Source organism: Rattus norvegicus, chromosome 7 (genome assembly GCF_021556685.1).
Source record: "Rattus norvegicus strain SHRSP/BbbUtx chromosome 7, alternate assembly SHRSP_T2T, whole genome shotgun sequence".
Lineage (NCBI taxonomy): Eukaryota > Metazoa > Chordata > Mammalia > Rodentia > Muridae > Rattus > Rattus norvegicus.
Window position 1 is genome coordinate 63,306,970 of NC_141540.1, and position 72,089 is coordinate 63,379,058.

General features: G+C 45.4%; 2 long non-coding RNA genes across 7 annotated transcripts; one reads left to right on the forward strand and one right to left on the reverse strand.

Annotated features, from left to right (window-relative positions):
* Positions 1 to 21,000: 21,000 nt before the first annotated feature.
* LOC108351462 (uncharacterized) lies at positions 21,001 to 27,709 on the reverse strand. 2 transcript variants are annotated; one of them, XR_015624684.1, is made up of 3 exons: positions 22,966 to 27,709; positions 22,141 to 22,254; positions 21,001 to 21,721 (listed from the first exon to the last, which is right to left on the reverse strand). It is a non-coding gene; the product is annotated as an uncharacterized LOC108351462 (long non-coding RNA). The 2 variants fall into 2 exon arrangements; XR_015624685.1 differs by having other exon boundaries at positions 22,141 to 22,432; positions 22,966 to 23,066.
* Positions 27,710 to 43,650: 15,941 nt separating this feature from the next.
* LOC148004699 (uncharacterized) lies at positions 43,651 to 51,651 on the forward strand. Of its 5 annotated transcripts, XR_015624686.1 has the most exons (7): positions 43,651 to 43,698; positions 45,256 to 45,809; positions 48,196 to 48,393; positions 48,745 to 48,820; positions 49,327 to 49,540; positions 50,599 to 50,694; positions 51,209 to 51,651. It is a non-coding gene; the product is annotated as an uncharacterized LOC148004699 (long non-coding RNA). The 5 variants fall into 5 exon arrangements; XR_015624688.1 differs by lacking the exon at positions 43,651 to 43,698 and having other exon boundaries at positions 49,431 to 49,540; XR_015624687.1 differs by lacking the exon at positions 43,651 to 43,698 and having other exon boundaries at positions 45,417 to 45,809; positions 48,258 to 48,393.
* The last annotated feature ends 20,438 nt before the right edge of the window (positions 51,652 to 72,089 follow it).

The following is a 72,089-nucleotide window of genomic DNA, read 5'->3' on the forward strand; positions in this document are numbered from 1 at the left end:
TGGGGCTTCTGCAAATCCCATTCCTGTGTAAGAGGGGGAGAGAGAGAGAGAGAGAGAGAGAGAGAGAGAGAGAGAGAGAGAGAGAGGAGCGCGCCTGTTCTGATCTACAGCTTATTCCCTGCTTGGCAGAAGACCTGATTGCTATTTAAGTTGCTGGGACTCTTGTGAGGAAGGCAATCGCAGTCCTGCTCCAGAGTTCTGCCTTGGTTCTGCCTTGGTTCTGCATCAGCAAAAAACCCTGTTCCAACTTCTGCCTGGGGAGAAACAAAACAAGAAAACTTTTCTTTCAAGCCAGTATTGGGAATGCTGCTCTAATCTACATTTAAATACATACTCAACAGGTGTTTTCATGTATTAAGTGCTTGTTACATAATGATAATAATCATAAATATTATTAATAATATACTAATATAATAATGGCATTACTTAACTTTTATCCCTGGCTTCTAGTACAGTGTTTCTAAAACCTCTAAGATATTTCCTGGGCAATCGGGATGATGGAAATATCTTTGTTCTAATGAGGTGGCCTTGAGAGGGCCACAAGTAGCTTCAGAATGGGGCTAGTGGCCAGAAAGCCCACGTCTCTGTTAGATTCAGATCTGTTCTCTAATCTCCAGGGAGACAAGGGAGCTGAGTGGTGTGTGTTATAACCTCACCCAGAGGTGAAGCATCTTAGAAGTGTCTCCACTGGGGCCTGGGAGACACGTTTAAGTGTTCAGAGGTGCTGGATGCTGCGGGGAGGGAGGTGTGTGTGGAGAGGGGGTGGGAGCTCTCCTTACTTACATCCGGCTGCTTCTATACAGTTTTATATGTGAAAAGCAGCTACTGTGAGCAAAGCGCTTTCCTGAGTTTTATAGGTTGTTCCAGTAAGCCGCTGAGACAAAGAGGCGGGTCCACGGACCCCGAGTTGTAGCAACTTTGTGTGTGACTGGCTTCTGAAGTGGGGGGCAGTCTTGGGGAATGGATTTTTAAGCTGTTTATTCTGAGGTTGACTCTAGAAGTTAGTAGAATTGAATTGTTGGGAAAGATACCTCATGTTTGGTGTCAGGACAAAAATCTTCCACTCTTATGTCATAAAAGCAAGAGTCTGGTGGACCGGTGAGGGTGGATGGGGACCTCTGAACCCCACCTCTGCATTGCGATCCATTACTACCAATAAAACTTACCAAATGGAAGTTGGAGATACAGCCAGACCTACCACCTAAGGGCATGGGAGGAAATACAAGGTCACACTCAGACTTGCTCTGGTCCCTGGAGTACAGTTATCGAAGGCTAGAATGAAAGTAAAAGTGAGTTCTAGGCTGAATGTCCGTGACCGACCTAGAACGGACTCTGGGCAGTTTGCATTTAAGCCACGGTGCTGAAAGCCAACCACGGAGAAAATTGTGCTGAGACAAGAGAATGCACCTCTGAGGACTCTGTGACCAAGAAGGCAGACCACATGAGGGAAAGGCAAACCCAAGAAATCACTTAAGCTGAGCATGGACAGAGCTGTTGTATCAGGAGGTGTGCGGAGGGAACCTCTAAGGCGCTGTGTGGAAGCGTCACTCGCCAATAAAAAGCTGCTGGCCTATTTAGGCAGGAAATAGTAGGTGGTAGCTCTGGGGTGGGTGTTGAGGAGAGAGAGATATTGGTGGATTGCTTGCTTGCTTGATTGATTGAATTCTGCTGGGATGGTGTCAGGTATGGGAAGGTGTTTGCCCCGAACTCTGAGGAAGATGGTCACTTGAAACTGGAGGACTGGTAACTTAACTAACCACGTGGCATGCCTTAGACAAGTCTAAATGGGATAATTGAGTTATGGAAATGAGCCAAAGCTATTGACCTAGGCGTATATTCGTATATAAGAAGTCTCAGAGTTGTTGTTTGGGGAACTTGGGCATGGGTGGAAAAGCCTGAAGTTACAGGGGTGTCAGCAGGGTGTGGTGGTGGGGACTTGGGGCTTGAGAGCTCAAATAATTGTCTCACTTTGTGTCATCAGTTTCCTGAAGAAACTTGACTGAAATGGATTGTGAGATGACTAATTTGGGAGCAGGGCATGTGGGGGTGAATACAGAACTCATTTCCTGCAGTGAGCAATCACAGACTGCTACAGGTGTGGATATATAGGAACGTCTTCCCAATGGCACAGCCAGCAGAAATGAAACAGGTAGACTGTGTGCCAACTTCCCTCCTGAGAAGGGAGACCGTCCAAATCCCCCTCTAAATGCCAAGCAGAACAGGCTAGGTAAAGCCACTGATATGCTTTCCTTTGCAAGCCCATATGTCATTTAATGTCACATGACCTATGCCACCTACTCTATGATGAGTAGTTCAGTCCTGACACATGCTAGCTCTCTGGGTCACAGAGAGGTGAGTCAGAAGAACCCTCTCCCATAGTTCCCTCCTGTAACTTCACGACTGTATAACCGAACAGCCTCACTGGTCTGCTGTCTGTAATCCCACATATTTATTGAGAACCAAGATCACTAATTGGTGAGAAAGTCCAGAGATACAGAGGGGCTCACCAAGAGACTTGTGTCCGCCATCTTTTCGTTGCTAGGGATAGAAGGGATGAATGTGGCAATCACTGATGGGGGTCCGAGATGGGATGATGTTACACCATGGGTGAATCAGGAAGATGCTTTCTACCGTCCCAACGGTGAAGGTCTGAACAAGCCATTTCCAATTATCTAGGTTTGGAAGAATTTCTAAGAATCCTGATCTAGATGATTATCTGGGGAGATAAATTAAATAATAAATTATAAAGATAAATGATAAACAAATTAATAACAATAAATTAATAAATGAATTACCTGGCAGAGTGATAAAGGTGGAGATTGATCAGGCTTGGAGTCTTCTGTAAGTGCATTGTCATCAGAATGAATAAAGACCCAGACAGTGATTCCAAGGTTTTATCTACTAGGGACTGTGCTAGTATCTATGAGTTTTGTCAAGTCCATAATAACATTGAAAGATTAGAAATACTGGCTCCTCAGGGAACCTGGTGGGAGAGTTGGCAGAAGGTCTGGAGAGGAGGGGGATCACAACCCCACTGGAAGAACAACATAGGCTGGCCTGACCACCTAGCTCTCCCAGAGTCTAGACCACCAACCAAGCAGTGTACCTGGAGGAATCCATGGCTCCAGATACATATGTAGCAGAGGATGGCCTTGCTGACTGCAATGGGAGGGGAGGTCCTTGGTCCAGGGGAGGCTTGACGCCCCAGTATAGGGGGATGCTGGAGCGTCTGGGCAGGAGAGTGTGGGTGAGCGGAGGTGGGGGTGGGGGGAAACACCCTCACACAGGCAAAGGGGAGGGGGAGGGCAGATGTGAGATGGGAGGTCGGTGGAGGGGTAACTTGGAAGTGGGCTATCATTTGAGATGTAAACAAATGGAATGACTAATAATAAAAGAGAAAGGAATCCTGGCTCCAAGATGTGAGTGAAAAACTGAAAATTGAAATTAGTTTAACAGAATGTTACAGTATGACTGCTATTTTCACTAGGTTACTACCTCAATTAATGGACGGTTTATCACATTTATCTCACATGGGTTGTAGGCACACTGTAGAACCTTTTCTAGTAATATTGGTTGAGCCTTCTGGGATGCTCTGGAGGTGGCGGGGCCTGGGAGAGCAGAGCCTTCAACTGAGTCAGACGGAAGTCTCCTGCAATGGCCATCTTTATTCTGGGCATCAGACAGTTCCCACTCTGAGGGTTAAGAGGAATCACACGAGTAAGGTGTTCAAGCACAGGGACAAGCTGCATGTGGCTTTCCATAGGGGCATTAAACAAACAAAATAGACAGATGTGACCAATAATCTGAAGTAAACTCACTCCTCTCCACTACGTGTGTGTGTGTGTGTGTGTGAGTGTGTGTGTATATGTGTGTGTGTGTGTGTGTGTGTGTGTGTGTGTGCAAAAGCATACACAGTCCAAGAGTAATTCTGTTTTTGAAGAAACCGAGGTCTAAGAGTCTTGTTTCCTTGGCATTCTTTCACGAGCACTGAGAATTCCCCTCCCACAACTCTGTTCTTGGACTGTGTCCTGACACATTAAAACCGAAAAAAAAAAATCTTTAATGTCTATCTGTAGAGAATGTCTAAGGTACGGTGAAGCGCTAAAGGCCATCTCGTTCCTATGTAGGCTTCAGACATCTTCCTGGAAGAGGTCTCACCGGGTTGGGACCTGAGAGATAAATGACAGAGTCAGATGAGGAAGAGGGTGGGAAGAGACCATAGGCAGAAGCTTGCTAGGCAGTGGCGACGTCTTAGCTGCAGTATTTACAGCAGTGGTTTTGGTGACCCTGCAGGTAGGAACTCGGGTTATTCTGTGTTATAGGTGATTGCTAAAATCACGGCTTCTTTGTGGTAGATCTAAATCTGAGCTGATTGGAGAATGCACACTCAGGGTCGGGCACTGGGTGAAATGGTTGCTCTTCACTGTGAGCTAACGCTCAGTGATGAGGAAGTCAACGAGCAGCCAGAAATCGCAGCTCAAAGGAAGCTGGGCCTGTTGCGTAAGAAATGGAACTCAAAGAAGTGAGCATGGGGGTAAGAATTGTTCTAAGGTGTCCTACAGACAGCATGAAGAGATTTCCTAAGGTTTGTGACTCTTGCACAGCCAGAAGTTAAGGTTTTATGATAGTGCACATTAGCTTTTGCTACTCTATGAATAGGATGCGAATTTTAGTTTCCTTTCCAGCTACACTGCTGATATAAAATCCTACCAGGGCTGAAGGGATGTCACAGCTGTTAGGAGCCAACGCTGGTCTTGCAGAGGACCCAGGTTGGGTCCCCAGAAACCTTGCTGGGCATACACACCGGTAACTCCAGTTCAAGAGCATACAGATCCCTTTTTGGTCTCGACTGCCACCTGAGCTTACATGTGCATACGCCCGCACAGACACACAGGGATACATATAATTTGAGATAATCCCTTAAAACTATATAATAAAATAAAAATCCGTATGTTTATATAATGATAGCACTACTGTGTAGTTGCTTAGCTGCATACTTATGCATCCTATTTGATTAAATAGTCCTGACCTTGTGAGGTATAAATTTTAACTGTTCTTAGACATAGGAAGTTATGACTTGGGACAGGCATATTATTTTCCCATGATGCAATGAGTGTTGTCAGGACCTGCACTAGAGTGTCCTGACTATATACCTGTGCCGTAGAATGGGTCTAATATCTGCTGGATCTGGGGTCACCCTTCAGTTATATATTTACAAATTATTGACCTTTTCAATCCTCAATTTCTTCTTCCATAAAATGAGGATAAAATGTTACTTCCGCCAGCTTTTTTGGTGAGGATTAAAAAAGATTGTTACTAAATGTAGAAATTCTTAATTTACATGTATTGTGTGTTTAGTGAATAGTTTCTGGGATCATGGATAAAGAAAGAAAAAGGAGAAAATAAACAAAATGGTATAATAACGTCTTCTTATGTGGAAGGAAGTTATAGTTCAAAACAATGGTTCTCACCTAGGCCTGGGAACGCAAACCTGTAATCCTAGCAGTCACTATGCTGAAGCAGATGCATCAGAAGTTCAAGGCCAGCCTGAACAATGTAGTGAGCGTCTATTAAAATGAAAATACAACTACAGTGTTTCTTAATTGGGACAATAGTATTCCTTCCCTCATACCTGATGGAAAGCAACTGAGGAGGTGTTATTAGAATCTAGTCAGTAGGGGAGGAGGCTAGCCATGCACAGGACACCTTCTATACCAAAGAAATGGTGAATCAAAACTTGGTATGAATAGGAATGGCCCCATAGACTTATATGTTTGGTTGCTTGTCCACAGGGAGGGGCACTATTAGGAGGTGTGGCCTTGCTGGAGGGGTGTGGCTTTGTCGGAGGAGGTGTGGCTTTGCTGGAGGAGGTGTGGCCTTGCTGGAGGAAGTGTGTCATTGTCAGGTGGGCTATAAGGTCTCCTATGCTCAAGCTACGTCCAGTATGGCACACGACTTCCTGCTGCCTGAAGATCACCCATCGTGAGATGTAGAGCTCTCAGCTCCTTCTCCAGCACCGTGTCTGCCTGCATGTCACCCGCCATGATGATAATGGACCAAACCTCTGAAACTGTAAGGCAGCCCAATTAGATGTTTTCTTTTAGAAGGGTTGCCATGGTCATGGCGTCTCTTTCCAGCGATAGAAACCCTAACTAAGACAACCAGTATGGAAGTTGAGCAACTGTATTAAAACAAAGACTAACCAGTGTAATTTTAATGATCTAGATTTAAGGGAAAAAAATCACTTCTCTGGGCAAATAATTTGAAAATGAGGAGACGATGCATTACCTTTGTAAGAACAGGGCATAAAATGTAAACTTTAGAACGTGACATAGCTTATTAGGGCGCACGATAAGAATGATAACCTGGAGCCTTAAATTAGAAAGAACATCCATCCGTGTTTGTAAAGCTCTTTGTGGTGTAGAAGAGACAGTTTTCAACACCCGCACTTAGGATTTAATTATTTTTTCATAGGATGACATGGCTTAGTTTCCCATAATCCACTGAACGTTTTTCAACAATCAAGGCTTTAGTAATACAGAGGAGTGTGATTTAATAAAAAAAAGTTATGGGACATTTTATCTAAGTGGAAACGGAGAATAATTTGGATTCATTAGGATAAGGACCAGAGTCCAGCGTTCTCTTATTTACGAATGGGGACACTCAGCTCTTTATGAAGCTCCAAGTCTCCTTCAATTTGAATATTTCAAAACTAATTATGTTACCCAAATTGAATCCCACACGCCAGCTCTCTCAGAGGCTATTGATCACGATGAACTAATGTTTTTAGATTTATGACCTGAATAATTTATATTGTGCGGCCCGCCTTGCATTAGCAGCTTCTGCAAAGTGGTACAGAAAAGTGATCTTTTGCCAACTTCTACTTGTGTTTGAAGAATTTCCTGCGCGTATGTTAAAATCCATCACCAGAGGGCCCAGAGACGTCAGGTTTTATAATGTGCAAATGTGGAGAACATTTATAAAGAGAGATGGCCTTTAAATGGAAAGTATTACAGAAAGATACACTGTTGCAGAGAAAGCCAGTGTCTCAGTCGCTAACACAGGCTCCAAAGATGCTGGGTACACAGCCAGCCAGTCCGGGGCAGGGCATGTTTGTCTCTGGTCATCCTGTCACCAGGGATGGGGCATGATGATAGGGTATGACATTAAAAGATGGCGGGGTGTGGGAGACACAGGGGGTCATTCCATATGCATTTACTTATTTTCTAATTAAAAAATTATAAGACACACACATCTCAACTAATATACGCCAAGCACCTTTTGTTTGTCTGGTTTGTTTTTTCAAGATGGAGTTTCACAGGGTAGCTCTGGCTGTCCTGGAACTCACTTTGTAGACCAGGCTGGCTTCGAACTCACTGAGATTGGCTTGCCTCTGCTCCCTGCCTGGCTGCCAAGCACCATTTTTTGTGTGCTGGCGACAAAGCAGTGTAAAAGGCAGAAGAAGCAGAGAGGAGACCCAGAAGGGAAGCTGCTTTATGCAAGTTTATAGTTTGGGGAGGCAAAGACTATTAACTGTCTAAACTAATTAGGCAAATTGTACCTGAGCCACAAGTTTGACGATAAGTACTGCATATTATGAGAAAGAATCATTGGACTTAACTTATGGGTCAGAAGGGACAGCTGGCTGGCACTCATAGAATCTTGCTCAGTATAAAAAACAACCCCCCAAACCAATATGCTCTGAAGAATAAACCAAATGTAGGACCTGAGGCTGACTAGCAGCATAGATTTAAATATAAAGTATATATGGAAGGTTCTTTAAATGCTATAGCATCCCATAGCAGGTAGTGGGTATGTCTCCATTAAATGAACCAAACAAACCAGAACCCACCGAATGGATATTAAAGTGTCCCGACTGACCCCACCTCCTGAGCGCCTTTGTGTAAAAAGTGGGTTCACAACATTTAGCAGGAGGTTAGTGAGGCGGTCAAAGGAGCAGTGGTGGAAGCCTGGGGTTGAGGTCACAGGCGAGGGGTGCTGGGGGTGCAACAGGAACCAAGGCTATGTGCATCTAAGCAGTTCCGGTGGTCCTTTTCCCGCACGTTGCTGGCCCAAGTTATCTTCTGGGCTATAGTCTCATCCTGTAAGGCAGTCTGATGAGTTGTCAGAATCTTGTCCTGGGAGACAAGTTCTCGATCTGCCTGGAGCCTTTCCCTTCTTCTGCCTCGAGATTCCTAGGGACTCTCTCATCCCCCACCCTCCCCCCCGGGCCCATCGTTTCAGCAGTCCCATGGATTAAGCGACATAAAGGTCTCTTTAGACCAGTGGTTCTCAACCTTTCCAATGCTGGGACCCTTGAGTACAATTTCTCATGTTGTGGTGAGGAATAAAATTATTTTCGTTGCTATGTCATAACTGTAAACATCTGATTTGTCTGATGGTCTTAGGTGACCGCTGTGAAAGGGTCATTTGACGAGAGTCATTTGAGAAAAGAGGTCCCGACCCACAGGTTGAGAACCACTGTGTGAGACAGCCTTCATTTCTGTTCCAATAGTTCATTCTTCTTTAAAGTGGAGAAGGGAAGGGAAGGGAAGGGAAGGGAAGGAAAGGGAAGGGAAGGGGAGGGGAGGGGAGGGGAGGGGAAGGGGAGGGGAGGGGAGAGGGGAGGGGAGGGGAGGGGAGGGAAGGGAAGGGAAGGGAAGGGGAGGGGAGAGGGGAGGGGAGGGGAGGGGAGGGGAGGGGAGGGAAGGGAAGGGAAGGGAAGGGAAGGGAAGGGAAGGGAAGGGAAGGGAAGGGAAGGGAAGGGAAAAAACCCATCCCTAAATGACAGCACGTGTGTTGGGGGACATGCTGAAAAGCTAAAATGACAAGCAGGTGTACGTGAATATAAACGACTTGTTTGTTTTAAAACTCGATGGAAAGAGCGTGGTGTGGAGGAAGATGGCAAGAGGCACAAAAATAAACAGCTGTAATTTAAAAGAGGATAACCACAGGAACGAAACTACGAGGTAAATTTGGCGAAGGACCCAGCTAACTTTAGAGACAGATCCTTCAAACGCTTGCTTCTACAGGATGGTAGGACTTTAAATCTGTCAGAACCTAATGAGATCTTAGATGCTTGAGTCTTAAATACAAACAAGCATGGTGTTTGTTTGTTTGTTATTTATTTATTTTTTGGTATGCATTTTCCTGTGGACTCCAGAGGCGATGTGCTGTTGGCTGTCCCTGTGAGGACAGTTTCTAGGACATTTTATTTGGCTGTTAAAAGCTCAGGTGAACCGTCAGCAAATAGAGATTGGTCTGCAGAAATAACGTGGCTTCCTGGAACTTAAGGGGAAGGAAATGGGTGGTTTCTTTAATTACTATAGTATTTCCTTGTGTATGTGTCACAACGAAAATAGATGTTTGGCTAATGTCCTGAGGAGGAAGGGTGAATCTGGGGAATGAATGGACACAGAAGCTATGTATAGTTGTGCTGAACCTACTTGGTTAAGACAATGTGGCTCTTTGTTTGCAGTATCCTGGCTGATGGAGGTGGACTGAAGTCTGTTCCCTGAAATGCAATCAGCTGAAATCCAAGGGTTTATTATTTACATTTGGAGAGCTAATGACTGTAATGTAGGCAAGAGAGCTTATTTACAACGAAGATGTGACTGAGGCTGGCAGGAAGAGTGTTGATGGGGCCTTAATTAATTGATTTGCTAATTATTCTTTTCTGCCGGGTGTTAAAGAACTTTTCCTAATGAGCAGCAGAGGCAAAAACTCTGTGGAGAGCAACTTTAACACAGTTGTAAGCAAGAGTCTCTTAGACATTTTTAAGGTGTTTTTGGTTCCTTTTATGATGAAATTCTGCACTTCATAAAATGGGGCTAAGTATCTTCCTTCCTAGATGTGGATTTATTTATCCATTAATGCGACTTAACTCAAATCTGGACATTTAATAAAACTGGCAAAAAACTAAGAGTTTGAGTTTAAAAAAAAAAAACAAACCAAAATATTTCCGCTGGAAGGGTGGGACGGGAGTCAAGAGACAGCTTCTTGGTTAAGAGTATTTCCTTCTCTTCAGAGGACCCAAGTTTGGTTCCCAGAGCCCTTGTCAGTCAGCTTTCAACTTCCTGTAACTCTAGCTCCAGGGTATCTGATATTCTTCTGGTCTCCTAGGACACCTGCACTCACTGTAGGAATGCATGCTCGCTCTCTCTCTCTCTCTCTCTCTCTCTCTCTCTCTCTCTCTCACACACACACACACACACACACACACACACACACTTACAACACACACACATGCTCACAATACACTCTCACACACACATACACACATACACATTCACACTCACACACATATTCACACACACATACACACATTCACACACACATATTCACACACACACTCACACACACACATACACATACATTCACACATACACACATTCACACACACACTCACACACACATACACACACACTTACAATACACACACATGCTCACAATACACTCTCACACACACATACACACATACACATTCACACTCACACACATATTCACACACACACATACACACATTCACACATACACACATTCACACACACACTCACACACATTAAAACACTCACACGCACTCACATAAACACGCACACATTTACACTCTCACCCACATTCACACACACTTACACATTCATACACACACACTCACATATACACTCACACATTTACACTCTCACACACATTCATATACACTCACACATTCATACACACACACTTACACATTCACACACACACACTTACACATTCACACACACACACACACACACACACACACACACTCCCACATTTAAATAGGGGTGAAAATAAAAACAAATCTTAAAAAACTAACAAGATGACTGCAGTGTCTGTGTTTTTTTGGACTTCTTAAAGACACCAGTGACAGGGGACGGAGAGGATGAAGCAGTTCTCGGAGTTCCTCTGTGAATTTGAATCTCTGGCACCCATACACCATACTGGTGTTGCAAGCCCAGCACTGGGGATGGAGACGGGTGGATCCCTGGGGCTCAGCTTAGCTGAATTGAGAAGCTTCAGGTTCAGGGCAGCATCTACTGCAAAAAACAGAGACAACTGAGGGAAACACTCAACACTGACCTCTGGCTTCAACATGCACACATGCACACATGGATACCTGAACACACTCAGGCCCAGACTCATACTTATATCTACACCTACACTTATATCTGTCTATCTTTCACCTATCTCTCTCTCTCTCTCTCTCTCTTTTCTCCCTCTCTCATCTACCTACCTACTTACCTACCAACCACAAGCTCAAGGACAAACACACAAAGACATCCGTACTAGCCAGACCTATCTTCTCTGTGTGGGAAGAGCTGGAGACAGGTCTGGAAACTTTACCCTTGTTGCCTATAGACTTGAACTTCTTCTGAATTTGAAAGTCTTGATACAGAATAAAAAAAAAAAATAAAACGTCGAGGAGATTTTGAGTCCACATAATAAATACAAACTCATTTTTACTTTCTAGGACTCCCTCTCATAATCCTGCCTGGTATTTTTCCTCAGCCCAGGGTGTGTCACCTTTGCAGTTTCCTCCAAGGCTAGGCTCCCTCCTGACACCAAGCGCTTACTCATGCTGTGCCCACTGCCCAGTATGCCATCTCCCCCACAATGAACATCTCCTATGTCATTTAAATCCACTTTCTTCCCTGATTGAGAGGAAGCCATGATTGGTGTGTCTCAGTCAGGGTTTCTATTCCTGCACAAACATCATGACCAACAAGCAAGCTGGGGAGGAAAGGGTTTATTCAGCTCACACTTCCACATTGCTGTTCATCACCAAAGGAAGTCAGGACTGGAACTCGAGCAGGTCAGGAAGCAGGAGCTGATGCAGAGGCCATGAAGGGATGTTACTTACTGGCTTGCTTCCCCCAGCTTGCTCAGCTTGCTTTCTTATAGAATCCAAAACTACCAGCCCAGGAATGGCACCATCCACAATGGGCTGGACCCTCCCACCTTTGATCACTAATTGAGAAAATGCCTTACAGCTGGGTCCCATAGAGGCATTTCCTCAAGGGAGGCTCCTTTCTCCGTGATAACTCCAGCTTGTGTCAAGTTGATGCACAAAACCAGCCAGCACAGGTGGGCATGGCTGGTATTTAGGAAACACACTTCATGTTTTAGGCACTAGCCTACTATGAATGGTCACTGTTGAATAATACTTTATTTTCTTTATAGAGGGAAGGGCAGGAACTTGGAGAACTATGGTCATCTTAGAGGGTGACACAAAGCCATAATAGGAGTCTAGGACTTTGGGGCCGTTCTGGATTTACTAAAGAGTGCTTCGAATTGCTTCTTCACTATTGCTTACCAAGTCCTAGTTCCTTAAACAGATGGTCCTCTGCTAGAAGGCAGGAGCCTTGTCTTCTAGTTTCCACAGAGCATGCCCTAAATAGTTAGAGCCTTCTGTTGAAATGAAACATAATGTAGGCGTAAAGGATTTTGTTAAGTATTTTCAACACTGGAAGAAAGGAAAATGTATTTCTCAGAATGACTGAATACCATGCGATACAACACTGTGGTTCTCCATGTGGTCATAAAAGCTCAGGCATCGGGGAGTAGAGAAGAGGTTCCTAGATTGCTATGATAATGGACATCTGTAGTGGGTGATGGACAGGAACCCCTGCCACCTTGTAAGACACAGACTGACCTCAAAATAACCAGGTTCCAGATGTCAATGGGACCCCTGCTGGGAAGTTGCTCCTGGCTTTGAACCCAACTGATGGGAAATGGGGACCCGGAAGCCAGCCCCATTGATCTGCCTTTTATTAGGGGTGTGCCTGCTATCCTGTAAACTACATGCTTGCCACGTGGTGAAGGCCCAATAATGTTGTAGGATTACTGTGGTCCCTCATCTGCTCCACCACAGGGCTCGGGTCACTCAGGGAGGCAGGACGTGGGAAATTGGTAAGTTGACCACCAGCAGGTGTCTGACCATATAGGGCAGTCCCCGGACACCGCTCTGGGAAGTGCGGTCTGAGGCATAAGATAGCCAGAGCTGGCTTGGGGGTCCCTGGGCCTGAAAGGAGGTTGGGGCTGTTGGGTTCTCAGGCTCTTGGGCGTCCAGGTGCCACCGGGATGCCTCAGAAGAGCTGAGAACAGAGTCAAGGACTGGATCTAGCCTGGGGCCAAAGGGGAAAGAGGGGGAGCTCCGGCTGGTCCCACCAGGGTAGGGGTGGGGGTGGGGTGTTAGTCCTTGGCTTGATGCTGGAGGGCTGTAGGCTTGGTGGTGGAGGTGGCTGGGAGCACAGGGAGGGCTTCCACAGGAGATTAGATGGAGGGTCTGTAGGCGAAGGCCTTCTCAGTGGTTCCCCAAGGGACGGTCTGTGGTTTTAAGGTGTTGATTGTCATGGAGGAAAGTGGATGAGTAAAACTGTACCCTATTTCTCTGAGTGGGCCTGAGATTAAATACCTTTTGCAGGGAAGAGTGTCTGGGAAGGGAAATTCATTGGCTAAGCCTCCAGACCGTTGGGTACCTCATTATAATGGAGATCTCTAGAGCCTTCGTGACCTATGGTCACATCCTCTACCTGTGGAGGGGCTTGGGGCAATGCCCTTATGTGACTGATGTCCACAAATCTATGGAGGGCTGCAGGCTGTGGCTAGTCTGGTTTCCTGGGAGTCAGGCGAAATGCCTACTGTCCCTTTCAGGGTTACCGGGATTTCAAACCTCCTCAACTGGGAACCAGGGCGCCTTTCATGTCAGATATGTCAGATCCTTCCCAGCAACACCTAGAAAGCCTCCTCCATGGAGTTGAGGAGTTGGCACCGTCAGCTAAGTGCTTGCAAGCATGAGGGAATTCTCAGAGACTCAAAAAAAAAAGTAAATAAATAAATAAATAAATAAATAAATAAATAAATAATCCCCAGATGTGGAAGGCTGAGATTGCTTAGTGGGCAAAGATGCTTGTCCCCAAGCCTGATGTCCCCAAGCCTGATGTCCCCAAGCCTGATGTCCTGGGTTTGAGCCCCAGAACTCACATGGTGGAAAGCAAGAACTGACTCCTGACCCCTATAAGTTGTCCTGTGACTGCCACATGTGGCCCATGGCCAATGTACCCCTCCACAAGCAAACCAAACCAAAGAGAAGGACATTAAAGTTGTCCTCTGGCTTCCACACGCACACACACATATGTGAATGCACACCCTTCCCCACCTGCCTGTACACACACACACACACACACAGACACACACACACACACACACACACACACACACACACACACACACACACACAAAACTCCAAAACATGTCCTTTATAGCCAGCTGTGGTTTCTGAGGTGTTACAGAATTTGCTAGACCAGTAACAGCTAATAGTCTAAGAATGGGGTTGCTATCTAAACCTTTCAGGGATCTTGTTCAGATGCAGTTTGTGGAGTGCAGGGCATAAGAGCTTGTGTTTCTGACACCTCAAAGTGTTGCTGCTGTCTGTGGCCCACATGGTAAGCAGCTCCCAGGTTCTAAAAGACCTTGGGGGAAAGGAAGACTCAATAAATTAAATGACCCCGAAATCGTTGCATTTCTACTTCCAGCCGGAAGCTTTGGAGCTGGGAAAATAAAGGTTGGTTATGGGAATATAAATGTTTGGATTCATTACAGAACGAGTTTCCATGTGTTCTGCTCCCCCCACCCCCACGAGTTGCCTCCATATTTCCCGTAGTAACTGCATTATTTTTATTAGATACTTTATCTACATTTCAAATGTTATCCCCCTTCCGGGCTTCCCCTCTGGAAACCCCCTATCCACCTCCCCATAACTACATTTCTTATGTGTATTTGTTCCTTGAAGCAAAAGGCCATGTTGGACCCCCAAAATCATTTTCAAGGTGAAACCACCATTAAATAAGGAAGAGTCTTGGCCGTCAGTCTAAAGATGCAGGGTGAGTGAGAGCTACGTACTTCAGAGCTCTTAGGCATTGTGTGTTTGGGCATTTCTGGGCCTGTGATGTTGTGCGTGGGTATGTGTGAGCTGGAACGCGTATCCACCCTCCACTAGCCACTTGCTTTCTTAAATCTCACTGGAGAAGAGAGATGTGTGATTTTCATCCCTGAGGATTAAAGTCCTAAGCGAAGGGCCAGGGGTTCCCAAGGCCCTTGACCGAGAACTTTGCATATTATAGACACAAGATGTTATTTGAATATAGTCGTTGAGAGAAGAGACTACTCATTATCCACTTAAAATACTTCCCAGCGACACGGTGGTGGCGCATGCAGGCGAAGCAATTGTCTCTGCCTTTGGCCAGCTGATTTAGCAAGAATTCTTGCAAATTATACAGATGGTGCTGCTGGGTTTATTAGTGTTTCAAAACACTGCATGCTTGACGAGGGGCTGCATTTCCAACCTTGTAGACCCACGTCTAGTCAGTCTTCCTTAGTCTCTGTAGAAGCTGAGGATAAGGAACTGACCTCTTGCTAAACATTTTCCTTTAAAACCGTTGGCAGAATGAAATAAGTTGGCGATAAGCTTGGCCTAGGGGAACCCCCCAAACCTTTTGGCTGTCTTTGCTCGTGTGAGTGGCTTGAGTCACACTTTCCTGTGGATCTGGGTTGCCTTTCTGGTGCTCTGCCTGGTGTTCCAGGAGGAGGAGGGGGCTGGTGGGAGGGCGCTGCCAGAGTGAAGTGTAAGTTTGTGACAAGGGTCTGTGTCAGTATGTGTAGAGGAGAACAGCTGGAGGCTTGGGCTCTCTTTGGGAGAGAGTTCTAAATTTGTCCTTTAGAAACTATCGAAGAAAAACTATTCACACTCTTCATTTATCAATCACACAGACCCAGCTCCTGCCCAGGTCCTCGTAGTAGGGGCTGGCCCTCATCTTTGCCATCGACTGTGTGCGAGTGTCTTCCAGGTTTTCATCCGAATCACCACCTTTGCCTGCCATCCTCAGTGACCTTTTGGTTGCATTTATTTTGGCTCCATGCAAGTGACATCTTTGGATGCATGAATGAAGCAGATAAAACATCCCCAAGGGTGACTGATCTACCCTTCATCTATTTTTAGTACAGCAAGGATTTACCACAGCCCACAGCATAACTCAATCGCTGGAAGCCAGAGAGCAGATCCCGAGGCTCCCCCACCCCTTAACTTTTCCTGGAGGCATTTGGTGTAGCTAAGCTTAAAGGCACTGAGTCAATCACTGGTTGCTGAAGACATGGCATCCTCGTGTTCCTATAATCCTCACTGTCGCTGTTACACATTCATCTCTGGCTCCCAGTTTTGTGCTGGAAACTATGCAGAACTACATGTGCACGCCTGTGTGTCTATGTGTGTGTCTATGTGGGCATGTGTGCATGTACATGTGTATCTGTGTGCTCTTGAGTGTGTGCATGTGCAGGTACCAAGTGTGTGTATGTGCATGTGTGTGTATGTGTGTATATGTATCCATGTGCATGTGTCTGTGTGTATGTGCATGTATGTGTGTATATGTGTCCATGTGCATGTGTGTGTGTCTGTGTGTTTATGTGTATAGGTATGTATATGTGTGTGTATATGTCCTTGTGTGTGTGCATGTGTGTGTGCGTGTGTGTAGCAATACAGAATGGCAGCAGGGAAGAATCTAGGGCCTACTGTAGGTGTCTGATGGCAATCTACTTACTCTCAATCAAGAATCTCACTCAGGAGAACCCTTGGCTTGGAGCTTACTGTTTAAGGGTGACCTGAGCTGCCTTGTCCTTTCCACCAGGGGAGGACACAGCACGGTGGTGATGATTTTGAAGTAGAGGACATACCTTTGGCAGATTCTAGAATCTCCAGGGCCCTGCTATCAAGCCTCCAGAGCTTGAGCAATAGATTTCTATGACTTCGCCCAACCAGGCTAAGATGTCATCGTATGCCCTGAGTTGAGCAGAAAGCCTCCAGGCTTTCTTATCAAGTGAGTTGGACAGCAGCCGCCATGCCTCCCTCCCTAGTTACTGGGTCACTCAATAAAGGTTTGTTGATGAACACTAAGGTTCCAGCCTGGAGAAGGTGTAGAAAGAAGGCCTTCGTCTTTGATGGTTTTGCTGTGAGAAAATTCTGGGAAAAGCAACTGAAGCAAGAAAGAGTCCATTTTGGTTCACGATGTGAGGGTTCAATTGATCACGGTGGGGAAATGATTGTGGGAGTACCAGAAGGTGGCTGGCTATGTCACATCTGTGGTCAGGAATCAGAGCAGGATGAGAGCAAGCAGAACAAGTCACTCTCTCTCTCCTTTTGTTTAGTTCAGGACTCGCTTGTCCCACGTTTCTATACACAGTCAGAGATGGGAAAGATCTCCTCAACCCTTTCCTTTCCTCTTGGGGTCTTACTTGGGTAAGGATGTTAACTCTGCTTCCTTATGAGGAATCTCCCATATTCTTTACCTTTGTAGGGTCAGGACTTCAAGCAAATCTGCCCATCTCACTTCCGAATACCACTAGGTTCTGAGTTCTTAGCTCCTTTTCTGCAGGGTGAAGGACAAAGTTGTTCTGTGAGGTGACCTGTAATGGCTTTATCATGTGTCCCTTGTTTTTTATTTCATTTATTTATTCAATTAATTATTTAATTAGTTAGATAAGGTATGCATTTTTTTTTAAATTAAGATACTTGTATCTCCAGGGGGCCTCTAACTCACTTTGTAGCTAAGGATAGCTTTTGAGCTTATGATCTTGGGTAGTCTGCAATGTGGGTGGTCATGAACATTCCCAGTATTTGTTAGTTTTTAACTTTGTTCCTCAGTAGTTCTAGCATCATGGACCCTGTCCTGGAAGAGTAGATTTTGTAACAGGGAAGTAGACTGTTACACTATGCTGAGGAGCATGATAAAGTTGGCTCCGGATTAGAAGGTGTGACTGAGAGGATGGTGCATATGGGAAGGGGTCAAAGGAAAGGCAGACCTGCAGGCAAAGGACAGAACCTGGCACATGAAAGACCTTCAAGCTCTTCTGTGGGGTACGTCTTAGGGTTTTACTGCTGTGAACAGACACCATGACCAAGGCAACTCTTATAAGAACAACATTTAACTGGGGCTGGTTTACAGAAGTTCAGTCCATGATCATCAAGGCGGGAGCATGGCAGCATTCAGGCAGGCATGGTGCAGGAGGAACTCAGAGTTCTATATCTTCATCTGAAGGCTTCCAGAAGAATACTGACTCCTCATGCAGCTGGGAGAGGAAGATCTTCAAGCTCACCCCCACAGTGAAGTACCTACTCCAACATGGCCACACCTAATAGTGCCACTCCCTGGGCCACGCATATTCAAAACACCACAGGATACTCTTGGTGGTGGTAGGGATGAGAGGGTTTGGGAGAGAAACCATGTGGACTCTGCAAGTCAAGGATAAACATTTTGTTTTTGTTTTTTTTTAAAAACCTTTGGACCCGTGTGTGTGTGTGTGTGTGTGTGTGTGTGTGTGTGTGTGTGTACTAGCGTCTCAGTTTGTTTGCATTTTGAGCCTTTAAAGGTCCTGCAGCCTTGGTGGCTTAGCTCCGGTGGTTGGTCTTACTTCTTCTCAGCTCTCCCGTGCAGCCCTCCTGGGTGCCATGGCCCCTCTACCGGGTGAGCACCACTTAGCGACTGCTATACTATTCTTAACCCATCCTCCAGCTGTATGCTCGGAATTCTTACCTGTTGAGAGAAAGCAGAGCCTGTGCCCTTCACATTAATTTGCCTGGCAGTTTCCTGGTCTCAACATTTATTTTTGGTCCTATTAGGATCTGCAGAGAAGGCTTCAGGTTGCTGGGAGGTTCCCTAGCCTCATTATACCTAGCCTTCTGTCACCACCTGAGGTGCAGGAACTCAGCCCTTCCTAGGGCTATTAACCCTTCCTGACCTCTCGGCTCCCTGATGCTCTCAGAATTAATTCTTAATTAAGTAATGGCACCGTGTGGGACAGTGGATGCCATCAGCTCCTTGGGCAAGAGAGACAGGAAATGACTGTGGCAGAAGAGGGAAGAGGGAGGCGCAGGACAAAAGCAATCGAGCCTAGCAGTCGAGGTGAAATTCAGTCTGCATCTTTTTTGTTTTTATCCTTTCAAGATCCACTAGTCAGCCCCTGGTAGTTGTTCTTGGAGAAAGCAGTTAGCCATAGGGATGGAGCTAAATTTGGAAAGCTGAGCTGACTTGAGTTGGAAGCCGGACTCTACCATTCATTTGTGGGTAGGATGGTGATGGCGTTGCCCACCTGTGAGACAAAGCAGCTGGCTCGGTGTGGTAGAGGAGCAGTGACAAATGTGGGGTATTCAGCCTTGTGATGTTGAACAAGGTGACCTTTTTTTTTAGACCCAACCCGTGGGTCTCAGACCCCTTTGGTAAGTGTCTGTCTTCAAAAATATTTACATATGATTTTTAACGGTAGCAAAACTCGTTATGAAGTAGCAGTGAGAATAACCTTATGTTTGGAGGGCAGCACAACATGAGGAACTGTATTAAAGGGTTCCAGCATTCGGAAGGGTTGAGAACCACCATTGTAGAGGCTGTGTGTGTGTGTGTGTGTGTGTGAGAGAGAGGGGGGGGTGGAACTGTCACTCCCTGCTGGACCTCCTCCTCCTTCCATTTTCTTTTCTTTTCTTTTTTTTTTTTTTTTTGGTTCTTTTTTTCGGAGCTGGGGACCGAACCCAGGGCCTTGCACTTCCTAGGTAAGCGCTCTACCACTGAGCTAAATCCCCAGCCCCTCTCCTTCCATTTTCACTCACCAAGTGATAGAAGTATATATCAGTTGCCGTGAGAACTGTAACTCGTCTTTTAAGATACACAAAGAAAGTCATGATGGCCGCATCCATCTGTATTAGGACAGTGTATTACAAAAAAAAAAAAAAAACAAAAAAACAAAAAACGAAACAAAACAAACCCAAAACACACACACACACACACACACACACACACACACACACACAAAGTTGGAGGCAGACGTGGGGGGTTAGGAAGTTTGAAAAAGCAGGGAGTCAATATGACCAAAATTCACTGTGTACACACGTGTGTGAAAATCTCAAAAAATAATATTAAATATTGCATATTAAAACTCCTTTAGAGTCATGATGATGGGTTGTAAATATTTCTAGTCCTTCCCCGAACTCATTTAACAGTGGAAGGGAGACTCTTTTAGCAACAGATAGTCGCACAGGTTGTGAGTTGTCTTTGAACTGTGAGTCTTAAAAGGCTTAAAATGGCGAGTGTTAATGTGGGGTATACTTTACCACAGTAAAAAAAAAAAAAAAAAAAAAAAAAAAAAAAGCAAGTGGAGAGAGGACTGCTGCCTATTTGATAACCCTTCCCCGCTCCTGAATGTCAGTAATAGTGTGACCCACTTAAGAGCTGTGGGAACTCTCACTGGATTCCAGAAGATAGGTTAGACATATCAGGCACCTGTGTCTGACCTCACTTGACAAACCAGGAGTTGGAGACCCTGAAAGCTTGACTTGCTAAGCCACACTGTACCCAAATACATGCAAAGAGACAGCAGCCATTGCCCTGTGCCACACTGACGATTGTGGGCTCTGGAGCACTTGTGGCTGCCCGGATGTTGAGATGGGGCTTGGCTTGTTTTCTAGGGGTGTAGGTCCTCAGTGTTCTCAATCCACACAGGTGGGACCAAGCCATAGGGCACGAATGAGCAGGTGCAGACAAAGTAACCACAGCCCCCTCTGTCCTGTCATCTAAACTGCACTGCCAACCCCCACTCTGGCCACACTAGCTGCTGTGGCAAGGATCACACACACACACACACACACACACACACACACACACACACACACACACACACGCTGTCCCCTCTGGCTTCTCCCCTTCCCACTTTGATGGTCCCCAGTCATCTCTTGAGGTTTCACATGACATTTCACTTTATCCAGAACGCGCTTCTGTGCTCCCACCCTGTGGTGGGGTGCTTCTCGGTAACCTGTGCTTCCTGTAAGTCTCACATTTGGAAGCACTTACAAAACTCTCTGTGCTCGGTGGAAGAGGGCCGAGTCTGCCCTGTCTTCTGCTTTTACTGCTCCTCAAGAACTTGGCATCAGAGAAAGGAATACATTAATCTGGTCCTCTCACAAGGTGAGGAGGGAGATAATAAACCTTTATTTGTGTTAACAGGCAGGAGAGGCTGGTGGAGGTAGGGCAGACATCAGGTTCCATCGACTGACCCAGGCACTGGCTGGAGTTCAGATTAAATGTTCAGGTGAACTGTGGTGGTGGCGGCGGTGGCGGCGGCGGCAGTGGCAGTGGCGGTGGTAGGGACTCTCCTCCACGTTTGCTCGGTATGCACATGAGAATAAACGGTTAGTCAGCAGCAGTGGGGATAGAGTTTTGACACATGGGATGCTTTCTGATATGATACTAAACTTTGTTAAAAATGGGTCGGATAATAGAGGATGGTTGTGAAAGGCTTCCCTAGGGGCCAGAGAAAAGAGGCCAGAGTTCCAATTCAGCGGGTTATTTTGGGCTTACCCCAGGCAGCGGGGCAGACGAGACATCCTCTTAGCGCCCTATTGTTCCCTTCCTCTGACCCATAATAAACGAGGCTGCACTCCTGTTGCGAAGAAGCGTTCAAGCATGCTCACAAATGCTCACACTGTTGGCCAGTCCAGTCCCGTGGCTGTAAATGTCGATATGGAAGGTTCTGAAGTCACCTTTTGTCTAGAAAACTACTTCCATGGCTTAGCACAGAAAATCCAAATCTTTTTCTGTAAAGGGCTTTGTTCTGCATCTCAAAGTGAACAGGCGAGGCCTACCAGGTTACCTCCGGAGTCAGCACCCTCCTAAAGGAGGCAGAGAACACAAGGTGAGGCAAGAGGATTAAGATAATAGGCTGCTGCTCTAATTCCCCAGGTACAAGCCAAGCCACCTGGACACTGTTGTGTCTCCTAATCCCCGCCAGGCCCAGACACAGTCCCTCTTTAAAAAAAAAAAGTTTTGAATATGCAAATGAATCTAACTTAATTAACTTTTATGACCACAGCTTCTTTGAGATAACCATGGGGCCCAATTAGATTCCATTAAAATTCAGTCATTTCCCTAAGCTTCCATGAGAGACCCCTGTTTTCTCCAAAAAAAAAAAAAAAATAATAAAACGGAAATGTAAGAAGAGCCAATCAGAAAGCAGAGTGAGGCTGTTTGCAGAGCTCTGCAGCACGATGCCCCAGAAACTGCTTACGGAGTGACTGCTCCAGTTTGTCACCTGAGTCCCCAGGAGTCAGTGGCGGTGGCGGTGGCGGTGGCAGTGGCAGCAGCAGCAGCAAAACCAATCGTTCCAGGTCAGAATATAGCATCCGACCCGGAGTTAGCATAGGTCCTGGGCATGGAAGAAGGGCCGAGGTGTTTCAGGCTTCTGAGCAGAAACAAACTTCAGGGGATGGGGCTCCCTGGCCCTGGGGTGAGGGGTGGCAGAGGAACTCTGGCCTCTCATCCTTAGCTATCCATTTCACAGTTTGTGTTCCCTTTCCACCAATCACAAATGTCGCGCATATTTACTATAAAAAGGGAAACAAAGACACACCACAAAACAAGGGCAACAACACGCCACGAAATGATCGAAAGATGTTAACTGTTTCTGCAAAGCTCTTCTAGTTTGCCTCCTTTTTTTCCTCCGAGACCAAACTTTCAAAGACTTAGCAGATAGTGGTGGTGGGAGTTTTGTATGCACTTGTGTGGATGTGCACGCATGTGTCCGTGCACGTGTTTGAGCGCACAGCTCTGAGACCCAGGAGCATATCACCTTACTGTCCACCATTGTCATTAACCAGAACTTCCCATTTTCCCCATTGAAACTCTGCCCCCACCAAGTACTGACAATGCCCAGCCCTGGCGGTCGCCTGTGTACACTGGTCGGTGTCATCCCCACTACTGTAGACACCCCCACTTAAGTGAGATTTGCCCTTTCTTGGCTTTTAAGCCTGAATACTGTTCCACTGTGTACACTTAGCTTATGTTTGCTGAGTCGTTCATTCTCTGATGGCTGCTACAGCTGGTGCCTATTGTAATTCTGTAAGGATCCATGACTCACCGAAGGATGATGCCCCGGCTCACATAATATGTAAGGGCAAAGAGTGTCTTCTGCAGAGGTCCAGCATGCTAGAGTCTACCATCTACAAAGAAGGAGAGACCTCGAAGCGAGCTTGCAGACCCAATTTAAAACACATTAGGGGAATCCCAGGGTAGGTGACCTCTATCTCGATCTGTTGGACCCATCTCTAGGCGTGTGGGGGCTGGAAACTGTTTATGGGGAAATCTGGAAACTATTGCTGAGAAGGTCTGCAAACTGCTGCTAACTGGGTTGTCTTTGCCTCAAGCCAGGTGGTGGGGCAACTTCTGATGGTAGAGCAGTTTCTGATGGGCTGCCTGAAGCCTGTTTTGTTTTGTTTTTCAGTAACTGACTTGCCTGGGCTTGCCTGGACTTGCCCAGTTCTCTTGGCGAGGCTTCATCTCCTGAACTGTCAGTTTGTAGTCTGTCATAGAGTCTGTCTCACTGCTACCATGAACATGGTAGTGCAAATATCTCTCCTAGGCACCATTTTCCATTCTTTTAAGCAGGCACCTAGAACCTTTCTTTTCATTCTTTTGAAACCTCTGTCTACCACAATTTCTCTCTTCTGTCTTAACACCATGCAATTCCACAGGTGTCAGTGCCTTTTCATCCTGGGCTCACAATTGCTGCCTTTGGTTAGGGACATATGGGACAGCCTTACTAGTTATCTAATCCACACACTGTTCAGCAAAGAGTAACAAAGCTTGGGTTTCTGTGTTGCCCCTTAGTTATGGAAACTTCTAGTGCATGTGACTATCCATTGATTAATTTTATTGTAACTGTAGGCAGATTTCTTCTTCACACTGCTGAACTGTATCTAATGCAGGCATGTTGGGAAGAGCAGGGTCAGTGGTCAGCTCTGGTGACTGGGCCCTGCCCAGACTGCTCACTGGGAGGGGAATCGCTGCAGGTCGAGTTCTAAGCGAGTGGATTTAAAAGCAAGTTTATATTCTCACAGTGAGAATTTTAAAATGATAAAGCGCGCAATTGAAAACCAATTTTAAAAATGGATAACGAGGGAAACAGGAGAAACAGTGAGAAAGAGGAGGAATAAACATAATTTAAAAAGCCATGCCAGATTCTAGCTTTGGGTTAAAGCAGAAGTTGCATCTTTCTTTCCGGCCCCTTAGCTTAACTGGTCCTTCATTCCTCTGCCGCGTTCATGAGGAAGTGTCTGGGCCTGGATTATGGGAACTTCAACAGCTACAGACACTCCTCCACGCCAGGCTCCGGCAGCTGAAACAATGTTTCAGTCACTGTCTCAAAGCAAGTGTGCACTTAGTGTTTCTCCAGCTTTGCTTAGCAGAACTCAACTTTCACGTGCTGTTGAGATGGTAATGCTTTGCCAGCCTCCATTACTGCTCACGTGGCTTCGATCACAGACAGACACTTTTTATTTTTCTCGATAAAATGAGATAAACATAGTTTAAAACACCCAACTAGGGAGTGGAGAGGTGGTTCAGAAGCTGAGTATTGTGTATTGCTCTTGCAATGGCCCTGAGTTTGATTCCCAGCTCACAATTGTCTGTACTCCAGTTCCAGGGGAATCTATATGCACAGACACACATACATATAAAACTTTAAATTAAAAACTTAAACAAAACACCCCCTCTCATTTGTCTCTATTTCCTTCTGTTCCTCTAGACACAAATGTGAGGGCTGGAGTTGTAGCAACTATCTTGGAAACAGGAGGCAAGGAGCCAACATAAAAAAAATAAATAAGGGCTGGGGATTTAGCTCAGTGGTAGAGCGCTTACCTAGGAAGCGCAAGGCCCTGGGTTCGGTCCCCAGCTCCGAAAAAAAGAATCAAAAAATAAATAAATAAATAAATAAAGTTGAAAGGCAGAAGGAACCTGGGACCCCAGGGTATCTTTCAGCGACTGACATGCCACCAGTAGCCATATGTTTCAGTCATGGGAGAAAGAGAAGGTATTTAAGATACTGCTAGGTGGAAATTCAGATGTTCAGTTAAAAATATCACCAATAATATTTTTCAGGAAGGGATCTGTAACAGCAAATAAGTTGTCAAATTTCTATACTATTTCAGGGTGCTCTGGGAACTTGACCTTCCATAGTCTGACCCAGAGGCAACAGCCTTCTCTCTTGGACATGCTAGATTTGGGGTGCTCTGGGAACTTGACCTTCCATAGTCTGACCCAGAGGCAACAGCCTTCTCTCTTGGACATGCCAGGTTGCAGTCTGGTCAACTCTCTTCTCCTGTGTTCAAGTCTTGTTTCTGGTTACTCTGATAAAATACACCAATAAAAATAACTTAGGGAGGAAGGGTTTATTTTAGCACACAATTCCAGGATGCTGTCAATTATAGCAGGAAAGTCAAGGTTCTAGAAGCAGCCAGTTATAGCACACCCACAGCAAAGAGCAGACAGAATGAATGTATGGGTTTTTATTGCTTAGCTCATTTGGGTACTAACTCAAGCCCAGGGATTGGTGCTGCCCCTAGGGGGCCAGGTTTTCCCACATCTATTAATGTTATCAAATCAGTGCCCCCAATAGACATACCCATAGGCCAACTGGAACTAGACAATCCCTTATTGGGACTCTAGATCTGTGGTTCTCAACCTTTCTAAAGCTGTGACCCTTTAACACAGTTCCTCATGTTGAGGTGACCCCCAACCATGAAGTTGTTTTTATTGCTGCTTCCTAATATGTTTGCTACTGTTATGAATCACAATGTAAATATCTGTGTTTTCCAATGGTCTTAAGCACCCCCATGAAAGGGTCTTTTGACCTCTAAAGGGGTCAGACCCCATAGGTTGAAAACCATTGCTCTAAATTGTTTTAGATTTTCAATTAAAAGTAACCCATCCCCGCTTCTCACAAATGTCAGTTTGATATGTTACCAGACCTGAGCTCACGTCTCACTTTCTTTCTTAAAACCTTCAATATTCCCCTCCCCACGTATACACAGGACACGAAAGTAGGAAGTTGACCTGTGGGAGGGAAATCTGTGGGAGTAGGAAGGGGTTAAGAGAGGATGATATGAGGTACATATGATAGAAATATATATATATGCACATACACACATATAAATATAAACAATTAAAATTAATTTTTAAAAAAATGTTTTACAATATTTCTTGTAGAAGTTAAGCCTGGTTCTACCTCTCAGCCTCATGCTCCCAGAAATAAGACTCAGATTCAAAATATATTTACAAATACCATGTAATTGTAAATACCAAGTAGCTATGCTTTTCTTTGAGTAGATCATAATTTAAAACAACCCATATATTCTAATCTACGTTCTGCCACGTGGCTGGTTACCAGAGTTCAGGTGCCGTGCATTTCCTCATCACGTCTCCCTGGGTGAATCTCCTGTGCCTGGCTCTATCCCAGAGTTCTTTCTGCCTCCCGGATGTCCCGCCTTCTATTCTACCCTTTCCTATAGGCCATAGGTTTTTAAATTGTATGGCATCCATACAATACACAAGATATTCTCTCTACAGTTTCTTCCTTTCTGGCAGTGGTATAGGCACAATTGTTGTCTAGATAGCCAGATAAGGAATATTATTTATAAGAAAATCTGTTATGGAGCTGGAGAGATGGCTCAATAGTTAAGAGCCCTTGGTGTTCTTGCAGAACACCCAGATTCAGTTCTCAGCGCCCACATGGTGGTTAATAACTGCCTATAACTTCAGTTCCAGTGGATCTGATGTTCTCCTTCTTCTGACCCCTATAGGCATGCGGGTGGTGCATATGCACCCATGCTGGCAAAACACTCATAAACAATATTTGAGAAGAAAGAAAATCGCTTGTGGTTTTCTGTGATATCTAGCTATGGAACCTGGTCACAATGATTCATCTACAACCTAACTCCCCCACCCAAGGCTCAGGGATCCCTGCAGAAGAGGGGAAGAACTGGAGGACCAGGGGGCTTGTTGGGGGATGTGTCTCCTAGAAATGTCAGAAGCCACACCTAGGGGTTGGGGATTTGGCTCAGTGGTAGAGCGCTTACCTAGGAAGCCCAAGGTCCTGGGTTCGGTCCCCAGCCCCCGGGGGGGGGGGGAATAAAAAAGCCACACCTATACCACCTCATCAGCTCGACTGCCTAAACACGGTGTGAACGAAGATAACACTGACATGGGTGTTGGCTCTGGAGGCCTGGAGCCTAGACGAAGAATGTGGAACAGGAGAAACAGGGGTTGAGCACACCAACTGGTTATCCAATACCTAGTGTGGTCAGTCCTGAAAGCTATACATGAGTAACATTATGCACACTGAGCAGGAAGTATCATATATTTGCGCGCGCGCGCGCACACACACACACACACACACACACACACACACACACACACAAATGATTAAAGAAAAAAGCCATGGATTTGAAAGCGGGAGGAAATGAAAGGGGGAAATGATGTAACTATGTGGTAATGTCAAAAAATAAAAAAAATAAATAAATAAAACTAATTGTGTTGGTCCATGGCTAGCTATTGCTGTGGAACAAACAGCCCCTCCTCTAAATTTAGTGCCTAAAAACAACTATGTTTATTTTCTCCAATGCCTCTAAGGGTAAGGGTTGCATGATTGGCTTGGCTGCATGATTCTGGCTCATAGCTTTTGTGAAGGGTCATTCTGGATACTAGTGAGGCTTTTGCCATCCCAGTACGCGGCTGAGGCTAGAATCTTCCTGTCATAAAGTTCACTCGAATGACTGTTGGCTGGACGCTTCGGTCTCTCAGGTAGGTCTTTCTCCACAGCACATCAGCTGACTTCCGGCAGACCCTGAAGTGAATGAGGATAGCCAGACCATCATGGCTTCGGAGTGACACGGTTCTTCTGTCGGACACAGGTACACCAGGGTGTGGATGGTTTGCAAGCAAAGGTCCTAGGTGACTACTGTGGAGGCTCAGTCAGGATGCCTGCACAAACATCACGGCCAACAAGCAAGCTGGGGAGGAAAGGGTTTATTCAGCTCACACTTCCACATTGCTGTTCATCACCAAAGGAAGTCAGGACTGGAACTCAAGCAGGTCAGGAAGCAGGAGCTGATGCAGAGGCCATGGAGGGATGTTACTTACTGGCTTGCTTCCCCTGGCTTGCTCAGCTTGCTCTCTTATAGAACCCAGGACCACCAGCCAAGGGATGGCACCATTTACAATGGGCTGGGCCCTCCCCCTTGATCACTAATTGAGAAAATGCCTTACAGCTGGGTCTCATGGAGGCATTTCCTCAAGGGAGGCTCCTCTCTCTGTGATAACTCCAGCTTGTGTCCAGTGGATGCACAGAACCAGCGGTACAGCAGAGCACTGTGGGAATCACTGAATCAAAGCACTGCCATCTCCTGCTGAGCCCCGGCCACCCCTTGGCCTGGTGGAACAGTGAGACCTGTGTTTGAGACTTCACCATTTCTAAAACAACGGCAGAAACACAGAGCTCTGAGTTGGGTATTATGATAGTAAGTGTTGGCCCAGGAGATAAAAATGCAGTACTGTTTTGGACCACGTGCTCTCCATATCACCACCTCTCTGGTGGTTGCGTGCAGACACACGTGCTTCTGACTCCATCGGTGTTGCTGTCTGGGATGATGCTTTCCGTAGTTGTCATGGAGAGCCAAACTTAGCAAGGAACATGGTCATTTGGTGGTGGCCTTCCACAGACAAGGCAGGGGAGAGCAGAGACAGACACTTCAGCCCGACTGATGCTCATGGCGATGGAATCTACGGTCCAGAGAAAGTTATTTTACTTGTTTATCTCCCTCTCTTCCTCCCCACCCCGAGTGTGTGTGTGTGTGTGTGTGTGTGTGTGTGTGTGTGTGTGTAGATCAGAGACAAATTTCGGAAGTTGATTTCTCTTGTACCGTGAGCTGTCTCGATGGACTGCAAGGACTTTTACCTGCTGAGCATCTCGCTGATCCCAGAACCAGATACTCTCATGGTGAAGAGGTTGGTATAGTAACAACACTGAGGACGTATTGACCAAATGTTGGAGCAGACTCAGGTGAGCCCAGAAGTCAGGTCTCCATCCACAGAGCCCTCGGGGCCCCTGTACCCCCTCTCCCCATCGGTTACTATTCAGTCTCTAGCCTCAGAGCTCACAAACTCCCACCCGCTGCTGCCCACAGGCCTGCTGTCCCCTGTGTGTCTTGCCTCATTTTATCTCCCTCTCTTTTTCTTCCTGGGCTTCAAGTGCCGGTGCTGAGAGTCACGCATCGCTCTCTTTTTTCTCACCTCCTTCCCTCCCCTCCACACTAACTGTCCAACTGCTTTCTCACTTTATTCACACCCGTGTGTGTGTGTGTGTGTGTGTGTGTGTGTGTGTGTGTGTGTGTGTGAGCATTTGTCCAGCAACCCACAGGCAGGTCTCTGTTACTTGTTATGGCTCCTAGTTACTCTCTCTGTCACGAAACAGATGCTTGGAGGATCATTTATTGAAATTTTATTTCAAATATTACCCTTTTCCTTTCCTCTAATACCCCCTGTGGAAGGTGACAGCCAAGAGTGTAAATCCTTGGCAGACAAGGGGGGAGCTCAGGAGCAGAGGGTCCTTAAGCTGGATAATTGGTTCTTGAATAGCAGACCACTGACCGAAATAGGAGTCACAGTAATTTAAAACCATTCTCTTCCTTTTCACTTTAAGGGAACGGAGCCTTTCTGTTGAGAAAGGGCTTGTGTAGTGATAGAATGACTCTCAGCTCTCTGGTAGAGACTGCATGCCTTAGGAGATCCATTGCCTTCAGAAGTTCATAACCAACCAGCAAAAGTCAACCCTAGGTGTTGTGGATTGGGCCTAAAACTTGCATAATATTAATTGGGCTCCCAAAATTGTAAGAGAATCCCCCATGTAAGACCCTGAGGGTCCCTGTCCCCAGTAGGTTCTGATTGGTAAATAAAGTTGCCAGCAGCCAATGGCTGGGCAGGGAGACAGAGGCGGGACTTTAGGATTCCCAGACAAGGGAACAGAGAGGCGTTAGAATCGCCAGGCCAGGAAAGATGCAGGCTTGAGAGCTGCAGAAGAGTGGTCTAGGGTAGCAAAGATGGAATCCACGACATTGGCGCGGATAGTGAGGAACTCGCGCCGCGGCCCACCAGGTGACTTGAATAGCTTTAATCTCATACGGCGACCAGCCGAAGTCAATCCCAGGCACGGACAGGACATGTAGAAAGGTGTACCCGCTCTCATTGAGGACTTCTAATGCTCTATGCACTTTCAGGGGGAAAGATGGGGATTGCTTTTCAACCATGTCCTCAATGAATGCTCAGAAAGATTACTAAGCTATTGGGCTGACAATAGGGCTTCAGTGGTCAAAGCAATTGCGGCCCAAGCCTTCGCAAGACCGACATAAAGTGGAAGAAGAAAAAAAAAAATAAAACGACTTCAGAAAGCTGTCTTGTGCCCTTCATATGTGTATGTGTACTCCCTCCCATCCTGTGCATAATGATAATAGTAATATCATGATGATGATGATAGTGACCATGATGATAAATTAAAATTTAAACTATAAGATGAATGTAAAGGGAGTGTGCTCTTAGAAATGTTTTTGTCGCCTGTGGATGGAACTAATAGTAGAACGCCATTAGAATACAAGCGACTGTCCCTATTTTGTGTGTGTATATCTGAGCACACATATGTTTGAATGCATGCATACAGGTATGAATGGGCTTTAGAGGCCAGAAACAGGTATGAGGTTTCTCCCTAAGCTGCTCTCCGCCTTATTTTTTTTTTTTGAGACATGGTATCCTGGGTAACTTTAACTCCAGTCGACTCAGCCTAGAGTCATTTGAGTGCAGAGCCTTGATTTAGAAATTGTCTAGATCAGACTGGCCTGTGTTGTATCGACGGGGGAAGGAGAGTTACCTGGACTGCTAATTTCTATAGGAAGGCCCAGACCATGGTGGTAGCCGCATTCCCTGGGCATTTGATCCCAGGCTGAATAAAAATTGTTCGCTAAGCACAACTCAGTGACTGGGAGTTCATTGTGGGTTTTTTTCCCCCTTTTTGTTAATTTTATTATTTTTTTATGTGCATTGGTGTTTTGCTGCCTGTGTGAGGGTGTTGGATCCCCTAGAACTGGAATTATAGACAGTTGTGAGCTACTGTGTGTGGGTGCTGGGAATTGAACCTGAGTCCTCTGGAAGAGCAGCTCATTCTCTTAACCTCCCAGCCGTCTTTCCAGCCCTTCTTAGTTTTTAATGTACTTCCTGGGGTTGCGAGTGTCCCTGGGTGGAGGTGGTGCTGTGAGGAGTGGGAGCTCCCTGGATGGAGGTGATGCTGTGTGGAGTGGGAGCTCCCTGGATGGAGGTGATGCTGTGTGGAGTGGGAGCTCTCTGGGTGGAGGTGATGCTGTGTGGAGTGGGAGCTCTCTGGGTGGAGGTGATGCTGTGTGGAGTGGGAGCTCTCTGGGTGGAGGTGATGCTGTGAGGAGTGGGAGCTCCCTGGGTGGAGGTGATGCTGTGTGGAGTGGGAGCTCCCTGGGTGGAGGTGATGCTGTGAGGAGTGGGAGCTCTCTGGGTGGAGGTGATGCTGTGAGGAGTGGGAGCTCTCTGGGTGGAGGTGATGCTGTGAGGAGTGGGAGCTCTCTGGGTGGAGGTGATGCTGTGAGGAGTGGGAGCTCCCTGGGTGGAGGTGATGCTGTGAGGAGTGGGAGCTCCCTGGGTGGAGGTGATGCTGTGAGGAGTGGGAGCTCCCTGGGTGGAGGTGATGCTGTGTGGAGTGGGAGCTCCCTGGGTGGAGGTGATGCTGTGAGGAGTGGGAGCTCCCTGGGTGGAGGTGATGCTGTGAGGAGTGGGAGCAGGCCTGCCCTCAGGTTCCTGCTTGTGGTTCTATTGCTTTTCCTCAGTGATGGACCTGAAGGCCTTAGCCAGTTAACCCCTTTCCTCCCCTGGCAATGGTATTTTATCACAGCAATAGAACGAGAGAGCTGAGTAGGGGGTCTCTCACCGATCATGAAGCTGGCTGACTTGGCTAGGCTCGCTGGCCAGCAAACTCCAGGGACCCTCCTGTCTCTACCTTCACACACTGTGGCTATATATGCACAATGCCACACATGGCTTCCTCATGAATTCAGGTCAACTGTGTCCCTGCATGCAAGCACCGGATCAACTGAGCCATCTCCCAGTCCCTGAATTATTAACTTTAATACAAACGTCAAACAGGTGGTGTAGAGCAAAGAATGATCACGCAATGCCTTCCTGTTGATGACTTTTTCTTTTGGGCTCCTAAATTAGAAGACCTGTGCCCAGTTCTGACTCTGATCCTCCTTGATGGATCAAGGGAGGAATGACTAAGCTCAAATCTTTCTTCGATTTGAAGTTAGTCTCTCTCTCTCTCTCTCTCTCTCTCTCTCTCTCTCTCTCTCCCTCCCTCCCTCCCTCCCTCCCTCCCTCTTAGCTTGAGCCATCTCTCAGTTTTAGTTAGCTAACAGGCAGGCAATGGTGACACACATGGAAAAACTCACAGCTCCTCAGGAGGGTGAAGCAGGAGGAGGAGGAGGAACATGAGTCCAAGGCAAATATTTCCTAATTTTGTAGGAGTTCATCTCAAAAGTACCTACGAATGCTGCAAAGACCTAGCACACGATGTCTATGGAAGACTGTGTGGACAGAGTGAAGTCTACAAATGGTAGTTAGGGCTGTTATTGGGACGGTTTTTCAGGCAGGGCCAAGGAGACAGGGAGAGGGAGAGGGAGAGGGACAGGGAGAAGGAGAGAGAGGAACAGAGAACCATAGTTAACCCCCTGCCCCCAGTCCTCTTCTGGCTGAAACCTTAGTTTATCCGGTGAAAGCGAAGCTAATAATAATACCCAATGAACACGTGTGCTTAGAAATTAGTCTGGGGTAAGACTGGGTTCGCTTGGGAGACATCACACGCTTTCAGTTGGCTTGATGTTCTATTGTTGATTGCTTTGGAAAGAGCGGATCTAAATCTAAGCTTTTCCCTGTTTAAACTACTTCTGCTGAGCCCCGTAGCGTTGATTATAGGTCTCACATTCTCCAACTGATTGTGTCATCCCTGACACACCTCCACATGCATAAATAGCTCGTACAAAACACAGACCTTTCAAACGTCACCCGTGTCTAACCCTGCACCTTCCTGTGTCCTGGTAAGCATTCTGTAGCTTTCCTGCCACACGGTCGCCAAACCATTATAAATCCCCTTTAGAATCTTAAATCCCCTTTAGAATCTTCCTGAAAAGAGGCAAGCAAATTTGGAAGAGCTTCCGTGGGTGACCTTAGCTGGCCTCCCTGACTACAGAACAAAGGATAATAACAACGGCTCCAGAAGCTGCCGGGAGCCGGAGCAGACGAGCTGACGAACACCTGGTATGTGGCAAGTAGCCAACAGACATAATTGCTCTTAGTGTTTTGTGTGTTATTTTTTATTAATAACAACATGAGAAGCACTCAGGGCAAAATGACATTTGAAACAAGTCTTGGAAAGATCTGTTTATACTTAACAGTCAAGAGGCTACGCATCCTCGTTTCCCACATGTTGATTCAGAAGAAAACCTGTCTTGGTGGGAGAGGCAAATGTTAGCGTGTGACAAAGTCTGATGTGTAATAGACTGAGGACAGCTCAGTAAATCCAAAGCCACTGAACAAGATGATCTGAGCTGAGCCGTCCCTGCGTAGCTGTTAGTATTGTGGCTCAAGCAGATGCTCCGACTGTCACTCCAGAACATAGAACGAGGCAGCCAGACAGGGTTAGAAGCCTTAGGAGCCATTAAGGATGGACCTCTGCCTCACAGATGACTTTGGATTTCACCTCCTAATTCTCTGCTAACACTGAGAAGGAAGACATAACAAATGCCCCCCTGCCCTCCAAACCCACTGCCCTGAATGGATATGTACCATTCTGACCTGCTCCCTGCTCCCAAGAGTAGATCGTGACATACTATTGTCTCCTTCCCTAAAAGGTAATCCAACTAGGCCTGTCAATCACCAGGCAGGAGACCACTCCTTAGGAAATCTGATAGACCTGAAGGATTGTTAAGTGGATGGGAGGAATAATCATCCCCTTAATGAGATCATGTACTTACACCTCCCAGAAGCCCCTCCCTCAGTGTCTTGTTTGCAGATCTTTCCTGCTAAGTCCGTTCCATTTTCGAAAATTCAAAGCGCACAATTTTCCTTCTGTTTCTGTATCCTTTTCAGTAGTCTACTGTGTGCTCTCTTGGTCTAGGCACACTTTCCCTACCACTCTGGACTTGCACACTTCCATCCTGCAGCTCGCCTCCGTTGTCGAACATCCGGGTTTTCTTGAATCCTATCTCTGAAGGAATACCATTCTCATTTCTTTCTAGCAGCTACCACGATTTACAGCTTGCCCGCACTGCTGTTTTTCTTTCAAGAGCTAATAAACTTGTCCTTGAGCCTCCTTCTGAGTCGTTTTTTTGTTAAAGAGACTAAGAACCCCAAAGGGATCCCAAAGTTCCCGGTAGCAACGCTGAAAACAGCACTGCCTTGTATTGTACGGTGGAGAGGCAAGATGGCCTCTGCAGCTTCCAGCGCCACGTGACCCCTGGTTCCTGGACCGGAAGACTGCAACCAATAGCAGCTCTTTCGGCTGGTCCAACGTATCCTGTCAGTCACAAGGCCTGGAGACCTATTCTTAGACTCAATTCTTATAGACCTTATTAAAATGGTAATATCCTCGCTGTCATCAATCACCGAAAAATTATGTACGGGTAACTTTGGCTCCAGTGTGCAGACCAAGCTTTTCTGGAGGAGATGGTTCACAGCAGGGTGTTAAGAGTAGTAGCCATTCTTCCCGGAAAGAAAGGGGTGTGCAGAGATTGGGGGATGAGAAGAACGACCATTCTAAAAGTTTCCAGCAGATGAAGCTGATGGGACCACGTTGTATCCTGAATACAGCTTTCTCTTTGTTGCCCGCTCTCCTGCTTGCTGGCAATGGTCAAACTGTTGGAAGGAGAACAGACTTTTCTCCCATATTCTACAGACACAAGGTTGAACATTGGGGATAATGTATGTGAAATGTATCACTAAGCAAGCGCGTGTCTGTGAGTGTATGTCATACATCTAGATGGCATGGTCTACTAGATACCTGGGCGTGTGTGTGTGTGTGTGTGTGTGTGTGTGTGTTTATGTGTGTATGTAGATATGTGTGTATGTGTGTGTATATGTACACATGTGTGTGTTTATGTGTGTGCATATGTGTATGTAGATATGTGTATGTGTGTGTATATGTGTGTATGTATGCATGTGTGTATGTGTGTGTGTGTATGTGTGTATGTGCATCTGTATAGGTATGTGCCTGTGTATAGGTATGTGCATATATGTATGTAGATATGTGTGTATGTGTGTGAGATATTGTCTATTGCTCTTAGTGTTGCAATGGGGGAAATAGCATGAGATAAAATCAAACTCACATGTGCATGTGAACACACGCGCACACACACACACACACACACACACACACACACACACACAGAGTCAAGAATAATATGTATCCCAGGCTGGTCTCAAACTTGTTCTGTAGCTGAGTCAGGCACTGAACTCCCATTCTTCTGGCTTCTGCCTCCCAAGCACTCAGATTCCAGGCATGTGCTAGCAAGCCCAGTTAGTCCATTGTTGATGTTACCAAATACAGCAGGCTGTACATAACTATATGTGCTTTATTTTTATACCAATGGCAGTTTGGTGAGTTTGTCTAGGCCAACTTCATCACAATGCACAAATGTGTACTCTCTGAAGGCCATGATGCTGAAACCCTGAAAATGTTCAGCTCCATCATAATCCATCCCACACTGACAGAAATATTGTGTGGCCTGTGGCTGATTTCTTCCGGAAGTAGAAAGAACAGGTGTTAACTGTACTAGCAAGAGAAGGGGTGTTTATTAGTGGCGAGGAAGGGGATGCCAGGCTGTTTGTAAAGGTTTGTATTTTCTAGTTGTAAATTATTTATAGGACTTTAAATATGTTGATAAAACAAATACCAATGTAATACTTTAATAGCCTACGGTGGGTAATACAGGTTCTTTCAGTGGGGAAATTAGAATACTGTGTTAAATCATTCTTCATGCAGACACATGCATTTTTAAAATGAATTGGTAACAGAAACCACATTGAGGAAAACCCCTGAACCTTACTGTTTTAACAGCAGCTGAAAGTGAGATTTCATAGATGTCATAAGTGGTTTATGAAGCTGTAATGTGAGGTGAGAGTACATTTATCACTGTTTCTTATCGTGGAATTTATTTCTCCCGTTTATTCTGTACTTATTGTCAGTCTTCCTCACTTACATAGTTCGGATCTTAAATATTCCTCGGAGGACTTATGCTAAAGGCTTGGCTGCCAGCCACACTGCTTTGGGAGTGGTATTGTTCGTGGTGGTGATGGGACCTTTAAGAGGTGGGGCCTAGTGGAGGGAAGGTATGTAATTGGTGGTATCTCCTTGAAGAGACTGCTGGGCCTCTGGCCTCTTCCTTTCACTCTGCTTCCTGGGCACAGAGAGCAGCAGCTGTAGTCCCTGCCATATCCCTGGCCTACATTCATGGAATGAAGACTGATAATCCAGTATCACCCATTGACTCAAAATTACCATCTTCCTAAATTTAACTACTTACTAAAACAAAGTGTCTGGAAATTGTTTAAAACAAAACCAAAAGCTTGATCCTGGCAGCATGGAAATGGTGTTCATCATGAGCACACGCTCTGCTGGACAGTGATTAGTGTACATTTATGTTTCCAACATCTGTTATTTTAAAATAAATTATTCAATGTCTCTAGATTACATCTAAATGGCACCAAACAATTAGAATTAGAGCTTGAGTCTTGAAGGATTTTTTCTTTCTTTTATCAACCCCCCCCCCCCCCCCCGAAGGATTGAAACGATTCGGGCTTTACCAGGTTCTTTCCCTCCCATCTCTACAGAAGATTTAATTAATGTGCACATTATTTGGGTTGCTCGTTCCAGTCCTGCTGGACAGGGGCTGAGGAAGGCCCTTGAATAAGGAAAATGAGGTGAAGCCCCACCCCCATCCTTGGAAGAGTGAAGTCTACTGTCCCAGGTTTCCTGGCAATGAATAAAGAAAGGCCCCTGGGCGGATGCTAAGGGCTTGCTTTTCTGGAGAAGTCCCTGCCAGGGCTTTCCATATTGAAATGAATCATTGTTGCCTGTGTCAGGTTTGCTTTTCATTTGCTTGATGTATTTCATCTGCGTTGGGGGTGTTCCGAATCCCTAACCTATTGTATTCATTGTCACAGATTTAAACGTTGTTTTTGTTTTTGTTTTTTTTTTCTGCAAGGCTACCAAAATATTCTGTTTAAAGACATTAAAGGGTAATTAGCATCTTGGGTTGCTGCAATGTTTGGTTCTAGGACACATCTTAAAGGTTAATAAGAGGAAAAGGGTTGCTTTTAAAAATAGATTTGATCAGTGCATGCGTGCATGTATACAGAATTAATACATGTTACTAAAAAAAAAAGAAAAAACAAAAACAAATCGCCATTTTAAAATGCCAATCAAGTGCCTAGGTTAGGATGACTAGCTTGCTACTGGTTTGCTAGTGACCTTGCAGTTTTAAAGGGGAAAGGCTCATATCCTGGGGCCCTTGCAGGCCTGAATAAATGGAGAACCCCGGTCACCCTTGTTGTCTTATGTTGTTGAGAGATGTTCTCAGTATCTCTTGGTCTTGCATGTCAGAATCAACTGATTTTGAGTACAGCATTGTGCTTTCATGGCTAAGAAATCACAACCAGAGCCTCGGAGCAACAGTCAAAATAGATGGCTTGTGTAGCTGCGTTTTAAGGAGTTACTTCATGCACTGATCTTTGAAGTAGTGCCTTGTAGAAACACTAGGTTTAGGATTTGGATGTTTTCGAGTTGCTTCTTTTTGGCCCACGAGACTCAGAATCAAGCTCAGAAGCATTTGAGAACCATGAAGAATTTCAGCAGGCAAAACACAGCTTGTGCTTCAAGAATGATTCCAGAGTAGCTGAGTGTTGGTTATCAATCGTACCCGGTGAGGAGCTGGAGAGGTGGCTCAGTGGTCAAGGGCACTGGCTGCTCTTCCAGAGGAACAGGGTATAATTCCCAGCACTCCCAACTGGCTGTAAATCCAGTTCTGTGTCCCAACAAAACATTTGACGTAACTGACTTCCCAAAGAAACCAGAAGTTTCCACTTCAGTAGGATATTTGCTATTCAACCTCTGAAAGCCACTGGTATAGCAGAATGAGCAAGGGTTCACCATCAGATGGAGTCCTGCTCTGCCCAGTACTAATATAAGACACAGATGAGTCTTAACTTCTTTAGGAGTCAGCTTATAATTAAACAAGTCTCATGGTTGTTGTTAGAATAAGCAAGATCATGCATGTAAAAAGTTCTTAGAAATAATGTTAAAAAGGAAAACCAGGCCCACGCTGGGTATGTGTGGACTATCTTTGGACACCTGCATATTAAAGGTGGTTGTAGCTGCTGGTAAATATTGGCATAAATTAGGAATCAAAGACTGATAAACTTGATGCCACACTTACCTGCAAAGGATCCTTGATCTACCTGGGGCCTAAATATGAGACTTGTATCAGATGATTCCTAGATTCCTTTATTTTAAAAATTCCATGAATCCATGAAGCATGATATGAAAATCTGAGATGTGCCTGTATTCCCACTAGATTCTCCCGGAGCCACAGTCTCATGTAGAGTGCCTCCTGCATCCCTGTGTCCTTTGATAGGATTTAGGACATCTTTTCCATAGTCCCCAGACACAGCTGGTTGAACTAGAGATAGGATCCCATGTGATAGACTTGTTATATCTCCCGATGGATAATTGGGGTTTTAGAAAATGGAAAATAAAGTGAGTCTGGACCTGGAGGTTATGGAGTGTGTGTTTAGACTGAGGGTACCAATTTGTGAGAGCCATGATGGATTACTTGAAGCAGAGTAAAGGAAGGTTCTCCAAGAGAGGAGAGGAACAAACAAACAAATAGGTAATGGTGGAGAAAGTAATCTCTGGTTATTCTGTGCTTCGTCTGGCTGTTGAGTTGTATTCTCTTTAACCTCTGTACCCTGGAGTAGCTTCTTTATTCCCAGTGTCACTCTAAGATCCGTGATACGTAAGCTGAGAGTCGATAGGGATTTTATCTAGCTTTGTTTTTGGAATGAGAGCATTGCCTCAGCATTCTACATCATGGAAACACTCAATGAATTTTTATGGACAGAAACGAAAGCCGCTTATTTGCATATGTCTGGTGTCACTGATGGCATTTGTATAAAAAGGATTAGTTATAATGGGTGGTCCATTTCAAGAAGCAATTCCCTGGGTGTACCCATAGTCTACAAATACATCAGAGGGCTAGATTGTCTGTATTCCTAGGACCAACACAGAATCTAGCTTGACACAGGCTTTGTCTGAAGATGCATGTTGAACTGAATGGCCCACGACTGCTGCACATACTGTGGGGCTATAAAAAGCAATATAAATTATGGTTGCTCTACATAAGCAGCTCGGAGTGCACTTGAGAAGATTCAGGCAGAAAAAAAAAAAGAACTCAAGAAGGCACATGGCAATTTGCAGGAAGTTTCAAATAGCTGAGGAACAAAGGGTCAGTGAGGTTTTATTTAGAAGAGCTTCCTGGAGGAACAGGAAGTTGAATGACAGGGAGCTGGGTGGGACTTGGCAAGGCAGAGAGAAGTGGAGAGGAAGGAGAGAAAGCATCAGCAGAGGCTTCAGGCAAAAGGAGAGTTTGGTAGTACACATGAATTACAGTTCAGTGATTACACATGATGATTCACAGTATACATGATACACAGTGCACATGATACACAGAGCACATGATACACAGTACACATGATACATAGTGCACATATATTACAGTTCAATGATTACACATGCCACACAGTGCGCATGATACATAGTATACATGATACACAGTGCACATGATACACAGTATACATGATACACAGTGCACATGAATTACTGTTCAGTGATTACACATGATACACAGTGCACATGATACACAGAGCACATGATACACAGTACACATGATACATAGTACACATATATTACAGTTCAGTGATTACACATGATACACAGTGCACATGATACACAGAGCACATTATACACAGTACACATGATACACAGTGCTCATGAATTACTGTTCAGTGATTACACATGCTACACAGTGCACATGATACACAGTGCACGTGATACATAGTATACATGATACACAGTGCCCATGAATTACTGTTCAGTGATTACACATGATACACAGTGCACATGATACATGGTGCACATGATACACAGTGCCCATGAATTACTCTTCAGTGATTACACATGATGATTCACAGTACACATAATTCACAGTGCATATGATACACAATGCACATGATACACAGTGCCCATGAATTACTCTTCAGTGATTACACACGATGCACAGTACACAGGATACACAGTGTACAGAATACACAGTGCACATGAACTATAGTTCAGTGATTATACATGATACACAGTACACATGATACACAATGCACATGATATGCAGTGCACATCTTATACAGTACACACGATACATGATACACTGTTCAGTGATTACACATGATATACAGTGCACATCATTTAGCTCAGGAAGACAGAATGATGGAGAACGGGAAGTCAGAGAGGGCTGGTTCTGGAGTTACATTTTCAGGATCCCACCCCAAGTGGCCCCACACCCACCCAGTTTCCTTACTAGCTTTGTACTATTGACAGCTTAAGAGTGTTGTAAGCATTAGAGGATTTTTTTAAATAAAATAATTTAGATTAGCATCTGTAACTTTATTGAGCATGCTAACTGTTAACTGTTGTCATGGAAATTTAGTGATAAAACCCAATTAAAAGAGCCATAGTACTAATTTTGAATTGCCACATTGAAAGGAACTTCTCTTGGTTGTTGAGATGGTTTGCATATGCTTGGCTCGGGGAGTGGCAACATAAGAAGGCATGACCTTGTTGGAGGAAGTGTGTCACTGTGGGGGTGGGCTTGGAGACCCTCCTCCTAGGTGCCTGAGGATGCTCAGTCTGTTCCTGGCTTCCTTTGGATGAAGCCAGCTCCTCCTGCACCACACCTGTCTGGATGCTGCGATGCTGCCTTTCTCCTGTCTTGATAATAATGGACTGACCCTCTGAACCTGTAAGACAGCCCCAATTAGATATTGTCCTTTATAAAACTTATGCTGGTCATGGTGTTTGTTCACAGCAATAAGACCCTAACTAAGACAGTTGTTAAGGATGCCTGTTGCTGTTTGAGTTGCTGCTGAGTTTGTGGAGCTCTGGAAGAGACTGGCTGGCTTATGGTAGGAAAGAACATGGAGTATGTGGAACCAAGTGGAAGGTTCTAATGACAGGAAGGAACCAGGACTGGGGATCCACTGTCAGGCATTGCCGTGCTTTTCTGATCAAGGGATGATGGGATGATCCTGAGAGGAAGAGACATGCTCCAGTAAGGAAGGACCTATTGCAGTAACCTAGGGTTATGAAAGCCAGTGTGTAGGGAGATGCCATGGGAAGTCTGTGAGAACCTTCAAAAAAGGGTGTTCACCTTGGTGGAGGCTGGCATCACCCCAGGCTGTGTCGATCTCCAGACTTCTTGGGGTTGCAGCCATCCTTATCTCAACACAGCCATGCCTTGGTCCACATAGGCACAGTCTAATGGCAGCTCTTACTCAACTCTGGACACAAACTGGTCTTTGCTGGACCCATAAGGACTGTGCTGTTGGAACTGGAAGACCACTGGCTCCTTTTCCTGCTACGCACCCGCCTGTCCTTGTCATTACGCAAAGCTGTAGCTCAAACACATCAGACCTACATCTAGAATGTCCTGTGCCTATTCCTTCTGTAAAAAAAACCCAACGATCTGCCTGGGTAATTCCCTCATCTCCTTCGCTGCTCTCTTCAAGTGACATCTTACTGATGGTTTCTTCCTCAAACACCTTTGGAAAAAAAAAAACTCAGCAACTTCTCTCCATCTTGGTCCCCTGTTCCCTCGCCCTGCTTTCCTTTGCTCCGTGACCCTTAGTGTCACCCAACATATGACCTATTTGTTCATTGTCTAATGTTCCCAGTAGATTGTGAGCCTTAGAAGTACAAATACTTTCTCCTGTTTTGCTCATGATGTATCTCTAGGACATAGAAGAGTCCCTGGTGTAGTAAGTGATCAATAAATGTATTGGATGACTATGTGGCCAGAATAATCAGAATTATCGTGTCAAGCACAGGGCTATCTCCCTTGCTGTTTAATTTTCTCTTCCCAGTGGCCTGGTCACACACTTGTTGTTTTATGCGCTGTGCCACAGAGACAAAGTGGAGGAGGACACAGAGCTGGAGACTGTCAGTCACGTCCAGTTTCTCTGACCTAAGCTCTCATATGGATACGATGAAGTCAGGGAGAAGGAGACAGTAAGATGCCAAGGTCTCTGGCCTCTGGGAATGAAGGAATAGCACATGCTGACAGGACTAGGGACACCGAGAGAAAATTTGGGCCAGGAAACAGGCGAATTTAGGTCGATGACTGCTCTTAGGTAACACAGCATCTGAGACTGCCCGAGAGTGGGACTGGACACTATTCATAAAGAAGCTGTCCCCACAGAAGGTGGCAGGCTGAGTGGTTCCGGATGTAGGGGTTGGAAGGTTGGTAAAACCCCTGGCTGGGGATTTGCATGTTTTTTTTCTAAACGTGCGGAGGAGGCATGAGGCTGATCCAACCCATGGTGGGGGAGGATGAGAAAGGCTGACCTTGAGTCTGCAAAGATGATCAGAAAAAACTGCCAAAGGCAGAGGAGACAGGGCGATAAGAAACAGTGGTTAGGAGAGAGGTAGACATTGGAGAGGCCACATTCTACCCAGCAACCTAAAGGTAGACCTCAGGAAGCTGGTGAGAGGGACCAGGTAGCCGCCAGAATTTTCATGTTCATAACGAAACTCATTTATCTCAACAAAGTGCTTAGAGGGACTTAATTAGAGGAGATTAAAATTAAATTTTATTTGAGAATATTTTCTTCTGCTCTACCCTTTCTTATGTCTTGAGACTCTTTGGGGAGCTCCCCGAGGCTAAAACAGGAATACAGGTTTGGTGTCCCGGTCTGAGGTTTCTTTGTTTCCCTCCATATGGCCCAAGGCATCAAGAGATCCTACACTGAGGATCATTGACACAGATAGAATCTGGGCCTTCACAGAATATAGAAAGCAAAGGGGAGCTATCTGTGATTTCTTTGGGGTCAGGGAGATTAAAATGTGAACTTCTGGGCCAACACAGGGAGCAGTGATTGATGTGCAAACTTAAGGGTTCTTTGGAACGACGGTTGTGTTGGATGGTGTTTTGCTGGGGCAAACATGTGAAGGAGTGTTTTCCTGAAGTGCACACAGGTGAAAGTCAAAGGCAGACTCATGAAGGAATGTTTCGTCAGAGCAGACACAGGAGAAAAAATGTCCTGCTAGAGCAAGCATGTGAAAGGACATGTGATGAAGGATTCCTCACTAATGACAAGTATGTATTGGCCTGCCTTACATTACATAGTTGAGCTGCATTTCTGGTGGCTTGCTGCTGTTTCTTGCTGCTTCAGCGAACTCAGGTTGATTGGCAGGGTGATGTCAGCTGAGACAGATGCGCATGTGTAGGATGATGTCCTTATGCAGCAAGGCGGGTCCAGCCTACCATTGGATAAGAAGGAAGGGAGGTGGGGAAAAGTCTAGGAAGTGGGGAGGAGAGGAAGCAGAAAGAGATCAAGATGGAGTCTATGAAGGAGGATGGTTCAGATTTAGGTGAACTAAATCTATTTTTTCTTGTCTAGGTGGACGTGAATTTATCAGTTGGCAGTGAGTTTATTGTGTGGATGAATTGTGAATTGAGAATTTAACATATAAATCTAATTGCTAAATTACAAATTTCTGGAACCAGGCTAAAGAGGACAGTGTGTGAAAGAAATGGCTGAGAGGCAGTTGGAACGTGTGTATCTGGTTCTGTTTCCCGAGTGGAGTAAGAATGTGCAGGTCCCGCAGAACAAGATGTGTGTGTGTGTGTGTGTGTGTGTGTGTGTGTGTGTGTGTGTGTGTGTGGCGTGGTAATGACCTGCCAAGGGGACAGTGTATAAAAGTGGATGGTGGAGAAACTGGCAGAGAAACAGCCAGAGCACACAGCTCCCTCGAATCTGCACAGAGTGAGGACTCGCAGGAACCAGTTCCACGGATGTTTTATTTTTACCACAACACATGTGCTGAGGCAAGACCATGGAGGACAGGTGACGTTTGGAGAGAATACAAAAGGAATCGATGGACAATGATGGAGGCTGAGGTTGGCTTGCTTTAGAGCTGGCTGTGCAATGCTTGTTGGTCTCAAGTCTTCACTGATCTTTGATCCCCTGAGAGAGGCGCAGCTGAGAACTTTTAGCATTCCTCCTGGTCCCTCCTGCTGATTCGTGCTGAGGCTGAGGCCTGGCTGTCTTGGCTAGTCATTGCTACCACTGCTGATTTGTGTTTGCTATTCTGACTCTACCAAACTGGACTGCTGATGTATCCATGAAGTGTTTGCAAGTGAGTGGAGCTGCTGCAGCCTGCTGACCTGTGAACTGAACTGTGGATTTCTAGAGTTGCTCCAAAGAACCTTTCTAAGCAGGTCCACTTCCCCCATATCCTCTCTTTTCCAAGGATGGGTGGTGAGCTACAAGGGAAGTTAAAGCATTTAAGAACCATCATTAAAAATAAGGATTGAAAAAAAATAAAAATAAGGATTGAAAAAAATTAAAGTTACAAGTGATAGCAATGGGTTTTCCTTGGTGAAGCACTGATTTTAGTGACATAATCAGTACAAGCAGGTGCCTTCCTACCCAGCTTCTTAGCTCAATGAGGGAAGGAGGTGAGTGGGATGGGCAAGAGAGCAGACTCTTCAAAGCAAAGCTAGAATGTAAGTATACTGAGATGCTGATGTCCATCTCACAGAGGACTTGTTTTTCAGTCCATCTTCTGCCTTGAAATTGCTGAGAGAGGAAGGCCAAGTGGTTAGCTACATCTTGTCCCTGGCTTGTTCCTGTGACTCCAGTCAGAGGGGCCGTTTGGGGGAGGGGCAGGGAGTTCATGTGCATGATAACTCATGGTTTTATGTTCTTGGCTAGGCAATAAAGCAGTGGTTCTCAACCTTCCTAATGCTGCGACCCTTTAATACAGGTCCTCATGTTGTGGTAACTCCCAACCATAACATTATTTTTATTGCTTCTTCATAACTGTCATTTTGCTACTTTTATGAATTGTAATGTAAACATCTGATGTGCAGGATGTCTGATACTCAACCCTTATTTGACTCCCAAATGGATCTCCACTCCACAGGTTGAGAACGACTGCAGTAAAATGTCATGGCTGGAGCCCTGGAGGTGGAATCTCCCTCATGTTCCCTGACCACAAATCTTCACAGTCGTGTTGGGCAGCAGCCTCTGGCGGAGGACAGGTTGCAGACCTTCCAGTATGCTCTGTCACAGCAGAAGCTTTACTGGGCTGAAGTTACATCCATGCAACAGACTCCTCAAATCCAAAAGGACTAAGATCTCACAGAGACTCAAAACTTGGAATTGCTGATGGGGAATGGGGGGAGGAACATCTTCCAGTCTCTAGGCAGTCCCTGCCCCTGCTGCTCATCAAGGCCTGGTGCTGGGTGCCACAGAAGTCGTCCTGTGAAGCTTGTTCCCAGCCTCTAGGATAAAGCTGTGTCCTGAGTCGCCACAGCTGACCTTGAGCAGAAGGAGGAAACTTGAGTTTGTCTTGGCACACATACCCCTCTGCCTTTCTCAACTGTTCCCTAGATTTCTTAAAACAGGCTTCCCGAAGGTTCCTGACTGGGAATAACAGATCAATAGAGGCGATCACCCTCGTGGCCCTCAGTGCAGGTCAGAACTTCCTTTTCTGCTTATCTTCTTCCCTCTTCTTTTGTTCCTATCTACGGTCCCCCCCTATTTTTTCTTGACTTTTTTCTTTTTTTTTTTTTTCCTTCTTTCCTGACATGCAAAGTGAATGAGGGTCAGGGGAGAAAGGTGAAGTGGGGACAGAGACAGACAGGGAGAGAGAGGGAGCGAGAGAGAGAGAGAAAGGGAGAGAGAGAACACAGAACAGAGAGAAAGAATAGAATGGGGGTGGGAAGGACAGGGAGGATCAGTCTCTGTCCTCCGTGGGTTTTAAGTCTATAATATCTGGCGCTCTAGAGTTCTGTTGTGCTGTTGATGTTTTTGCATCTCATGGAGTACAGGATCAAATGTGGAGTATTTGTCCCAGTGCCTGGTGCTCAGTGAGGGATGAGGACTTCCAGTATGGAAGAGTTTATCCTGAAAATAAATAACTTTCTTTCTTTTTTTTTTTTTTTTTCTTTTTTAGAGCTGGGGACCGAACCCAGGGCCTTGTGCTTGCTAGGCAAGCGCTCTACCACTGAGCCAAATCCCCAACCCCAATAAACAACTTTAAATTTAGACTATTTCCATTGAGTGGCCCCCCCACCCCCATTCTTTTTTTTTTAAATCCTTTACCTGAAGTTCTTTCTCGATAATTACCTGAATACAGCCGTAACCCTGAGAAAAGCCAGGGCTTCAGTTTGATCTAGCGAGGAAATGCTGATGCAGCCGTCACTCACACACACCCATCAATATGTAATGAAAGCAAATTTTCAATACACTGCTTGCCTTCAAGACTTGTGATGTGTGTTGCGTTCCACTCCCTTTCATTAAAACAAAAGGTGCTGACGTCATACACTTATTAATCCACGACCCAAAAATGGATTTGCTGTCAAAAAGTATACAGAACTGGGTCAGGCTTTTCTTATGACTGTGTCTACTCCTTGGCCTTCGTTTTTTTTTTTTTTTTTTTTTTCTTTTTCTTTTTTTCGGAGCTGGGGACCGAACCCAGGGCCTTGTGCTTGTTAGGCAAGCGCTCTACCACTGAGCTAAATCCCCAACCCACTCCTTGGCCTTCTATCCCAAACCCTGACCCATTGCTATATTCTCAACTCTTCCAGTTTCCCCCAAGGTGAAAACGGCAAATTCAACACGCGTGTTTTCTTCCTTTCTCTATATTTTCTTTATTGAAAAGGAGTTTATATATTTTGATCACGCTTTTCTCCTTCCTCAATTCCTTCCAGAACCCCGCCCCACCCCCAACTTCATTTTTTTATATTTTTGTTTTTTTGTATATGGGTGTTGTGTCTGCATGTATGTCTCTGTACCGTGTGCATTGTTGATGCCTGTGTAGTCAGAAGAGGGCATCAGGTCCCTTGGCGGCATGTTATAGGCGTCTGTGAGCCACCCTGTAGGTGCAGGGAGTGGATCCTAGGATCTCTAGAAGAACAACGCATGTGCTAACCACTGAGCGTCTCTCTAGCCCCTTCCATTTCTTTTCTGTATTCTTACGCCCTCTCTCCTCCATCAGCAAGACACTGTTTCCCACATAGTAATAAAGAGAATGTTAGCAATGAGAGCTGGCTAGCACCTGTGGTGGTCTGAATGAAACAGACCCCCAGAGATGCAGGGAGGAGCATCATTGGAGGCGTGGCCTTGCTGGAGACAGTGGGCCACTGGAGGGGGGGGAGGGGCTTGAGGTTTCAGTTGCTCAAGCCAGCCCTAGTGACTGACGCTCTTCCTGCTGCTGCAGCCCCGGGTGTAGAACTCTCAGCTTCTCCTGCAGCACCATGTCTGCCTGCTTGCTACCGTGCTTCCCAAAATGATAACGGACTAAATGTTTGAGCTGTAAGCCAGCCCCAATTTAATGTTTTTCTTTATAAGGTCATGGTGACTCTTCAGGGCAATAGAAACCCTAAGACACACCCATTTTGTGTCTCCTCTGTGCCAAGCATCTAGAACGCTTACAAAGTTCCGTTTACTCACTACTCAGAGCCACTCTTCCCAGCAGCCTCTCCTGAAGGCACTCCACAGGAAGCATTACCTATTCCTTAGTCATCTAACCAATAGGTTCTGGCCTAAACACCTAATTAAACAGAAATGATAGTATCCTGAAACAGTCTGTTACCAATCCTGTTGTGGAAACGAGACCTTGATAGTGATCGACCTAGACGCGATAGACTGTGGCTTTGCCTAGGCTGTAGTTAGCATCCTGTCAGAACTCTAACTGGAGAGCATAAAAGTTAACATCTGCCCAGACACAATTCCTGGAGCGTTTGTTGTTTTGATCCTTATTTGAATGCCTTGTTCAGTTTATTCACTTCAAAATATTTAACGAGCAGCATTTGTGTTGTTTTCTGACTGTGAAGCAATGGCATATTCATTGTTAAAGCTCTAGAACCTGGAGGCAAATGTAAAACTGAAGTTCAGAATGAGCCTTAAATCTTGCCGCAGCTATTCCCATTTGATGCTGCAGTTCAGCGTGTTTAGGCCTCCAGACTGTTCTCTGCCAACGGCCTCCGAGGAGCTGAGCATGCCGATGGAGGCAACAGCTGTGGGGACCATGCAGCAGCTGCTTTGCCTAGGCAAGGTAGGGCGGGGTGGGCTGGGGCGGGGCCGGAGTGGGGCGGGGCAGGACAAGGCAGGGCGGGGCGAGTGGGGCGGGGCGAGTGGGGCGAGGCGAGCGGGGCGGGGCAGGGCAGGTGTATTCTGCCTCAGTCCTCCTCTCTACCCTTCTTACACTTGTCAACTTTATTTTGTTCTTATTCCCAAGTCCTGTTGGGTGACTTGAGTTTTCTCTCTGTCAGTTAACACACAATTCTTTGTCGAACATTTCAGAGGCCAGTCTATTCTTTTAGGGTAGTGGTGACAAAGGTGACGTCCCTGTGACTCCTCGAAGAACTCAGATCTTCATTCCTGCCTTCTGTTCTTCTTTTCCTAGGTGATCTACAATTTCAACAAGCGCTGCATATTAAGTACACCCCAAATGTACTCTGTTAATACTTATTCAATTGTGGGTAAGTTTCTATGAAACAGTACTAAGAAAATACTTTTAGGGGCTGGAGAGAAGGCTCAGTTGTTAGATGTGCTAGCTGTTCCTTCAGAAGATTGGAATTCTGTTCCAAAAAACCCGTGTTGGATGGCTTTCAACTGCCTGTCATTTGAGCGCCAGGGGATATAGTGCCCTCTTCTGGGCTCTGTGGGTACTTGCACACACATGCACATACACGCATACATTCACATGTACAGAAAGAAAAGTTAGAAGAGAGAGAAACTCTCCTACCTTCTCAACTGTTTCACAGTGAGAGAAGCCTTTCTTATCCCAGATCTCTGCATCCCTTGTTTTTTTTTTTTTTAATGTTTTATTTTGTTTTTGTTTTCTTTTGGACTAGGATTCTATATTTGATAAAACCATAACTCCATTATAAATATTTCCCCATCAAAAACAAGCCAAAATAAATGTTAGTGGCTGTTTGGTGTTTCGTTACTATGAAGACTCTCAGATGTCTGACCTTTCTCACAGGTGAAGGTTCACTGAGAAGGGTCCAGCCCAGCAGGAGGACACGTTGTTGAGATAATCTTCTTGGGCACTGTGTAAATTGTTTCAAATGTTGATTTCTGTGGCAGCAGAGTGCTGACTATGGTCTGGACTTTGGTTTTGTTAACTGCGGGACAGACTCAGGTGCAGGAGATTTACCAACCAGAGAGGAAGGAAGATACGGGTGCAAGGACTCAAGGTGAGGTAACGGGCCTTGTGGAAGAACTCAGGTTAGAATAAATTGATTAATAAAGTTATACCAGCTAGTTGGGGAACAGCCTAAATAGGTCGAAGCTTTAATAGACAAGTGTAAGCCTCTGTGTCATTATTTGGGAGCTGGCGGGTTAGAGACAATCTGGCCAGTAACAAGCCGGTGACAGGAAGGAGGGAAGACAAGGGGGATACAGGGTACCAATAAGAAGATTCTAGAATTGGTTATTTAAAAAGGCAGAAGTCTAGGAAAACATTTCACATAGTGATACAATGTTATAAAAATATCTCTCACATTCTAAGAGACTGGAATTTTTGCTGGACCTCACAGACAAGTTGAAACTACACCTGGAGGTCAATTAAGACTTAACCCGCTATCCTGTTGTGTGGTCCGTCTATTTATGTTCAACTGGCCTTGAGGAGAAGAATGTAGCAACCAGTCCTGCTTGCCTTGGATTTCCTACGCAGGCAGCTCTTACAACCTAAACTGAACATATAAAGCTATGGGCTCTTCCGCACTCTTGACCCAGAATGACGCCTGTGTCTATGTTGTGACCACTGGCTGAAAGCAGGCAACAGGCTTGCTCTATCAGTATACAACAAATGTCCACCATAAATCTTGTCAGCCATCTTGGGCTATGGCTTCATAATGTGTTCATGATACTCTGTGCTCCTCAGTGCCTAGGGGTTCCAGGGTCAGTGAAGTTTTTTCCCTTATAAAACTGTTGAAAATTTTTTCATAAAGGATCCCTTATCCCTTTCCTGTGCCATGTTTTCTGTATGATTTGGTAAATAAAGAGCAAAGCCCTTTGTTGGGGACAGACAGACATAGGGACAGTTAGACATAAGATACCATTCACGCAGGCACAGAGACACGCGACAGACAGGTAAGACAGTAACCACGGACTGCAGACAGATGGAGCACAGGGAGAGACGTGCAGGATTTCAAATCGGACTCACTCTTGGTCAAACCACTCCTGAGATTTCATTGCTTAGTGCCACACAAACACGTTGGTGACTCTAAAGTTATCTTTAATGTGTCCGCAGACGCCGCTCCCCAAACTACAGTTCTATAATTGATGAAAGTGGAGGCTGAGGTACTTGGTCAGAAATCTATCAGGTTCGATAGCAAGAAGCAAGCGGGTAAGTGAAACTCGAGGGTAGGGACCATGGACCCATTGCTGTCCTTTGTGTGTGTGTTCCTGGGAGCGGAACCCACTGTCCCCTGTACGCTAACAAGTGCTCCATCACTGAGCCACACCCCCAGCCTCCATCGGAGCTTCTGATCACGAATGTGGTTTCTTCTTGAATGAGATTTCTACTCCTACTAGGCAAGTTTAAAGTTGGTGCAGACCACATATTTATCCATTTCCTTAAAAACCGAACATTTAGGTCTTTCTGTCTCCCTACTTTGAAAACTAATGCCAGGATGTGAATCTTTAGACCCGAGGGCATACTAGGGTGGAAGTGTCCAGTATGGTTTTGAAAGTTATGGAGATGGCTCAGCAAACTGTCTCTGTGAAGGCCGTTCACACACTTTCCTTAGCTGCGTGCCTGTGTCCTACCTCGGCACCTTTTAAGTTCACATGGCCCACCCCAGATGAGCTTTAACTTAGTTCTTCCTTATTTTAATTTATTTTATTTTTGTGTGTGTGAGCATTTTGCCTGCATGCCTGCCTGTGCATCACATGCATGTCAGAAGAAGACACCGAATCCCCCGGGACTGGAGTGACAGACGTCATGAGCGCCATGTGTTTGTTGAGAATCGAACCCGAATCCTTTGCAAGGGCAGTGCTGAGCCATCACACCAGTCTCTCAATGAAAATCTGCCGCTAGCATCTGTCTGGAACTTTTCGGAGTCAAGGGTGGGTTGGTTGGTTTTGTTTCGACGATCACTTCAGTGACAAAATCATTTTATAAAACAATTCAGTGCATGTATGTTTACCATTGAGATGAAGTTTCCACAACAAATCACTTCCCCGTTCTCCATGTGATTTACCCCGACAAGTCCGTTCTCTGTTAATATAGTTTCTACAGTAAGCTGGTCATGACCCATTAAACTGATATAATAACTATTTTAAAAACTCCATTCCAAGACAAGTTCTGGTCTACAACCTCACTTCCGAGGTCTTTCATTTCTCTGTTCTCCCCTTTTAAGCTCCAGAAGTTTTTCTTTTTGAGTCAGTTAACTTGATCGCCTGTTTAAGGTCTGCTTGTGTGTGTTTCACCCACTGCCATCCTACGTGACTACAAGGCTGTACCTTCAGTCTTGGGCATCCAGCCTCTGCAGTACGCCATCTGGCTCCTAGCCTAACATGGTCAATCCACAGTTCCCACCTGACAGGGATGGGAAATTTGATGCAGCATGAAAGTTGTCTTCACATTGCACAAACTCTGAAGACTGTCATTTAAAAGAGAAGACCTTGCTTTAAGCCAGTGGTTCTCCACCCATGGGTTGTGACCCTTGGTGGTGGTGGAGTCACATATCAGATATCCTGCCTATCAGATATTTACAATTTATGACAGTAGCAAAATTACAGTTGTGAAGTAGCAAAGAAAAGAATTTTATGGTTGGGGGCTAGCACAACACTAGGAACTGCGTTAAAGGGTCGCAGTGTTAGGAAGGCTGAGAACTGCTGCTCTAAGCTCTCCCTGGCTAAACAGTTATGGTTGAGGCCTTCACTTCCCTGAGTCTCTGCTCTCCTTTCTACTCTCAGGAGGAGGAAGTCTCTGCCTTCCCCAGTGGTTGCGCCTCAAGCAGAGCCGCGGTCCCCTCGCTCTGGTTTAACGTGTCTTCTTATCTCTTAGAGGATCTCATCTGCTTTGCTTTGAAGTTATAGAATATAAAAGCCACGGGTGATTTAGAGATCAGATATGGTGTAAAGCTTTCATTTTATAGGGAGAAAATGCATGCCAAAGAGACAAATATTCTACAATGACCTACATTATCCATAACGAAGCCGGACTGGGCACTGGATCCTCATATTTGACCATCCATCTTGGTTTGTGGTATTTTTCTCGTCTATGCCTTATGATACGCGCCCCCACCCCCACCCCTTCCCCGCGAGGAGCTTTGTGTGATGCTGCTGCTGTGTGGCTAGTTCCTATGAGATGACATATTCTCTCCTCACCTTGGGGTTCTGTTGCTACAAAGAGATGACCACGGTCATAAAGGTCATAAAGGTCTTATAAAGGAAAACATTTAATTGGGGCTGACTGACAGTTCAGAGGTTTAGTCCACTATTGTAATATCAGGAGGCATGGGGGCATGCAGGCAGATATGGTACTGGAGAGTTCTATATCTCGATCCACAAGTATCATAAAGAGTAATTCTGGGCTTGGCTTGTGAAAACTCAAAGCCCCACCCCCTGTGACCCACTTCCGCCAACAAGGCCACGCCCACTCCAACAGAGCCACACCTTCAATAATGCCTGAGCCTATGAGGCCATTTCCATTCGAACCACCACACTCTTGGAAGGAGTCTCAAGAGGATGAGGAAGCTCAGGCTGTTACAAGGCTTGTGAGAGTCCTTCTCAGGGTTATGATAACAGTAAACATTTGCTAGGAGTGAGGCGAGTTTTGGTAGAGCTTTCTGCGAGCTGGTCCAGGAAATCTAGGGATACAACTTTGTGAATCCTCATGAATCGTCCGTGGGCTTTTGGTGATGCAGCAACCTGCAACCATCCATGATCCTGTGCACGATCCTTCACTCCTGTAAGAAACCTCCGTAAGGCTCGGTGTGGTGGCAAACACCTTTCATCTCAGCACTCATGAGGCAGAGGCAGGAGGATCTCTATGAGTTTAAGGCAGCCTGGTCTACAGAGTTCCAGGTCACTCCCTACTGAAAACTTGTCTCAAGAAAACCCAATGATAAATAAAGTAAATAATAATAAAAAATAAACACCCCCCCCAAAAAAAAACCTCCTTGCTCACAAACACGACTTAGACGAACAGTTTCTTTGGTCTGTTATGGGGGCCCTATCTGGGGTAATGAGACATTTGTTCATATTTCCCCTAAGTCACACAGCACAATTGGTGCCTGAAGAGGGACAGAACCAAAGATGAGTGAGGAGGAGCAGTCACATGGCCCTGAGATGGCGATAAAGAGTTCAAATAGAGCTGATACATCTGGGGGCAGAGCACACCCAGGGGCATATCCAACATGGCTACCTTTCCCCGTGTGGTATGGGATTGGCTACCTCTTTGCAGCAGTAGCGGTTGCGCGCACCCCGATGTTGCTAATCAGCCACGTGATCAAGGCTGAGTCATCTGAGGGTCGAGCATCTTTGTGGTAATACCAGGGTGGGCATCTTCCTCTGCGCCGCACATGACGGTACTCGTCCTTGATGAATGTGGTCTAGTGTTTGAGCGCGGAGATGCACACGGTGGCTGACGGACTCCAGAAAGTACTACGTCTGTTGAAAGCACTATCGGATAGAATGGAGTCAGAGGCAGCCGTGGTCACAGTTACGTGGCCTTTTCTGTGGGTAGCAAGGCATACGAGAGCATATAACTGAGGCTTGGCTGTCTGCTCAGAAAGAACACACACTCTTGTAAGTTGTAGTGAAAGGAATTACAAGATGAAGATAGATGGACTTATCTTTTTACTTGACAGGAAAACGCAGCAAAACGAGAGGGTGAGGTAAGGGCACAGTTGGCTTTTCTTGCAGTGTGTAGAGTTCAAGAGAAAGAGAACCGAGTATGTGCTAAAAGCCCTTCTTGGGACCCCCAAACTTGGAATCTCTGAGAAGAGTCAGATAGCGAGGAGGAAGACGGAGGCAGAAATAATAGCGGATACCTACAGGCTTGACATTTACCACAGAGGAAGAGAAAAATCCTGTGATTCAGCATGCAGGCAGGAGGTTTACTAGTGACTCAGAGCAGGAAGCTACGATAATCAGGGCATTTTTTTTTTCTGCCTCTGAACTGCCTGAACCAGGAAAGGCTTTACATAAGCAAAGGAGTTCCTCAGTGCCTGGTTCACGAGGCTGTGAGATGTGGGGAAGGGGAGAAGACAGGTCCGAGAGTTGCAGAAGCAGGGACGTTGTGTAATATAAGTACTCATCCATGCTTGAGACAAGGGCTACACAGAGGGAGGTGACATGAGAGGACAAGTCCCCTGTGCACTAGCTCACATGAGCCACTGGTGCAGGTCCCTGTGCATATCAGGGACGTGAAGACAATGGCGCAGAGGTTCTCAACCTTCCTGGTACCAGGACCCTTTAATATAGTTCCTCATGTTGTGGTGACGACCCTCCCCCCAACCATAAAATTATTTTTACTACCTTATAACTGTAATTTGCTACAGTTAGGAATCGTAGTGTAAATATCTGTGATTTCTGATGGTTTTAAGTGACCTCATGAAAGGGTTGTTTGATCTGTAAGGGGTTGAGAATCATCGCAATAGAACACAGGTGGGTATCACTGGGAGAACTGGGCATTTAAAGGGAAGTGTTGGAGACCTAGGCCTGAAGAATAGGACTTGGTTCACAGGAGAGTTAAAAAGTTGGGCCCTTAGACATGGCATAGGGATTTGCCAAGCGCTATGGGATGTGATCTTTATGAAGGAGGAGAGTCTGGATGATCTAGATGGCCTATAAGTCAGGTTCATAAATGTGGGTCACGAAAAAGTGAATGCGACAAGGTTTGTATGGAGCCCAAGTATTCAGGTTGGGGGAACAAAAGGACAGAAAGTTGGTCAGTGCTTGTGAGACTCTGGACAGCTTTGAACTATTAACAACAGCTCACCAAAGCGGTCAGATGTAGAGAGAATGACAGAGGGAGATGCAAATGACTAAGTTTGGCTCACGGGCATGCAATGGTCTCTATAGCCTGCTGTGTTCATGATGGACCTGGAGTAGACATGGTTCATACAGAAGAGAAAGGCCCTTTGGACAGCCGGGCAGGCAGGGCCAATGAAAACTTAGCAGCTGAGCGAAGCCGCAGAGCTGCGCCCAGAGAAGGTCAGATCTGGGATCGAAGGCCACGCCTCCTTAGTCCCAAGCCTGGCGGAGCAGTGCGAACCCAGCCCTGCTATGTGTTTTGGAAATTCGGAGATGCAGTGTGCCCTGAAAGGGATGAAGATGCAGGGTAGCTGGTGGGGAATGACTACGACTTACAGAGACAAACACCCCACACACACCGCGTCCGAGTAGCCGAACCTAACGTTCTTTTGAGGAAAGATCTGATGCGAGTGATAGGGTCAGCTTGTTGGACTTTGATAATGTCTGTCTACCCCCTGACACCCTCCCCTCAAATTTCTTTCCCTCTTTCTGTTGATCTGACTGGCTTGGGGTTTACAACGTGACACCCCTGCTTCTACCTCCCAAGAGCTGAAAGTGCAGGCGCGTGCACTTAAGCCTTTTCCACACATACTTTCTTCTCCCAAGCCCTTCCTTGATGCCAAAACACAAAAGCACAGGGTGTTTAGTGGAAATTTTTTTGTGTGATTTTTGGCAGTCCTCTATCTGCTCAGTATCTTTTGGCAGCGACAGGAATATTTTCTTTTGGGAAATTGCTTGTCACTCGGTTCCATTCTGGCGGGACGGAGAGGCCCCGCTCACCCCAGCCACACTGCAGGCAAGCTGTAGGACTCAACCTAAACGGGTGTCACCCTGGAACCTAGTCTCACTCGGCGGACACAGAGACTAAAGAGATTTCACTTGTTCCAGTAGTAACACCAGAGACTGTGACATTTCTGGTGACACAGGCCTTCTGGGATCTTCCTTCCTTCCTTCCTTCCTTTCTTTCTTTCTTTCTTTCCTTCTTTCTTTCTTTCTTTCTTCCTTTCTTTTTTTCTTTCTAGGCCTGATTCTTTACTCTTCTCTGAGGGTTCTGAGCCCTCTCATAACCCTTCTAGCAAATTTTCATTTCATCAAGTTAGTCAAAGTAGACTAGCAACCTTATATTTTCTTCTCCGATTGCTGCAACAAAACACCCTGACCAGAGCATCTCAGGGAAAGAGAGGGTATAATTATGTTCACAGTTCTGGGAGAAGCCTAAGTACAGGCAAGTTGTATCTGCAGATGAGGACCAGAGAGCCACAAATGCTCTGGCGTAACTCTCCTTTTTATGCCACCTGGGATTGGAGACATGAGCGGTGCCGCCCACATTCGGGGCGGATCCTCTCAGTTCAATTAACCCAGTTTCAATAAGGCGTCATGAACTTGCTCAAGGGCCACCCTGATCCAGATGATCTTTCACAGGCATGCCTAGAGACTTGTGTCCTAGGTGAGTCTAGGACTTGTCGAATCGCTAATATTAATTGCAAACCTTAATTGACATGATGGGCAGTCTTACCTGAGAGTTTCAATCAATTATTTTCATAAAGGCTATAATAAGGAAAATGCCAGTAAATATTATTTCATTAGTACCAGGCCTGATGGAGGCAGAGATGGGCAGGTCTCTGTGAGTTTGAGGCCAGCCTGGTCTACAGAGTGAATTCTAGGACAGCCAGGGCTACACAGAAAAACCCTATCTCGAAAAACCAATACGAACCAATATATATTCATATACATATACATATGCACATGTACATATACATGCACATGCATATACATAATATACATATGCTACATATACATCATATACATATATGTCATACACATACATATACACATGTACATCATATATGTCATATACATCTACACATGTATCATATACATATATGTCATATACATACACATCATATACAGCTATATTCACATATATATATACCTATACATCATATACATCTACATATACATCATATACACCATCATATACATAGATGAATAAATAGATAAGTTCATCACAGGGTTCCAAGTAAGATGCCAGGAACTCTCATATAGGCTATCATGTAGGACATCTATAGCACTGGAGAGGAACAGTTGTTTTACTTTGGATTGAAATCCTAGGCACTTCAGTCTTTCCAGGCATTTATAACAGCATCCCACAGAGCAGGCAGCTTACAAACATCAGGAAGTCAGTCCTTACCCTCTGAAGGCTAGAAGTCCCAAGATCAAGGATTTTATAGACACTGATCTGGTGCACCCCTAGTCTCTGGCCATAGGCAGCTAGCTTCAGCTCTCAGGCCTGTGTTTATGGGGCACCAACACGTTTGGGGTGGCTCTCACCTTCCACAGACCCCACCTCCACACACCACCACACCCTGGGCAGTAGCCTTTGATGAGTTAAGATCTGGCATCGGAGACATTCTGCATATTGTGCTAAGGGTAGGTAAATTGACCAAGTTCTTATAGTTTGTAATTGGCAGAACTAGGAATTGAATCCACTGAACATCTGGTGGTTTTTCATGATGTCTGTTAGTTCCTCCTCTCCCACCCTGGCTGTGATATATTTTTTTGGAAATGTAAAGGTATTGAATAAAGCTAAATATGTTCTTTAGACAACAAATTATCTTTTGTTCAGGAGAGTTAGGATATGTATATATGTATGTATGTACATATATATTATATTTATTTTTACATAACATGTATTTCATGTGCATTTACATATGATATATATTTAGGATATTTTCAGTCAGTATCATAGGACGAATATACCTGATCCATTACAGAGTCTCAAAAGATTTATGGAGTCATAGTGCTTGGTAGCCATAGATATTAATCAATTCATCTTTCTAGTCTTACTGATAAGAAAATGGATTCCGGTTGGGGATTTAGCTCAGTGGTAGAGTGCTTGCCTAGGAAACACAAGGCCCTGGGTTCGGTCCCCAGCTCAGAAAAAAAGAACAAAAAAAAAAAAAAAAATGGATTCCAACAGATGTCTATATTGTCAAACCATACTGAAGTTACTATGTGTGGATAATGAGGTTTAGATGCAAACCAATTTAGCTTAGTCACAAGACAGGTGGGACTGGTTAATTTACATAGCTCAATTAAGATCTTCCAGCCAAAAGGAGCCTCCAGGTTTCCTATAACAATGTATCCATCTGCCTCTGGCTGTGACAGAGAGGGGGGTTGACAGTCTCAGCACACCTCATCTTTTTCTTTACAGCCCACAGAGGTTTTTCAATCACTTCCTTTGTGAAGCACCAAGCGTTAGTAGCACTTCAACCTAATGACACTTTTACATGCAAATGTCGAGCACTTTAGATGTCTGTTTAAAAACTAATGTATTCTATTTAAAGGTACTTCAAATTGTTATTTGGAAACCAGAGGCCACCTTCCAAGCAAGCTGAAACATTGCAGGGTGAATGAAGGGGGTGTATTATATGACCCTGGCTATGTTTTCATAGAAATGATGCAAGCCCTGGGCTTCCAGAGAGGGGAAAAATACATTGTATAAAAGATGGCTTGAGTGAGTGGAATGTTTTCTTTAACTGTGAGGAGAGTGGTTACAGGAATCTCTGTGACAGTGAGAGCTTGTAAGGTTCAGCTTGGGGTCTTCCACAGTGGAGCTCAACACAACAAAATATTAATTAGTTAGTTAGTTAGTTAGTTAGAGTTAGTTATGGTTTCTCTGTGTAACCCTTTCCTGTCTGTCCTGGAACTTACTCTGAAGACTAGAGGCTGTCCTGGAATTCACTGAGATCTGCCTGCCTCTGCCTTAGGCATGCTGGGATTAAAGGTGCTGGATCACCCCACCTGCTAATACAGCAGATATTTATTGAATGTTTCTTGTATGTGACCTTTGAACGAAGATCTCGGAGAATGAAGCTGCCTTCAGCATTTGTGAAGGATTAGTCCCAGGACTCCTCATGGTCCTCCAAATCCATGTATGCATGCTCGAAACTCTTAGATAAACAATGGTTTTCTTTTTTTTTTTTTTTTTTTTTTTGGTTCTTTTTTTTTTCGGAGCTGGGGACCGAACCCAGGGCCTTGTGCTTCCTAGGTAAGCGCTCTACCACTGAGCTAAATCCCCAGCCCAACAATGGTTTTCTTATAGTCCCCACATGTTCTCATGCATAGTCTAAATCATCCCCTAATTAAGAATAACACACAGCACACTGTAAATCGTTGCTATGCCGAGAGTGGGGGGAATGATATAAAGGGAAAAATTATACTGAGCCTGATAGGTATACATTCTTTCAAATAGTTTCATGCCACGGTTGTTTGTATCTTCTTATGCCTTCCAAAGCATCCTAGGCCAAAATGTTTAAGCTGTGTGTCATTCTCTGTTTACCCTTATCAATACGTTTGGTCTGTTTCAGTTTAGTCTGGATGTTGGAGACTTCCCCTGTCACCTATGATTGTGAGCGTGTGTGTGTGTGTGTGTGTGTGTGTGTGTGTGTGTGTGTGTAGGGGGAATGCCCAGCATGGAGGAGTGGGTTGGTGGCTGGGCTCCACTGCTTCATGCTTTCCCTAGGTGCATGCTGGCGATGGCTGCTGTGTTCCTTTTAGATCTAGGATTCACTATAGAAATCTTTCTCAAAACTACAACCCCCATAGTGCTTTATTGATCAGCTCAGTCCTGAGAACAGGGATGCAGAGGGCCTCTCCACCCCCCACCCCATCTATGTTACTCCCTGTGCCTGCCCATTTGCTTGGAAACAGCCCCTTCATTTAACTTCTTTCTATTAAACTCTTTCAATGAGCTATGTGCTCCTGACAAATTCAGCCTGAGACTAATCAGGCTTGCCTTTTCACCGCACACTCAAACTAGAAAAACAGGTTAAAGAATGCCTTGGGGTAAAAAACCAAATGGTCCAGAATTTGGGACTTTTTACTTGTGTGTTGTCTTTGAAGGTCATCATGATTAAAAAATAATAATAGTAATAAATAAACATAAAGGTAAGAAAATTCTTCTAGATTAGAATAAGCTAAGAGGATAAAGACTGGAAACAGGGGTTGGAGATTTGGCTCAGTGGTAGAGCGCTTGCCTAGCAAGCGCAAGGCCCTGGGTTCGGTCCCCAGCTCCAAAAAAAAAAAAAAAAAAAAAAAAAAAAAAAAAAGAAAAGACTGGAAACAGTATTGTGACGATGAATCCACACTGTCACACTGTCACTCAGGGGGGCTTACAGTCACTATGGAAACACGTGAAGATGTTTTCAGAAAGGTTTAACAGAGCCAGGAAGACTCACCCCAAATGTGGATGCCACTGTCCCATGGGCTGGGGTCTCAGACTGAGGGGAAAGGAGAGGCCTGACTGTCAACCCCGACCTCTCTAATTTCTGACTGACTATGCAGTGTGACCAGGGGCCTCAGCGTCCTGCTGCTGTGACCTCCTTCCCGAAATGGTTTTTACCCTCAAACTAAAAGCCAAAATAAACCTTCCTTCCTTAAGTTGATTTTGGCAAGGATTTTATTACATCTACCAGAAAAATAACCAATACCAATTTATATAAACCTTGTTTTAAAAAACAGATGAAATATATAATATAGAAATTGAAATATATATATGGAGTTTGACTCCCAGCATACACATGGCAGCTCAAAATTGTTTATAATTCCAGTTCCAGGGGATCCAACATCTTCTTTGAGCTCCAAACCATGGGTTGCACAGCCATACATGTAGGAAGAACATCCATGCATGCATAGTGAAATATATAGAAGGCTAATGTGGCAAACTTGGCAGGTGTTTAATGTTACTAACAGGAATCTATCATTTACTGGGTTAGCCTTTCAGCTTCTGAGTATCTTTGAACACGCTCATACTTAAATTTAATGGTAGAAAACATTAATAAAGAAAAAAATTTCAGGCCCACCTAAGGATGATTTCTCTGTTTCCCAAATCTCTGTAATGTTCCCTCTTGCTCTGTTTACTTTCTGGGCAGTGGTAGCATGAAGCAGCAGCAGGCAAGGCCTGGGCTCTGAGGGGTGTTTTGCTTATAAAAACTTGCATAAATTTTTTTCCTTTATTATTTAAGCTTAGCTCTTCATGGTAATCTTAGGTGTATGTGGACAACGGTTTGTTTTTGTTAATGGAAGAGAGAGGCCCGGGAGGCTAGATGGGACTCAGAGGAGGGCAATTTAGACGCCATGTTGACATGATTAGAGTCTTGAGGTTCCTTCCAACGAGCAAACCAGGGTAGACAATGGCACAGGGTCAGACTTGTCGCCTCATCCTGATAACTTTGCAACCTCAGCTCAGCCTGCAGAGCAGTGCCTACGAGAAAATCTGAGAGTTAGCCCACATTGCATTCTTGCTGCCGAGAAAAGCAGGTTAAGTCTGGCTGGAGAAAAATTAATCCTAAGTCAACTGCTTCTTGAGCTCCAGGCTCTGAGTTCATTTAGCTCAGTTTAAACAGCATGTAAAGATAAGAACAATTCTCTTTCTAGATAACATTTAATCCCTTTTTATGATTTATCATTTATGATTGTCAACAGTAGCCCCCTGTAAACCCACTTCCCCAAACCAGAAAGTTCCTACTGTGTGTGTGTCCATTTCCATCCCTGTGGCGTGCATTCTTCCACTATGGCTGAGATCACACCGTGAGTAGCTCAACAGCTGGCTGGCCGGACTCCTAGTGGATGAATCATGAATCGTTCCTAGGATCCTGTGGAGACTTTCCCACCCCTGATCAGGTTGGCTGCTGTGCAGCTCTCTGAAGAGTAGGCTGCACGATTGGAATAGCAGAGCAAGAGAGAAGCCAAGGATCCTTCATGACACCTGCAGGCTGCAGAATTCATCAAACCTGGAGTCTTTGGACCTCCAGTTTTCTTTTTAATAAATATACTTTCATTTGAAAGTGGGTGGAGTCGGTGTGCGATGAATCGGGACTTGATTTTGCTGACACAGGTATCTGTGAGTTCTCACGAAGGGGAGGGAGGGAGGTCTATACTAGGATCAGATGGAACAATGGAAAATGGAAATATTCAGTTGGTGCTCAAGAAAAGAAGAGTAACCATAGAGGAGCCTTGAGTACCATCCGGGTTGGAAAAGAACTCGGTCCTGTCTCCAAGAGGAACAGGATGGTGGCTGAGGGCCAGCTGGCCTGCTGGTGCCCTTGCCAAGGAGGCTGAAGTTCAGGGCAGTGTTCCAGCAGAAACAGGCGCCTGAACGTGGGTCAGGAAGCCAGGCAGAAGCCAAGGCATGGGGAAGATTGCTTTGCCAGGCCTGTGGGATCCAGCGCAAAAGTTATATAGTGAGAGGCTAATCGGAGGAAGAGGAAGCCCACAGAGAGCCGATAGACTGCCTGTGGAGGTCGGGACTAGGTAGGGAACAAGAGTAAGACTCCTAGGATCCTACAAGACAGAGGCAGAATTGGTTCAGAATGCAGGTGGCTTTCAGATGGGTCTGAGAAATGCAGGAAACATTCTTTTTGGAAGCAGCCTTGGCCCATTTTCCTGGTGTTGTTATAGATCTGTTTTCTTCCTAAACCTTTAAGAGAAGCAGGGCCCCACTCACCACTCTATCTGTATTGCATTATTCCCCCGATACATGATCCTCTGAAAAGGGATCCCTCCTCCCTCCTTCGAGAAATGTTACAAAGTTATTCTGTCTGCTGCGGTCAGTTTGGGTCCTGTGTGGAACACTCCTTGCTTGCAGTGCGATTTCTAATAGTCATCCTCCCCCCCCCCCCCCCCCCCCCCGTCATCTTTCTTTTCTTTCCTCATTCTGTTACCAAGTCCTTTGCAGGCTGATTCTTCAGACTCTTATAATTGGATAGTCTGAGGAGGTAGCTTCAGAAAGAAGGAAATCTGCTGGGGTCACTGCATTCTCTGGAGACCTCGGAGCTTTAATTGCTCTCTGATTCAGCCAGGAAGCCTGTCTTCCTTTGGACTGTTATGGCTGACGTCATGAATGATTTTTGTCTAGTCAGTGGGCTGAGTTCTGTGGCACCAGAGAGTAGTTAATGATGGTGTCAAATAAAAGAAGAAACTTTGAAGGGTGAAGTTCCTCCGTGGCTGTGCCCCATTCCTTGAGTCTATTAAAGTTCAGTTTCCTTCCCTAGCACCTCAATTCAGTGTGGTGCCTCAGAAAGTGAACAGAGGGCATGGTTTCCTGCAGTGGGAGAAGCCACATAGGGGTGGAGAGATGGCTCAGCAGTTCAGCCTGTCTGCCTGTTCTTGCGGAGGGTCCAGCGTTCATATCAGTGGACTCACAACCACCTGCTACTTCAGTTGCAGTGGATCTGACGCCCTCTTCTGGCTTCTGTGGACACTTGCAGACGAACACATAAACATACCAACACACACACACACACACACACACACACACACGCACAGTATATCTTTTTTTTAAAAAGAAGTACTATTACAAAGTCATAAATCTGAAGTTAGAAACATTTGTAGTTTATTTAATGAGCAAGATCTCATCTTCTTTATGTATAGAACATTCTCATAAATCAATAGGAAAAAAGCCACAAGCCCAATTAAAAAAATGTGTAAAATAAAATTTACAGAAAAGAGGGTGCACTTGTTAAGCATATTAAAAGATGGCTTTACAGTGCTGTGGATAGGAATCAAGTTGCTACAGGAAGTCATTTTTAATGCTGTAGGGTAGTGGTTCTCAACCTTCCTGATGCTGCGACCCTTTAATATGGTTCCTCATGTTGTGGTGACCTCAACCGTAAAATTATTTTTGTTGCTATTTCATAACTGTCATTTTGCCACTTTTATGAATCCTGGTACAAGTATCATAATGCAAATATTCTAGTGGTCTAAGGTGAACCCTGTTAAAGGGTTATTTGACCCCCTAAGGAATTAGGACCCTGAAGTTGAGAAACACTACTGCAGAGTGAGAAGAAGTCAAACGTGAGCAGACCCCAGGAGATGGGTGCTCTCAGACATTACCAGTGGGATAATCAACTTGAATAACTTCACGAACAGCTATTTGGAAATAGCATTCAAAATTGTGACTATCTTGAATGCTTTACCTTTGAATTCCATGGTAGGAATTATTTCATAGACTTATTTATCTAGAGTGATTGAAATGCTCCCAGTGTTACAGTGAGAGCAGAAGATTTGAAACAATGCAAATCTTTGTCAACACGGAAGTAATTAGGTAAATTGTGACATCCTATACAACAAAATATGTAGCCATAAAAATGGCAATACAGTTACCAAGATATTCTATGAACAAATCAGGGTACAGAAAATTAGGTAACAAAATTAAAGAATCGACTTGTTTCTATATGCGAAATATTCAAGAAAAATGGCCAAGAAATTGATATTCTTTAGGATGTTGGCAGAGAGGAATTTGGTGTCTGGCATTTAGGATTAGGAGAAAGGAATCTAACCCCACTGAAGGAAGGCATTGCCAATTCAAATCAGTCAACATTTTTTAAAATGATAGAAATGTTCTAACGCATCTGTCTGAAAAGATCCGAATTCATCCTGTCTGCACGACGCCTTCCGCTTCCCTTTTCTGCTGGTTTTATTGTTCAGTGCCCGTGATTCCTCTTTCCCCAGGCTGCGTGTTCCCTCCAGGCTGAATGTTTTACATTTCCAACCTTGTTTTTTTTTCTACCCCGTACTGTAATCATCCAGTAGCAACTCTTCCATCTACGTGTGGCCACCCAGATCGCTTCTATGGGTCAGGTTGGAGGTGGTCGCCCTTTCATCCCTGACCCAGCACCTCATTCCTACAAGTAGAAAAGGGTCGCGGGTGAGAGTTCAGCAGACAGCTTGTTATCTATTTGCAGGATATGAGCAGGCATCTGCAACCTCTGACACGCATGCTGATAAAGGTGTTTGACGTCATTTTAGGATGCAACCTCTGACACGCACGCATGACGTCTGACGTCGTTTTAGGATCTGGAATTGTGAGAAAGGCTGACACATAAATGGAGCAGGAGGAAGAATCGATGAGCTGGCCTTAACCCTTGTTCTACAACTCAGGGGCATGTGATTACCGGCAAGATTTCCTAGTGTCGCTTCCCTATAGGTGGGCTCTCTGACAGTAGGCGTGGCTAAGACTGATGGCAATCCACCGCTTTCCCCTGCTGGTACTAGGTATGGAGCCGGGCCCGTGGCTGCTGACATTCCCAAGTCATTCTCGTTGCTGCGTGTTGCTAGATGTGAGCAGAAGTCTTGTGTCTTGTTGCTAGATGTGTTAGCAGAAGCTTTTGGGCTAATATCCACTTTTCAGTGAGTGGATACCGCATGGAACGTGAGACTCTTCCATGGCCTTTCACTCCACTGTGACTTAGGACTGAGGGCAGCCCATGCTTGACCATGGAGACGAAGGTGGGAGAATCCTCGAGAAGACCGGTGTCTAAATAAAAACAAGGAGCTGAGCTAAAACCCTGTACACATCCCCACCCTCAGTTCCTCGAAGGAAGAATGAAGTCTGGCCTCTGTTCAATTATTGTTGGATGTCACTGTGGCAGCCCAGTCTTACCAGAGCCTAGAAGGCTTGGGTAATACAACATTACTGCGATTTAGATGCTTGTGTGCAGGGAGCATGGTCTTCAGGGAGGCAGTGGAACCTTTAAGAGGTGGTGCCTTCTGTGAGGTTGTTTGTTCATTGATGCCTGGGTCCTTGGAGGGAATAATGGTTCTCATGGGATCGATCCCAGGGTCTCTTTAACTTCTTGTTTTCCCATGTCACCTCGGCCTCATGCTTATGACATTGTGATGCCATCTGTCATGAGGATTCACCGGAGCTGAGCTGATGTTAGAGCCGCTCATGTTGATGAGCTTTCTAAACAGTGCGCTAAATAGATCTTCGTTCTTTATAAGCCTCTCAACCTCAGGTATGCTGTTAAAGTAACAGAAAATGGGTTCACTTTATACCAAACTCATAATGAGTACACTGATAAACAATTTCACCTTTTGCTCCCATGTAAGAGAAAATTTGAGGGTCAAGGAAACAGCTTTAGGGTCGTATGACTCGATGTTTAATGACGTTGCAGTTTCTCTTTATGCTTTTGCTTTGCCATTCCTGAAGTTAGCTTCAACCTAAAATTCCTTCAACCCAAAATGTGAGAACATGGCTCTGGCATTTAAATGTCCACCACCCCCAGAAAACTTACTGGCCCTATTTTGTTGACATTGCTTCCTTTAACTGTGACCAAACACCCAGGATTAGACTGAGCAGCTTAATCCAAGGCATTTATGCTACCCCAGCACAAAATCAGGGCAGCTCTTACACATCGTATACGTAACGGAAGTTGAAGACATTTTAATAAAAATCAGAACGAACGTCAGGAACAAATATCATATCCAGGGGGTGAAGGGATTGTTTTGAGGAGTAAATGGAATGAAATAACATATAAATGAGATCTGCACAATGCTGGCACATAGCAGCAACAATCGTTGTTAGTCGGTTCCTCCTTGTTGGATTTAGTCAGCTGAGCTATGCTACATCCTGGCTGCACTCTCCACTCGATGCCTCAGGCTGTCCTTTGTGGAGTGAGTCATCAGATTGAGTTGGGAATACAGCTGTCACCTCTCAGTACCAAGATTCCTCTCACCCACAGCAACTAGTATGTGTGTCACCCACGGAGGATGCTAGCACCTTTTACTCGGCTCCCAGGAGAATGGAAGAAAGAAAGGACAGCCCCGGTTTTTCAAGGGCTCACTCCAAACTCTGTGGGTTAGTCACTCCAAAGTTTGAGAATCCTGAAGGGGTTGCCTCCGAAGGATCTCAGGCTTCCCAGGCAGCCTCACAAACAGTGTTTGCACTGAAGAGATGTGTTTGAGCTGGCCTTTGCCGAAGACGGGCCTCAGCGTGGAGAGGGGTTCCTCAGAGATGGGGTGTTTGGGAGCTGCAAGACAAACGAAGCTGACGGCCTATGTTCTGCTCAAGACAGCTTGCTCGAATGTGTTTTCCCCTCTGACTTTCTGCCTTTGTTTTTGAAACAAGGTTTCTCTCTCCCTGAGGTCAGAGCTCATTGCTTGGCTTGACTAGATGGTTAGAGAGCTGTGACGATCCACCCATCTCTGTGGCTGCACCCCCATGGCTGCACACCCCACCCCCACCCCCGCCACACACCATTCCTGGCTTTCTAGGTGGGTGCTGGGTATCTGAACTCATACTCTCAGCTTGCATGGCACTAATTTTACCACTACACTATCTTCCCCGCCCCAGCAACTCAATTATTTATGCGTCAAGTTCCTTATCTGTTAAACAGGCCTTGAGTCTTCTACCAACCACATATGGGTCTTGCGGGTCTCAGAGATGCATCTTTGGGAGCACCTTGGGAATGCAAAATAAATCTTAAGTAAAAGGGGTTAGCCAACAGAAGAGAGCAAGCGAGTCGTATTCTTGAGTTTCTCCACACTTAACTTGGGGTGTCTGAGGCAAGACTGATGAAGAGAGAACAGAGAGAACATGTGGATGCTCTTGCGTTTGTGGCATCAGACAGTTCTAGGTTTACTAAGCAATCATGCACTCATTACCCATTAGCCTTAGTTCCTGGTACTAACGATTGAAGGTAGCTAATTCAATCCTTTTAATAAGCCTCAAACACTATGATGCTGGCTAGCCGGGATTTGATAGTCCTATCCGTGGATCCTTCCAGGCAAGACCAACAAGGAGATCCAATAAAGTAGGGACAACCCATCATGGTCCTGCTTTAAGGCAAGGAAACCCTCACCCAGGGCTTGTAATAACTTTCATTCGCCAATTTCTCTTCTAATCCACACACGTCCACAGTACGCCTCTCATGTAACTGGAACTGGGCTGGGCTTAGGATAAAACAATAAATAAAGCAGAGTTCCCCTGGAGGGCTCAGGAAATAACCGTGCAGCAGAGCAGCTTGTCAGACATCTCGTTTATCCTCAGCCCAATCCTGTTAGGGAAATTGCTCCCATCGCTTGGCCACTATTAAGGTTTTAAACATCATTGTTCCGCAGGAACGATCTGCTTGCACAGCTTCCTGCCAGAGAACGGCACGGGTCCGTAATAACGGAAGATCATCCACCCAATGATTTCACTTCAGCGGCAACCACACAGTGGCCCTGCAATGCAATAACTGCCAATCGCTCTGGGAATTATCTTATTGTCTGGCTACCACAATGGAGACAGTGGGCTTTAAGAGGCCATTCAGTAAGAGTGGCAGACGAACTAATTTTTATTTTTCTCTGAATGGCTCTCAAAGTGAGCATCTAATTCAGAGCCCATAAAGGTCTGAAAGAACTTCTGAGATGGAGTCGTGGAGCAATTTAGAAAGCCAAAGGTGGGGCGCCTTCTTAAGTGGGATGTGTGTACTTTTAGGGGATAGGTGTCGTGAGACCTAGAACGTAAAAACAGTCACTGAGACCACGCCTACATCCAAATTAAACAAGCGACACCTCTTTACCGTGCCAAGTATTGTGAAAATAAGTATCTAGAAATCACACTCTTGTCTGCGATACCGATGTTGTTTAATCTAAGTCTCTCCTGAGGGGAGGAAGCACACTTTGTTAGGAAGGTGCTAAAGATCAGACAAACTGTCTGCTTTGCTCATTTAACATGCGCCAAGACCTTCCGGGTGAAGCTGGGTTTTCATCTCTTTGCAAAGCTCTTCCCTCTCCACTGATACAGGCTCATCAAACGTAGGGCTACTCTATGCTAGGTGTGTTCTAAGTGTGACAAATGTCACTGATCTGTGGAAAACCTGTATGTGTGTATGTGTGTGTTTGTGTGTGTGTGCATGCATATGTGTGACTGTGAGTGTGCACACGTGAGTGTGAGTATGTGCGTGTGGGTGTGTGTGAGCATGCATGTTTGTGTGTGCATATGCGTGAGTGTGCATGCACATGAATGTGCTAATGTGAGTGTGCATGTGAATTATGTGTGTATGAGTGTGTAAGTGCATGTGTGAGTATGAGTGAGTGTGTGTGCATGTGTGTGTATTTGCGTATGAGTGTGTGCATGTGTATGAGTTTGTATATGTGTGTGAGTGTACATGTTTGCATGTGTATGAGTGTGGATGTGAGTGCACATGTGTGCTTATGTGTGTGCTTGTGTGCTGGCGAGTGTTATTTTGGTTTAGAATAATTTTGGGAGATGTGTATCCTTTGGGGTGTCCCTGTGAGAGACTGTCTCAACTGGGATGATTAGAGAAGTGAGAAGACCATCTTAATGATCAGTGGGAGCATTCCTGGGATGGAAAACCCCGGACCAGATGATGTGGGGAACGCAAGCCCCACCAGCACACATCCCTTCACTGCCCTCTCTTCCCTAACTATGGATGCAGCGTGACCGTCTTCCCTGACTGTGATCGTGGGTGCAGAGTGACCAGCTGCTTCATGGGTTTGCTGTGGTTTTCTCACCATAGAGGTCTGTGCTGTGAACTGCAAGACAAAATAAATCCCCTTTCTTTTATGCTCATTTTCTCAGGGTATTTTTCTTGGTAGTAACAGGAAAGGAACCAAGCCAGGTGGGGCCGGAGCTAAACCAACAGCCACAGCATGAGCTACTATGGAGATGGTGCTGGGGGACGGTTGTGGAAGGAGAAGGGCTGCATCTACACACATTTGGCAACACAAATTACTCTAAAATGTATGGATGTATAGCAATAGATATCTAATTATGAAATAGTTTCCATGTGCCAGGAATGTGGTGGGGCTTAACTTGTGCTCCTGCTTCAAGTCTTCGAAAGCAGCTGTATTTGCTGTGGAACGGTTGGCAGAAGCCAGCCTGTGGCTGCCTGTTGGGCGAAGAGAACTCAGTGCCTTGCTGACTAATGGCGGGGTAGCATCCTCCATCCCTTTGCACTCTGAGTTCTATACAGTCACATATGGTGTGATAGTCTGCATCCCCAAGAGTCATAAAGCAAGGAAGGAAATCAAGGAATGTACCTAGGATGAAAGACCTAGCTTTCTTGGAGCTGAATTTGCAAAGTGACATCCCATCATGGTTGCTGCCTTATTTACTGGAAGCAATTCACTGGCTCTTATAGCCAAGAGTTATGGGGTGCGTGACGGTGTGAGAACCAGAAAGTGGGGGTTGTCAGGGATCATCTGAGATGAAGTCCTACTATAGTTAGCAAGACTTTAATGAGATGACATTTAACCAAAAAGAAGAAGAAAGGAGCATGAATGTTGGCTGCCTGGGAGAAGACCGTTTCCAGCCAAGGATGCAGCCAGTGCAAAGATTAAGGGGAGACCAGTCCAAGAGGTGGCCATAGAAGCGACACTGGATTACATAAGGGAGAAGTGGCTGCAGGTCACTGAAGGCAGTTTGGATATTTTACGTCCGTGAGATGTGAGGGCTTTGGGAGATTGTTAGCAGAAGAGTGGTCTGAGTTGACCATTGCTTTAAGGGGAGAATGAATCAGAGGCATGCAAGCTAGCAGAAGCAGTGGGGATTTGGGGTCTTTTTTGGCAATCCATTCGAGGGGCAATCAGAAAGGTGGCAGAAGTGAAGTGGGTGGTGTTTGCAAATATTTCTTTAAAGATCTGACAGTTCTTCACAATTCTATGCGAATTGTGAAGACACCAATTAGTCAATGATGATTGTTGGGTTTTGAGATTTAGCAAGCAAAATGGCTTGGTTTCCCTTCCTTAAACTGGGAAATACCGATGCAGGACAACGCCTTGAGAAGACACAAATGAGATGTTTTGTATGTGAGCGAGTCTTCCTACTAGATGCTCAGTAGAGAGGTTGCTGGTCATGAAGTCTCACTTTGCCAAGCCTTTTAGCTTCTAGAGATGATGGGTCTGCTTTTCCCTGCTTATCTGGGTGGCAGGTCAGCCGGCTGTTTCTGCTCTGAAGCGGGAGTCCTGGAGACTGCTCCTTTCCAGTCCACAGCCTTAATTCTCAAGATCAGCATGGTGTAGGAGAAATAGAAACATCAGAAATGTGACTCTGCCATACCTGGGTACTGTACAGAAGACGGACCTCACCCGGCTTAGGGGGCAGCTGTTTCTCTTTCCTTGGTTCCCTTTGGTCGTCTTCCCTATCCCTTGTAAGATGCACATGTTGACTCTGGCGTCTTCTACCATCTCTCTCACACCATGGAGCTTCACTCTGTGCCTTGCAACCTCCAGGATCCTGATGTCAATGGAGGTTTTCTCTGCTTAGGCATTTTGGTGTGGTCAGGGAGTGTGATAGGGTAGGAGCTAATCTCATTAACAAATGTTTCAATTCCAACCTTCCCTGTATGGAGTCTGGCTACTACCTCCTCCCTAGTGTACTTAAGCAGCAAGAGAAATTGACCATGTTTCCTAGATAGACTAACAAAGATGGCTATCAGCCAAGAGTGGCTAATAAGAGTGAACTGAAGCTGCACACCAATTACTCGTGTGTGTGTGTGTGTGTGTGTGTGTGTGTGTATGTGTGTCTGTGTTTGTGTCTGTGCCTGTCTGTGCGTGTGTGTGTGTGTGTGTGTGTGTGTGTGTGTGTGTATTACCAGTTGTGACTAAGGAATATACAATGTGGAAGAGTCTGATGAAATATATCGTGAAAATATTGCCTGTTACCCTCATTGTGGGTGCATGTCTAAATACAAATTCTCCAAACTGACCTAAATGGGCCAGAGATATGTTGTAACCAGATGATAAGCAAGCAAGCAAGCAAGCAAGCAAGCAAGCAAGCAAGCAAGCAAGTAAGCAAGCAACCAAAACAAAACAAAAATATAAGCTGGAAAACCCCCACAAGCCCAGCAGTCCCCGGACAAACATTAGCAGTTGTTCAGCACCCTAAAATTTTATCAATGAAAGAAAAAGGTTGGAGAGTTTCTTTGTGTTTCGTGAGGACAGACAAGTGTCAGGGAAACTCAA